Consider the following 72,089-nt stretch of genomic DNA (forward strand, 5'->3'; position numbering starts at 1 on the left):
AACCAGACCTGACCTTCCGGGGGGGCAAGATTGAAAAATTTCCCAATTCTTGAAGTCGCGAGTGGCTTGCCGCGAAGCGTTAAACGGGTGGGGTCCAGGGGCCCGCCTTAGGGGGTCAAGGGGGCGGAGCACCCTGAAGCTCCTGGTTTTTGGCATATTATTATTAGAAGCTAAAAAATCAGTGTTTCAGAGTACAAATTTCAAATTCCCTCTTTCTTTCACTTTTCTCTTCTCCTTCCCTTTTCTCTTCTCCCTTCCCCTTTTTCCCCTCTTTTTCTTTTCTTCTTTCCCTTTCTCTTCTTCCCTTTTTCCCCTTTTTTCTCTACTCCTTCCCTTTTTTTCCCCTTTTCTCTCCTTCCCCTTTTCCCCTTCCCAATTTTTTTGCTCTTCTTCCCAGTTTTTTGTGTCCGGGGGCAGCTTGCCCCCCAACCACCCCACTGGTTACGCCACTGCGCAGTTCATTGAACTCAGCGGGATTCTATTGCAAGTGCTTTTATATGATTACAAAACGGATCGTGGTTATTGCCTTGACAAATCTAATACATAATTCATACCAGGGATTAATAAATCCAGGGGTGCGGACATTTCATTGGTCGCAAACCACCGGGATTCGATACAAGTTTGCGTTGTAAATGAATGCGTGAATAAGAGTGTCATCCCCTTGGCGCGATATTTGATTTCTGAAAATACTCAAGTTGCCGTTCAAAATGCCTAAAAATCATCAAGATATAGCAATACTGTCTAAAGTGATGTAAAATTGTGGCAAATTTGTATGATTTATCGCACATAATTTCTGCGTAGCGTGGAGAATCATTTACATAGGATTTTGGAGAAAAAATGTGATACTTTTAGGGAAATATAGAATGGCGGAAGAAACAAATAAAACATTTTCCTGGAATGTGTAGACCATACTCTTTCTGTTCCTATTGATTTGGATACTGAAATAATTCTTAAAATGAAGCTGTTGGGTGATTTATGTTGGCGTTTCTAGAGTGTGTCATTATTGGCAAACATCTAGGGATATTGTTGAGAGGGCACTCGATTCACGAGATTTCTTTTGCAAGAACGCCAAAATAGCACGAATTTTGTTGGTTTGCGACTGAAGAGTGTCCGCACTATAGATTTGTGCCATGCAAATTAGCTAGTGTCAGTGGGTAAGAAAGTGGCATCTTTAGAATCGTTAAGACAAGCCACATAATCTTATGTAAAACTCTGCTGGGTGTTTCGATCATGTATTATGCGTGTTTGGTCAAGTGAGGGTAATTTGTAAAGCATCAACTTGTGAACAAGTCATAGAGGGTTTGATCATGCTGATGATGTTGCCATTTTGGAGTTCTTCTGAGTGTTTAAAGCCCAAAATGAATGAATAAAATCGTGTATGAGATATTTGCGGGGATATTTGGGTGCATTGGGCACTTATGGGTTGGGTATAATAGATTTCTATGTATACAATTAAGTCTGATATATTTTCGATGGAATATATATTTTCACTTGAAAAGTGAGTAGTTTTCCGAATTGCAATTTCTGAATATTATATAAAAGGTGAGAATAAGACTATAAATGTAAGAGTATGGGATAATTTTGATTGTTAATAAATGCGAAACGCCGGCGGTAGACATCAGCAATATCAGGGATTGCCGCGATTCTTGCAGTAGCTTTTATGAATAGAATACAATAGTGGATACAATAGCGGATACAATAGCGGAACAATAGAGCTCTCTTACGGGCAAATAAACCTCGTCGCGTTTTGCTAAATTTCACTTCTTCTTTTTCATGAACTAACCGTTATTTTTTAAAACTTGTGGCAAAACTTCGACCGAAGTTTTTAATTCACATTATACCAATTTTGCAACTACGTTTTCCTCACGAACATCATACCTACCATTAAACTACAACTATATCTTTTATTTTGTATTTCAAGTTGCACCGAATATATTTCCTTTCCTGGCATTTGATTGAAATATTGAATATCCGTCTTCCACCTTTCCCTAGTATAAATTGATCTGAAAATTATTAATCTAATTCATAAACATCACCACCTTTTAACTCTTTATTTCAAAAAGTAACAAAATGTAATCATTTAAAATTAGTTACAAATACAAATTCTCAAAATGCATTTCCTCCTGAATAATCAAATAGGCAAAGAAGGATTTACTCGTCGTCGTCGTCCTATGAGTCATGACTGACCCTTTTGATGATGTTATTCCCGCTATTTCGGTTTTGTGCAAGACGATAGGCTGCAGTAAGAGATAGTCCTGTACACTCTTTGATTCCATCTGTCCAACGTGTCTTCTGTCTATCTATTCTGTGATGTCCTTCAATATGACCATGAACAATGATCTTCTCCAAGCAATCTCCATTTCTTCTAGAAACATGGCGAAAATATTGAAGTTTGATCTAGAATTTACTACGAGCGACCAATTACAGCACCAATCTGGCCTTAGTCCAAGAAAACCACATGATATAAGGCTTTTTAACCATTGCTTAATTACATTGGTCAAATCACCAATAAATGTGGTTATAATTTATGGTGGCTTGTTGTATGTTTATTGCTGTGTAATGGCTAGTCTATAATGGATCTTGCCTGGGGGAGACGACTTTCAAGGGGAAACATTATTGACAAAATGGGCTAAAAAGGCCTAATAAGGTAATATATCACTATGGTCAGCATCCAACAGGGGGAGGGTAAAGCAGACGAGGGCAAGATATCCCATGAAGGAGAGCTGCCCCCTCGGCTACCGATACTGCACCCCCAATGCCCTCCCTATCCTCCTCGCTACCCCTTTTCCTACCAGACGCAACCTATGACATGTAAAAATATGTGCACATGCTATACTCTTTCAGAAGTATGCTACACTGCAGGCTCCAGTAAAAACAGACGGGACTTAATCCTCTGGCGTTGAAGTTTTTACAGAACGCCAATTCACAAATGATATTTTACGTCATGATCACACACAAAAGAGTATACCAAGCTTGACGTTTGGAACAGAAAATAATTTTATCCTAAAATCACTAATTTTCAACAACATGTGGCGTGTTTTTTTACCCAGAAAAAAATATATTTACAATAATTGGTCTTTTAACTGGATAATACATAACAGGTCATTTGGTATTCTATGAGGAAATGTGGAAACTATTGTTCTAAAATGTACGTATTTTTGTTCATAATTTACTGCTCACTATAGATTTTCGCGTTCACTACGACTTCTAGAGGCTTTATGCTTTAGAATCGCATTTCGCTAACTCTAAAATGTCAATTTTTAGGGAAAATGTTTGCTTTGCTATTTTTCTAATAAAAAATGTTATTGGCTGCCTGCATGACATTCATATATGTTACGTATATTAATGTCCTCTGCAACATCATTGGTATTAAAATGATCAAGTTCAAGATTGTCTTGAAAAAAAAACTATATTAAGTAGCCTACATTATGCGTCTCCTCAGGACAAGCTGACAATATCTCGCAGCAGTATAATTCTAATAACAGCAAAATAATGATATACTCCACTCCATTTGCCCCAATGTAAAATGTGACCATCCACCACGAAGTGGTAGTAAAGTCGGCTCTAGACCATTTTCTGTTTATTGCAGATTTTGTAACAATGTACTTTCAGCTTTAGAATGACACCTCAACCAGCTTCATTTGACATCTGGAAGTGAAGTTATGGTTCATCAAAGGTCAAATTTCTTATATATTTTACATAGAAATCCATATATTGTTTTTGATTGTATCTCAAAATGGTGAATGCCGACTTTACGACCAGTTTGTGGTGGATGGGCACAAATATGCTATAATGCTTCAAATGTTAAAATAACATTTTAACACAATTTGACGCATCACGTAACGTAGTTAAAAGTGTTATTGTGATGATGACATTAGTGATGGATATGGTGAATCAAAGTTGTGTAACTTATTTAATTGAGAGTACAATGAGAAGTTATTCAAAGCAGAGTGCGTGTTATTGCGTCAACAGTGAAATAGACACATGTAACCTCATATTCCAACAGGTGACGCAAGTTATAATGGTGACCGTCCAAATAATCTACAAGAAGATGCAATGGGTATTTGAGTGGGTTTTAATTAATTCGATATTTAGATATCAACTTAAAAAGTGTATTTGTGAAATAATATCCGTAACAACCATTACTAAATATTAAATATCCGTAACGACAATTATCAAATAACTATTAAAAGAAGCATGCCAAGCCTCGCTTAACTTTATGTTTGCGCAAAAACAACCACCGATAATCATTATGGAATGACATTTTATATAATTTGGAAAGATTGTTGTTTACAAAATCGACCAGCATTTCCGATAAACTGTTTTGTATAAAACGCAATCCTAGTGACCGATTAATTTGAAGACTAAACCAATCGTATTATTTACATTTTTTGAGACAACTTAAAGCTATCTTACGATATGAACGTCATAAAACGATATTATATATCCAATTACCCAGGAAAAGTTATATCTGTATACCAGTTAGATGCATACAGTTACTTTACAATATTCTAGTTGCATAAGACTAAATATTACGTTTCACACAACTATGAATATCTATTATACAACTATATGGATGTTAGTAATTCTAGAGATATGAATAAATAGCCATTATCAACTTAGAGAATGAAAGTACTATTTGATACACGAGTAAGTTTATTGTTATTAATTTCCTTGTGGGCGCTCACAGTTTTCAATTGGATGAGAATGCTTGCAAGAATGGTCCGAAAACCAGTACAATTCGCTGTGAGCTATCTGAAATCTCGAAAGTGCAATTTTTACATTCTGAGATTGAAACTATTTTTTGCTAACAAAAGTCGAAGTGAACAATTGCTATCAAGGGTAAAAGGTCAAACCGATAGCAACTACTTCAAACCCGACTTTAAACCTGTAGGCCTAAGCATGTATCACTACGTACACATACATGTACACCCCGGCCCCACCTCTAAACACCCATACCTTGCATCATTGCATGCTATCTGTGTTTTAAATGTACTCAAGAGAATCAGGACGGTTACTCAAATACAAGCACGTAATTAAGGCGTAAGAAATGGAATGTGTTTGCGGTAATGTAATTGAAATAAGTGATGGTAAAATGGCTGTATATATAATATATTTGCTGTCAGCAAAAATTCTTTGTTTTCAAAGATAGAGTGGATTACGCGGCGTTTAATATACATTCTAAAAATTAAGGAGTTAATTAAATTGTAACGTTAAAAAAATTAGCCATCTTCTTCTGAATTTTGTAACACGAACTATGAATGAGTAACTGTTGCAATCCTGCTTTAGCTCTCAATATTAAACTTCATATATAATATGATACCAATATAATGATATATGATACCAATATAATGATATATGGTACCAATGTCTATAATAGCTACCGGCCCCCTCTATCTTGTGATATTAAAATAAGAATATACCTATTTTCACCGCATTGTTTGTCTTATAACTATGAAAGGAAATATTTCTTGTAACCAAGATTGAAGTTCAATAAATTCAAAAAATTATTTTATAGACTTTACTGTAAAGACTTCGATGAGCTTTACAAACCCTTTACTCCGATGGTTGACAGGCTGCTTTACTTCATTGTAAAAGCGGTGGGCTAAAATGGACGGAAAAGGATGGATATACCATTAGCTTATTAAAGTTATTAAAGTGTAAATACTAGCATTATAGTATGCCGGATGAAAAACCTATAGTAAGACGAGGGATACGGGTAACAAAACAGATAAGACGTATTTGAATGCCACTTGTAAGTCAACTTCAAATATGTCTTCAGTGTCGTGTTAAAACATGAACTAGATGAACTTATATACCTCCCCCCCTTCTCCACCTTTCCTTTTCCAGCCCTTCCTCATGTCGTCGCCATGGAAACAAAGATAACACTGATTACTGGTACGAAAGGCAATCCAAGGCATAAAATACAATGACCGGCTTACGATAAAACAATTTCTACGAATTTCATTCTAGATCAACAGTTTTATTTTCATATCAATTCACTGTTGGTATAAAACAAAAGAAGCTATTACTTACTGAACTACTACTGATCCATTTTGTATAAACAAACACATTTTGTAGGCAGATTATTCTGTCAAATTTTCATCTCAAATTTACCATTTCAAATCAAACATATCAATTGCTCTGATATTGAGCACTGTTTATATTATTATTATAAAAGTGTTAATGATCATGATGATGGATAAGGACGGCGAAATATGAGATGTGTTCTCACAGATGTTATTCTTATAAGTTAACAATAATATCACTTTTAAAGGTCATTCTCTTTCGAAACTGAAACAACACCAATTCTAAGTATAACAGTTTTAAGAAAAAGTTCATTATTTTGACAGTATAAGGAAACATATGTTACGCTCTGAATAGTAAGTGGAGAGTGTATGCAGAAACAAGCGTTCAATGATTTTTGTTAATGGGAAGTTTTGCTTCAAAAGAGTGATTTTAAGGAAATCATAAACATTTCAAGCAATTTCCGCTCACTTGATCTCTATTTGTAGTGGGTCAAATCGGCTAAAGTTTGTTTAAAGACTACCTGACCTCCAAAAATTTAAAAACTATATTTTGAACGAACATCTAACAATGTACTATTCCATGTGGTTGTGGATTTGCGAGTACGCTATCCACATGCACTACGTAATGCATGCTTGGATATAACGAAGACAAGAATCTGTGGGTAAATGAGGATATCCTTAGTTTGACATATTTTTCTATTTGGATAAACCTAATATCAAACTTTAATTTTCCTCATTGCGATCATATGCTTATTTGAATGACAACTCGGTAAATACAACAGATCAACGCACGACCGATAGTATACAGGGCTAGTATATTTTTTGGAACAGCCATGTAGAAAAGTCAGGAAACATTCATGTAGCTTTGGTGTCAAAGTATTTTTTTTAATGTCCTCTTTTTTATAATAAGAATGCAGGCATTAAAAAAAAGACATTGATCACTGAAAATGCGCATATCATCGATTGTTGTTTTAGCTTCCCGGTACGGATAAAATTTACCATACATACACTAACCGTAGTTACTTAAGGGGTTGTTTGGAATGACAGGTGAGTCAGGGGTCAAAAACAAAATTTTTACCTTTTTGACCTCTCATTCAAATAAAATTCAGGTACCCGTAAGGTACCACGGAGCAATTCGCACGATAATACAATAAAACAGATGAAAGGTATAAATGGTTGTGGAATCGAATTGCAGACCTGTCCCTCTGTCACCTTAGAACTGCAATGGTAGGTAATAAACCAAGCGGAACGGTATAACAATGGAAATAACAGCATGTCTTGGTCTCAATTCAAGATGTGCAATTTGGACACACCTACTCGTTGGCTGATTTATACTTCAACAGTTCCTCAAAGCGATATCAGAAAAGCCACTATCTCATTGTTCATTGGCCCGCAGTATGCGCTCGCCCCTGGGCACTCAACTTTAGAATTGATGGGTATATATGTGCCTACAAGCGTCGCGAAGTAGGCGCATATCAGTACAAAACGTTGGGTTTTTTTTTATAAAAAAAAAAAAAAGGTCATTATGTACAAACAAAATGAAAAAGGGGTCATTGGGTATAATATTTTGAAAACTGAAGGTGCCTGGTCATCGGGTATAGTCGGCTTCAAAAGAGGGGCATATATTGACAGGCACATACCGTCACCTCTAAAGTTGATGCCCCCCTGGGTGCTCGCATTATATTTTGTTCATGGCTCGGCTTTTAAAACTCCCACACATCACAATAAGGCTATTTAAAAGTGTATAGAAAAGCTAATGATAGACCGGTCCCTGCGATTAGTCGCGGACCCGAGCGACAATATAGTAAACACATCGAGTTTATAACACAAGTGACAGTAGTCGTGAATTATGGAGGGTTTCATTGAACTTCTACCAGCAAAATATGGAATAATACTAACACAAGACACCAATCGAGATGATGATACCAGCCATAATGGAAGGCTTGTATTTGACCTTCTTATGAATCCAATTTCGTGGCGAGAAGTTAAAAAGGTAATGTATATTTCAAGAAATTTGGGTTCAAAAATTCCGTATCACCTCGTATCATCAATTCCGTAAATATGGCGTATAGAGGCACAACTTGACAATAAACTGAACTATTTAAACGTAAAGGACGCACTGGATACACATAAATTTGTGTTTCCTTGCTGGCGGAATAGTTGCAAAACTCTTTTTGTCAAAAAGTTGGACAATTTATGAATTATGATTGGCAAAATAGCGAAAGGAAATAGACTTTTCCAACCATGTAAAACTACACTGGGTTGTTGACATGGTCGACATACATTAAGGCATATGCATGTTCCTAAAGTAGGAGGTAAGTACTATAATTAATTGTTTAAAGTGCTCAACATACCAGCAAAAAGTCATAGGGTCATCAGAGTACAGGGACTTTGTGAAATACTGGGTACAAAAAAAAAAAGTGCGTGAGCCGATATGCAACATCAAATATAAAAGCCGATTTACATAATTTCCCATGACCTTACAGAAGTGATCGTGCTCAAATATAAAACTATAGAGTTTGGTCCTTGATATGCACCATCAATTGTGTACTTGTGATCAATATTGCTAGGCAAACAATCACAGCAAACATGCCAAAATCCTCCCATTTCTCCTCCATTTACACACATATAAACCCATATCGTATCTATGGAGTTAGTGCTAAAGAGACTATATCAGTTCGGGGTCATTGCGCATTTTTGAAAACTAGATCACAATATCTAGGACCCGTTTTTTCATTTTTTGAATTTTGACCAATTTCACCAAAAATATTTGAAATTTGTGCCAAAATCGGGCTTTTTTATGATTTTTTTGAAAAATCAGCATTTTTTGACCATTTTTGGCGCAAATTTCTCAAAGTTAGTCGAAATTTAAAAAAATGAAAAAACGGGTCCTAGATATTTTGATCTAGTTTTTAAAAATTAATAAAAAAAGAATTTTGGCCCAAGAATTTTTTTGTTATGGTGCACAAGAAAGAAGTGGGCCAAAAACCGTTATTTTTGGGATTTTGGGCCAAAAGTGCCATTTTGGCCCAAATTTGACCTCACAGATGAACTTATCAAGTCTTTGCCATTCTAAATATGTATACTTTTATATACTTTAGACCAACAATTTAGAAGTTATGAGGCCCGAAAGTTTCCATAATTCCAGGGTTCAGACCAACCTTAAAGCAAATCGTATCTATGGAGTTAGTGCTAAAGAGACTATATCAGTTCGGGGTCATTGCGCATCATAATTTATGTTCATGTTTGAAATTTGTGACGGGAAGTCGCATCCACTGGAAATCCATTCTAAAATACATATTATGCATTATCATGACATGGTTATATGGCCTATAGGCTATGCTTAATCATGATGGTCGGAAAAATAAGTTAATAATAGGGGCCTAATGCAAAATGATGCACCAATTGGCTTTTAGTTTGAGGATAATATTCCCCTCACAAGTCGGGTCCGTTGAAATCTGTTATGCCCAAAATAATACGAATAATAAGTGTAAACTTTTACACCAAATGACTTTATTGTGCCTTTCATAACTTTTTGAAAATAATTCTCCAACTTCTGAGGGAGCACATCCCCCTCAGGCACAAGGGCGTAAATCGGGTGGGGGACAGGGGGGACGTCCCCCTCACTCCCAAAGTGGGGGGACACAATATCAAATATCCCCCCACATTTTGGTCCCCATGCACCCCAAAGGGAAAGGAGAGAAGAGAAAGGGAGAAAAGGAGAAAAAGAGAAGAGAAAAGGGAGAAAAAGAGAAGAAAAAATGTTAAATTGCACGTAATTGAGTAGGCCCATCACTGCCCATACCCACAAATCTGCACAGCCGGGGTGGATCGTAAGTATAATATATTATAGGCCTGTGATTATTTTGTTTAAATTGTTAAATTGTTTGAAGGCGGGTCCTCGGCCCAAAAGCCTGTACTGCGGGCCCGTCGATATGCAGGGCCCGTCACATTTTATCACCAAAGTCAGTTTTAAGACGGACTCAATGCTGACTTCTACATCAATCCATGCATGCTTTAGTAAATCCGAATCTCAAATCTCAAGTAAAATTTTGCAAATTGAGTTCGGTCCCTTTTTTGTTTGTTTTTATAATAACAGTGTAAAAATTATGCACCAAATGACTTCAATTGGACCTTCATTTTTCCAACGTCTGACGGCGGAACATCCCCCCTCAGACACCCCCCTGCGTATACATAAACAGTTAAGTGGTCGCTTTCGCTTCTGTTTTAGTGAAGACTTGTCCACAAGTTAGGCCGTCATTTCACAGTTTTTCAGCTGTTTCAAGCTAAAATTTTACACAATAATAGTGCCAAAATGGTCCACCAAATTGCTTCAATTAGGTCTTCATTTTGCAAAAGTTTTTTTACTTCTCAGGGGGGCACATCCCCCCTCAGACACCCCTTACGTCGCGCAGGCGCGACGTGCAGCACTGTCGCGCCGAAGTATCAATGACTTATAATTTTCATTGTCTCCCCCCCACTTTCAAAAATGGATTTACGCCTGCTCAGGCACCCTTCTCCGTCAAAAAAGAAAATGCTAACTTGCATTTATCCATATAGGCCTAATTGAGCAGGTTCATACCCATGCAGAAGTCAGGTCCGCAGGAAATTTGTTAGGAATTATAGGCCTATCTTTCATAGATATAATGACTATAAGCCTATTATAGCACATCCCCCTCAAGCAAAACAGAAAAGCCTAAACTTAGGCTGAATTGGTGGAATTATTGAGCACGAGTGTTCATATAAGCCTAAAACTAAAATTCTCGGCTCAGTTGGAAATCTATTAAAAAAAAATATGCTCCGAAAATAACCAATAAACAGTTTTGATGTGTCCGGAGAAGTGAAAGTCTGCAAAATGTCGTCGAGGGAGCAAAGTTATTCTGCAGCATTTAAGCTCAATTATGAACAAGAGCAACATTTTTTTAGCATTCTCCGATTTCTCACGTTCACTAGAAAGAGTGTATCCCGAGCCCGCGATTTAATTCATAAATTGGATAGTAAAATTAGCAGGAGCTAGCAGGCACTTGGGCTAGCTACAACCCTGATCATGCTGATTACTCCCCATTCCAGAATAATACAGCACTATTTTTTTGGGATTAAAAGAATATGATCAAGTTCTGCAAAATAAAACATAGCTAAATCTTAATCCTTTAGTTAGTCCTAACTGGCAATAAAAGTAAAATTTTAATATTTGGCCAATTTCTTGAAAAAAGAGCCAAAAACATGCATTTTGTCATGTTTTCTGACAATCGAGTCACAAAAATCAAAGACTTGGAACAAGTCTAAGCATTCAAAATCTTGAGTAGATGCTGCAATTTTGCTCTAATTCCCACTTCTTTTGTGTTACTATAATTAAATAATTGGTTATAAAAGTGAAACGTGTCTTTTCCAAAAACTAGAATCCATAAACTGAAATTAGTCTTAGTACAAGTCTTTAGGCTTGATTGTCACAGCATACGAAAAGCACCATAAAAACACATGTTTTTGGCCCTTATTTCCAAAAATTGACCAAATATTAAAATGTTAATTTTATTGCCAGTTAGGACTAACTAAAGGATTAGGATTTAGCTATATTTCATTTGGCAAAACAGGATAATATTCTTCTAATCCCAAAAAATTAGTGCTGTATTATTCTGGAATGGGGAGTAGGCCTACTCGCAAAATTATTCCCGTTGCGCCAGTTCACGTTCACAATATCGTTTGCGGCTGGGTTTTGAGACTAGGGAGTATGTGATTTATGAGACGTCTTTGAATTATGATACTGTCAGGTGACTCGGCACTGAAGAGTCTTTGATATCAGAGACGTCTTTGAATTAGCAGTGCCCCCGAACTGATATGATAACCAGAACGCTCGATCATTCTTAACAGGGGAGAAATGAAATATCATCATTGTGCGTATCAAATTTTTCACAAAATCGGAGAAATAAATACTACCACCAGGTCTCAATTTTACGTTTCATATAAAGCGCCCCACACCTTTGCACTATTCACCATCGAAGTGGTTACGTAATTCCCTTGGTTACCGGATCACGCTATTTTGGTATGCCTTCGAGTGCCATATACTTTACGTGGTGATTGTTTCGATCGTGGTTCACTACTCAAGTGCGTGATCTCGTTGACATAGTAACATTACGTAACTTCGATACTGAATTTTGCGTGGGACCTGAGAGCACATCAGGAACACCAAATAGCATTCTGAATACGGAGGAATGACCTTCTCATATCAAATAATTTTGTGTTTTTGAAATTCGAGATATAAAAAACTTAAAAAACTTTACATTTAGAGTCTTCAAAGTAAACTTGTAAATCTAATACTTAAAGTGTATGTAGCTGGGATAAAAAGCCGACAATCATATGCAAATTTTGACCTTTCGTATTGAGGATATACATGAAGTTTCATAAAAGACCTCAAAATTTTAGATCTTTTGGAAAACTTCATGTATATCTGTAAAAATGTCAAATTTTAATAAGTTGCCAAAAAATTTGTATTATATATATCTCGAATTTCAAAATATCAAAATTATTTGACATCAGAAGTACATTCCTCGTATTCAGAATGCAATTTGGTGTGTCTGATTGTCTCGCAGGTCCTACAAAAATACTGTGTAAAGGTGGGTGACCGAGCCCTTAAAAGAAATTATTCCATACCATATTGAAATAATGATGCATCCTTAATGCTATGACATTAAGTTGTTTTAAAATCTTCTAATTTTTTTTCCCTTCAAATTTTTTACGATATGTTTGAAATCCAAACAACTGTATAATAATACAGCTGGTAATTTCGCTTGAAGTTATCGTGGAGTTGTCAATGTTCTTTCTTATGGAATCTGATGTGTAAGTAAAGATTTGGCAGAAAGCCCAGCTAATAATCGCATATTCAGTGGGCCTTTACGGTTTTTATTTTTGTTTCAGCGCAAGCATAACCGGTCTAGAGCTTCGTACGCTTGAGATAACGCTTAAGGGGATACTACACCCCTGGCCAATTCTGTGCTTATTTTTGCATTTTTCTCACATTGGTGACAAGTAAGATATGTATATTATAGGGGCAAGGACTGCAACTACTGCACTGAAAATTCAGCAACTCAAGGTAAGTAGTTATTGATTTATTGATCAAATATTGGTTTTCCTTCATTTTTGACTGTAACTCTACAACTGTTGTCTGTGTTGAAATAAAATGTCCAGTGCATTAGTTGTAGTCCTTGCCCCTATAATATACATATCTTACTTGTCACCAATGTGCTATAATTTTTGAGCAAAATGCAAAAATAGGCACAACATTGGGCAGGGGTGTAGTATCTTAACGATAGGTCTATTTTCAGGTTTTTTAATTGGTCAAAAGAAAGCTGAATCTAATAAAATATGTGGTTCTTTTTGAGTGACTTAAGGGATCCAAAATGAGCGTTTATTGCGTTTCGACAGTATTTTTTTGGGACATGAGAGCACCTCAGACCTATCGAATTGCATTCTGAATACGAAGCATGTCTTTCTGATATCAAATAATTTTCTTTCTTTTTTTAAATCACAATATAATACAAATTTTATGACAAATTATAAAAATTTGATATTTTTCAAATTTTTGATACTAGCGGGATACCCGCGCTTCGCGCGGGTCCCCGCTAGATGAGTAAATGGGAGCGATCACTAAAACAGGAGGAATTACTGAAAAGGTAGAATCATTGAAAGGTAAATTTTATTTTTCTAAACCTGTCCCTTCTTGCATTTCCATTTTCTTTTCAGTTTCTTCTGCACGGGCCTAGTTTGTTTCCATTAAAACAAAATGCTATTTAGCTTGTGATTTTCCGTTTCCATGTTATTTATCTATCTAGGCTAACCCCATTCCCATTATTTTCTAAATCTATCCTTTCTTATACGTTTCCCTTTATAGCTTCATTTACAATAGCTGCTTAGCTTGTGATTTCCCGTTTCCTTAAGTTGTTATTTATTTTTCTTATTTTTCCTGATTAGTTTGTAATTTTAACTTCTTTCTTCCCTTAATTTTCCTGATTAGTTTCTTTCTTTCCCTCTTTAGTTTGCTCCCGTTTCATTTAGTTACTGTAACCATAACCCGTATAATAGGCCTACCCGTACCTTTTTCGTCTTCTTCTTTTTTTAATTTTTTTTATTCATTTAGCTCCTTTCTTTCTCTTCAGTTTCTTTTGCATAGGTCTAGCTATTTTGTTCCCATGCTGCTTAGCTTGTGATTTCCGTTTCCATGTTATTCCCCGTTCCCATGCATTATTTTATAAATCTACCATTTCTTACATTTCTCCTTTTAGTTTTGGCTTTTTTCTACATTTTATTATTTATTTATTCTTTCATTTTTAGCTTCCTTCTTTCCTCTCGTATCCTCACGATTTTTTATCATCTTGGCGGGTAATCTCTTAACCGAATCCAGTACCATGCATATAATCCACAACCCGACCCGTCCATAGGCCTACCTTTTCAGTTTTGTCTTCCTTTCTTTTCTTTTCTATTTCTCGGGCACGGAAAGTTGGTCTGTGCATATTATGCACTCCGTACGTGCGCGTCACATTGCTGAGTACGCCGACGTACTAACGCCAACGCGCTGCTGCCAGTTAGTTACGGTACGCGCTACCACTGAGTTTTGACAACAAAAAATCCCGGGAAAAAACCCCGGTTTTAACCATATTTTCACTGATTTTGAGGCCAATTCTTGGTCTTGACCGTTTTCAACCAAATAAAGTGCAATGCGTTCCCCGTATATTCCTCAATCGCCCGTATGAATTTGGCTGTAAAACTAAACGACGATTCATAGGCCTAGAATAAATAATAAAATTCACGCGACGTAGCCTTAATCTCTTGGCTGCCAACATCGGTGCAGTGGCGGGAAATGGGGTGCGTAGCTCTGCGTAGGGCAAAAAGCTCGTAAGATCATTCTTAAAGTACGCGATGTTGTGCATCTAGATAGCCTGAATCATTTCTTGGCCACCTCGCAGTTGGCAGAAAACAGGGCAATGTTGCTCTGCGTATGGTTTTTAATGGAAATATTATTACGCGGTTCACACTGTCCTTATTACCCACAATGCCACTGCATGCGATTTTGCATAGCAACACGACAGTTTTTTTATGTTATTCTCTTAGTTACCATCAATTTTTGCAAAAACGAATGTCCGATGGAAAAATGGCAATATGTACCCGATCAATGTACCACTAAATCAAAGCCGAAAGTCTAGGCAATTCGGAGAACACTCGCGCACAAGATGGGCAACCTTCCTTTTATTTATATAGATATAACAGTCCTCGAAGTAAATTATATAAATCTAATGATATATTCTTAAAGTGTATGTAGCAGGGAGGAAAAGCCGACGGTCAATTGAAAATTTTGACCTTTCATATTGAAGATATGGATTTTTTCCCCAAAAAGACTAATTTTTTTTTGGTGTTTTGGGAAAAAAAATCCATATCTTTAATACGAAAGGTCAAAATTTTCAATTGATCGTCGGCTTTTCATCCCACCTACATACACTTTAAGTATAAATCATCAGATTTATAAAGTTTACTTCAAGTACTTTTAAATATCAAAAATATCAATTTTTAATGATTTGCCATAAAATGTGTATCAAATTGCGAATTTCAAAAATCAAAATTATTTGATATCAGAATGACATTCTTCGTATTCAGAATGCAATTCGATATGTCTGATGTGCTCTAATGTCCCAAAATAAATACTGTCCAAACGTTCATACCCCAGCCCTTAAATAAATACATACAAACATTGCACTTTCAACTCAACAGGTGTTGCAGCTCTTAATGTCAAAATATATACAAAAAATTAATTTCAGTACTTTAGGGGAGGGGCTTAACGCAGAAGCAGTATATAAGAATTACAGAGCTAGGAATGCAATCTTTGACAGATTTTGTCTGAGAGGTACCAATGCATTTTTATAATAATTTGCTCTAGATATGCCAAAGACAATGTCACCTTTAAGCGTATGCTTAAAATGTAAAGAGACAACTAAGTAATTTCAGGCATTTAAGTACCATGTTGGGGCAGAAAAAAAAATGGAAATGACATAAACGGATTTTGTCTGAAACGTACAAATGCATTTTTATAAGAATTCTTTAATTTGCTCTAGATCTGCCAGGAAGCTGTCCACGACGGTGTTATCTATAAGCGTACATGCTTAAAATTCAGAGAGACAAACAAGTTTTATAAGGCACTCAAGTACCATATTGGGGGTAGAAATTAGAATGAAGAGGAGACGACATAAAACAAAGTTGAGCATTCAAAAACATCTGTTAAAGTGTCTTCTATATGTATAGTGCAATCCAGTTCCTCACAATAATTTCTGCGTTGCAGACCATCACGATTTGACAAATAACAAAATTCAAATCAGTAATATAATACTTTGTAACCAGAGAAACGTCCTTTATTTTTTCGCCACAATTGCCGTTGGTGATGATCATGACTTTACGTATACGATCTGTCGAATATCATCTTCCAGTCTGTATAATGTGTTTTGTACGTTGCCCTTAACTATAAAGGATTAACGTGTTATAGCATCAAATTCTTACTTAAACGTAACAATACAACCTGTGTCAGATCTGACTTGAAGGCATTAAAATGAGTGGTCATATTGATAGATGTAATGCTGAGTACCTCAAAGGCAAACCTGTCTGATAAAAGAACCTGTTGTGTGCATCATGTGATTGAATGGATGAATACGCGGGGCTGTTTTTATATGCAATATAGCGTTGAAACTTTCATGGACAACTTTACTTTGAAAAGGCAAAAGTATTATTTCCCCACAAGTACTTTAGCATGTGAAGGTTTATCAAAAAAGAAGAACATTCTTGTCTGTTGACCAGACGCGATATGGTATATAATGTAATAACCCATTCGGTCGAGATTAATAAAAAGTTTCAGTTTCAGGGCAACCAACACAACCACGTACCCCTTACCTTCACAAATCCGTCTACACACTCCCCACATCCAAAAGACCCACTCGGACCCCACTCACCCGATATATCCACCTCACTTCCCACACCCTACATAATTTTATAACCTTTATTATGACCCATAATTTAAATGGATAACACAGCAAAATAGAAGTGCCGTTTATTTGAGAGTGCTTATTTTTTTGTGTGAATCATAGCTTTCGTGTTCTGTCAAAATAAAGACAGGGTGTGTTGCGTTTCAAATTAAATAACCGTGTATTTCTTTCAAAGTTTTTGTCTGGCCTTGCAAATGTTACGAAAGAGTTTAGCTGGGCTCATGACCGGCTGGCTAATTAAAAAAATAGGATATCACTTCCAAAAGCTCTCGGTAAAATCTCATTAGGACACTTCATCCTGTAAGTATGAACGGTTGTTTGATGGCATGTAAAACGTTATCTTTAAGAAAAGGTGAACACTGATGGCGCTGTTGATCTTAAGTCGTGTTTCACAATGGGTAAACACTGGTATATAAATAGCATTAAAACATCAGAAAAGAGTAACAAATAACATGAACATTTTCAAAAACTTTTAATCATGAAATGTAAGGAATAACTTATAATATTTAGCTAAATTAAATCTAAAAATATGTAAATAGCGCCCTCGATAAAAAAACCCAAAATCAATGGCTAAAAATATAGTAATATATTAATGCTGGTATGTCCAGGTCTAGAAATAAACATTATATAATTTTTTGTTAGAAAATTTAATAAATGATCACGTCAAACAACCGTGAATTAGTTTTTGTCTACTGTCTTGATTATTTCCATATAAATAATTGTACGAATTTGTATCTGTAATTTTATAGAGTTAAATCTTTACTTTCTTGAATAATTCTTTTAAAAGCCTCTAAATCTAACCAAAAATGTTGAATTTCTGGCAATTGCCAAAATGAGCATAAATCCTTTAGCGTCATCTATTTTAGGCTTCATTCAAAAGCTATACAATTATGCATAGAGTGTTTTTACACTAAACTGTACAAAATAAGAGGGTTCCCGTTAAAATCAACAATTTATTTTCTCAAAACCAGTCTTATCTTCATGTCCTCTTGACGTTTATTCATTTATATCCCTTTTTCGAAATTTGCTTCTTTGCACCAAAATTTGACCGTATTGACGGTTTATCGTCAGCTGCCTTAGCAAATAAATGACTAAGGCAATTATCGTAGTCATGGTAGTAGGCTGCCGATATCGAGTTATGTGTAATGCTACGTGTATTGGCTTGTTAATTTATACTGTTTATGGAACTCAAAGAGCAGAAGCGCCCTTATTTAAGACTACGGTGACCCCGGACTATGACCGCACAATCACAGCATGAAGGGTAACATTATTGTGCCTTTTCAGCCTCACACGTGCTAGATAGACCAATTGGTTAGCTTGTTAGACCAAATGTTTTGTAGACCAATTAGGTATAAGACCAAATGGCTATTAGGCCTAATGGTTATAGACCAGATGATTATTAGACCGAATGGGTATTAAACGAAATGGTACTGGATCAAATGGCAAATCCCTGCAAAACTAACTCCATTGCCACACAGTAAGATCTTACATTCTCAAGTTTAAGACAAAATCTTGATGCCATTGCATAGAAATCCTTTTTACGTTTTATGGGCAACTTACAAAACACATTATATATATGATCCTCACCAACGGCAATTATGGTGAAGAGAAGGTCCATTGGTAACCCTGTATTATATCAGTAATGTGAAAGGATTTCTGATTTTTCCTTTAGACTTATTCAACTCATGATTGTCTTTGATAGTTGATGTTCATGTTAATAGACTTTTGTTGTTATTTTAAATTAGTTACGGGAATGGTTAATTCTGACCTTATTGGTCCTTTTATCCATTGCCTCAATAATCGGCATTTGTATTATTATATTTGTGTGATTGTTTATTTGAGATATCTATTGATTATAAGTAAATATTCAAATCAGTTCAAAATTGCCCGTCTCGCTTTCGATACTGAGTACGGTCAAGTCCCTTTATCAACTTCTCTTCTTCCATATTAGGAGTCCGCGTCACTGCCGTCAACGATGGTTGTCTTTCATCCTTAATCCACTTCGATGTTTTTATTGGGGCATCCATCCGTATAAGTCCTGTTATGAGCCTGTTCATTTCGCATCAGATAAGGAAGATCTGTAATACACAATTTCACAATCAGAAATGTATTTATTTATCTACACTTGTTGTGATATGTTTACACAGTCGTTTAGTAGGATCGAGCACATAATTAGTTTTTACCTTCCACGTTCAACATATTGTGCTCAAGGGAATGGTTTAGAACTTTTCCTTTTTTGAGAAAATAGTTCTCATAATGAAAATAAATTTTGTCTAAACCAATCTTAAAAGTGAGCATCAAGTGAAGTGTATAAACACAACCTGTCACCTAACTAAACTGCCGTATATTGTCAGTATACATATGGCTCTAAACGGAATATATAGAGCCGTTTAGGATTACTATATTGACGCCCTCCCACTTACTAGTTACTCTTGCTTTTTTGCTCTGCGGGGCCATTATATATTGGAACTCCATCAGTTGCAAGTCCTCACTGTGGGAGTTTCTGGCCTTAGCTCTTATTGTTTTCAAGACAGGTAAAATACTATCATTTCTGAACTGCTAATTTATTTGGCGCGTGATCTGAGTTGGTCCTTTTCTGAGGGCTGTCTCTTACAGACACTCCCTTTGGAATAGAAATTACGATCCGCTCTCTAGTCATCCATAAGCATAACGATTTCGTAATACCATATTACGATTTGGTAATATACAAGCATCAGGTGGCTAATGATAATGATGATTAATTCCTGAAAAAAAACCCCATAACAGATGAAGATTAAAACGAATTGGATACGTTTATTTACGTTTGTTTAAAATACAAGTATATCAACTACAATATGATAATTACATGTTGTTGTTTTGTCTTGTTTTTGTTCCCGGCTAAGGTGAAAACTCAAATAAAACTGATCAATGTACATTTGCTATAAATGGTGATGAAATCCTTGATATTCAACAGCAGCGAAATGTTCCCTCTAGTTTATGGATGGAATAAGGGTCCTTGAAGATCATCAAAGGTTCAAAAGACCTGATGACTCCATCACTATTACATGTGTGCTTGTACAAAGACATTGATAATGAATAAAGAACAAAATCTGATAAAAGTGTTTTTAACATAAATTCATTAACATTGTCATTGGGTATTTCAGGGTTTCCCATATACCAGTTAAAAGAATCATATCCACACCTCATTACACTTAATAGATGCAAATCACATTATTGTGGATTTTGTTTTGTTTATAAATCACTAGTTTTTATCATTTAAAGCATAAGGCGACGAAAAAAGAAAACCCTGTTCTACGGGCCCGAACGACCCAGATTTTGAACAAATTGGGAAAAAATATTCCTCTACAATTTCAGGATTAAATTTCTTTTCTTTTTGTATATTCCCAAATTGCAAAATATTTACAGATTTTGGTGATTTTTGGGTCATTTCAAAAAAAAAAGCCCGACCGACCGACCCTACTTAGTAGTCCGTCCGCCCGTAGAACAGGGTTTCTTTTTTTCGTCGCCTAAACACGAAACCTTTTTTCCTACGAGTAATTTACATCTTAAAATAAAAAAATATTTTAACATAATGATAAAATAACATCATTTAAGACACGTTTTTCTTCATACAGAATAATATAATAATATATAATATATTATATTGTGTTAAGTCCACAAACACATGTTTCTGATTTACCTTGTGATATTGCAATGAGTTGTGATGCTATAGGTATTATAATTTCAGTTAAATGCACCATTACAAAGCAAACAGTGGATGTATGCACATTAACAATACTGTGTGAGGCTTTTGATTCCCAAATGAGAACAATAGTCTGCATATTGTTAACCAGCATTGTTGTGGTAAATAATGGCTTGTTGATGGATGAAGTAAATGGGAAACATGTGGTTGTGGACTTTACACGGTTTGGAAATAAGCTCTTCATTTCTTTGAGGATAAACTGTCTTTTCAATTAAAATGTCTTGAGTAAGCGTATATTTAACAGCTTATTGGTTTTTTACATCCGGTCGATCCGATTTTTTGATCAACAATTTTGCGAAAAAATAAAATTCAGTAATTCCTGTTGAGCTGTACCTTATTGGCTAAAAGATCAGTTTATTTTTTTCGAATCCAATTGGCAATTAAAAAGGATTCTGGCACAAGCGCAAGGGGCGAAAGGAGCAGAAGCAAAAAGTTCTTTTTTATAGCTCTGAAAGGCATTTTGACAATGTTCGTACTACTATTGAACAGCTATTTCTCGAGGGAGAACGGATAAATCTTCCTACATTAAATGACATTTCATCAGTCCTTCTAGAAATTCCAATAATCGTTCAAGGAGTCAATCCGAGTGAATGATCATGGTATCTGTACCCGAACACCACTTACGCGGGAAATTCAGTAACCTTTGTGCGCACAGAAACAAGTGGTGTCATTCCTATAGAGACTTTTGATGAAAATGTAGCGGACCGTCCAACTTTCCTTAATCTCTTTCCTTTTCTTGGTTTAATGGCGCACAAGCAGTTCCCGATGTGTTTTCTGTAGTTTGAGCTAACTATAACCAACAAAATAGGGTTAAGGCTTGAATTTGAGTATGCAAGCATATTAGCCGCGATACGAAAGAATGCCATAGGCATGGTCATGACCACACTGGGGCTTATTTGAAATAGTAAAGTGACGATGGTAGCTGGAAACCAACATACTGCAAACAGAACGATAATAGCAAGCACCATAACAGCAAGTCGCTTTCGCGAAGCAATCTGAGCTCTCTTGTCGTGAACTTCACCGGGCATAGCTTTTGTACTCCGAAATAGCTTACGAGACACCAAAGTGTAGAACACGCTTATTATCGTGAGTGGCAGGACATAGAGCAGAAGACAACGCATGGACTCATAGATTTTTGCATTAAGGGAATGCTGATCCAAAAACATGCAGCCGTAATATCCGCCACCCCAATCTACATGTTCTGACCACACAATAGTTGGCAATGAAAGAACAATACTCAAAATCCAGATGACAACAATAATGCTGTAGATAATCTTCGTACTGTTATATTGTGTATAATTCATCGGCGTAACTATAGCTTTGAATCGATCATAGCTCAATGCGGTGAGAGAAAAGACTGAAACACTCAGTGAGATGATAATAACGCCATTTGATAGTTTACAGACGAATTCTCCAAAAGGCCAATTTGCCATTAGCGTGTGGTATATTTTGAATGGAGCTGAAGTGAAGAGGAACATTAAATCCCCTATAGCTAGACATGCCACCAAGGCATTTGGAGTGTTGCGCATAGACGGATGCCAAAGTATCACAGACACCACTGCGGCATTCCCGATGATACCAACCAAAGACAATATAGCCATGATAATAGCCAGAGCATAGGTCCACGTCGGAGCTGATTCGTAAATCAATGCTCCAAATGTGTTGTTTAGCTCAGCATTTGAAACATTTATAACCGCAGTAGGAGAATCCTGCATCGATAAAAAATAGCAAAACAAAAGACGAGTGATTAAAACAAAAAACACGAGTGATTAAAAAGTGATACGAGCATCTAGTACTTATCTGATCTATCAACATTATACCAGGGGTGTGCAATGTACCGGGAAGCAGGAACACAAAACGTGTCGCACACAATCGTTGGGCGATCCTAATTGGGGACATGACATTTGTCGTCCACAAATTAAGTTCCAAATTCTCCTTACAACGTTAGTCCCTTTATATATAAATGACTTGCATTAAAGGGACGTATTATTAACTTAAAGACGCCTTAGAATATAATACAATGATGCAACAATCACATATTTCTGAAAAATATACATCAGAACGATTTACAGTGTCTAATACATGAAACAAAGTTAGCATCAAAGATACACTGATTACACACATTATAATACATATTGGATTGGACTCCGTGCCCCTATAATATACATAACTTTTGTTACCAGTGTGTAGTTATTTTTTGAGAAAAATGAAAAATTAGTCACAAAATTTATCAGTACAACCTTATGTCTCGTTTACATTTACTCCCACATTGAGGTGATACAATGATTTTTTGTAATCATTTCAGCATGTTCAAAGGATATTTATTGCAAATGGCATGGGTTTTTTACCGATCCTGTATTATTATCAAAACTTGTGAGTTTCTTCTGCTATTAATTTGTATGTCAAAGAATTACACGAATAAAGCAGGAATGTGGCATTGAAATGAGAAAATAACATTTGCAGATAGCATATCATTTGCATGAAAATATACACTTATAAAATCCCACGATATTTATTGCAAATTGGTTTCAAGTCTTATTTACATTATTTTCTGAGTACCTCAACTACAACAAGTCCTCCCACATTGAGATGATACAATAATTTGTTTTTGCATTCATTTCAGCAAATGCCATGGGTGTTTTTAAATTAAAATGTCCATCTTTGATTGGTATACATCATCAAGTTAGCAGTATGAAACTCAAAAGGGAAGATATCAAAACATAATTATTATCAGAGCATTGTGGCCTCTGTGGCATTGTCTTTTCAACATGTGTAGTAAATGACAAGCTTTTAAGCTTAAAAGAAGTGATTTTGGACTTTCTTAAAATATATTTAATTTGTGGCTGTTTTAATCTCGTCACTCTTATGTAAAATTCTCCAGGCTATGGTTCTTCTCTCGCACCGGACCTGTATGACTTATTTCAGTGATAACGACATTACGTGGTTGCAATTTCTAGATGAAATACACAATTGCAACGTGATATGGTTTCAAATTGTCAAAAACATCGTATAGAATAGCACCGGGAATGTCTCTAGTGTCGTGGTGACTTGTCATTATTTTCTGACATTTTGTCCACGTAACATACGTAGCCTATGTTTGGACCATTAATAGCAAGCTCTTCAATTTATATCATAAGTTCCAATGACGTACCTCTGAGAATTTTATGAAAAAATGATAAAAGTATTCTAAAGTGTTTTGTATGGTGAGATATAACGCATTGAACAATCGCTCTGGTGATTATGAAACATGAAAAGGTGACTGGGTCAGTTCTATACCTCAAACTACATTCAGAAGGGACTTTCCCTTGCGTGCTTGCGGCAATTCTCAATTTGGAAGTAACAAAATATATTTCGGATATATTGAATTTTTGATTCTTGTGTAATTTTTAGAACCTTTTGCAAATAATCAACATCTAATATATTTTGGATTTATATTTATCCATTGCACGCATGTTCTATTAATTATATGACGTTTTTACTTCAGCTGAATCAGTTACCTTTAACAGCCATTGATCTCGGAAAATGCGAGCAAAATAGACATAACTTCTTGACGATAGAAATTCAATAAGAAAATAAGTTATACAGATGGGCAATTTGTAATTCACATTTTTAATGCCTTACTTGTTACAATCTGATTGAATTTACTATTAATGTCTACTTTGAAATACAAAGTGAAAAACTTATATTTCTTCATATAAATTGTCATATCTTGTAAGTGGTATGGAATTAAGTGAGATATCAAAATGAAAAAAAAATACCATTTCAATTGATATGTGAGTAAAGCACTTTTGATTGTTTGTATGTTCAAATTAATCATTAGACGAATATCAGCCACCACCATGACCACATGGCTTCAAGTGCAAAGAAAAGTAGAACAAGCTGGCTAGATGTTTCCAAATGAGGACAAAAAATACAGTATTCAAGAAAGTAAATTCGGAATGCGTCTGCACTTATCAGTTGAGGCACAGAATCCTTTGGTACTATTATCTTTTGAGTGCGTGCTTATTATCAGGAAGAAATCTCATTATATATTCGATCTCAAGGGACAATATTTTGTAAAGTTAAGTTCCATAATATAAACGCATTAACTCATTCAGAAAACTTACACTCTGGTAATAAAGTTATCATGTGTATGTAAGATTTCTTATTCCTATTTTTATATGTGATGCGGTCAAGATAAATGAGTCTGATGTCGATCGAAATCAAAATTCAGTTTTCAATGTGATTACATGAGCCAATGGCAGAGCCTTATTTTGCTGAAAACTCCACCATAATTATTCAACTTACGGTATCAGAGACATGGACGTTTTAGTGTTGCTCAGAACAATACAATACGAAGGAATTTGAATACTATTAGTGGCAAAATCTCAAAATAAATACCGTATTCCCGATATCCGACTCATTTTTCTTGATCACATCATATTCGTTCAACACTAAAGCAAGGCAAAATAATCTCATCTCCACATATTCTCCAGATTATTATGATTAAACTCTAAATACGTTAACTTTGGCCAATATTGCAATAATCTTTATTAATTAAAAATATCACACACAATATGTCATCAATTTAAATGTCATGCGTGCGTATTATTATTATCAAGAAATGTCACAAATTCGATATTTCATGAAGTCAGGTTCCAAATTTCAAACCCATTAGTTCAATCACTGCCAGACAAGCTTATATTTGATGTTTCCTTTCATAACAAATATCACAATAACTTACACTATGGTACCAAAGCTATAAATTTGTTTGCAGGTTTGTAGAGCAGGAAACAATATTTCTTATTCCATTTAATTATGCCTTTCATCACACTTGAATTTATCATTATTGGCTTCAAGTCTCAAATACATACCTCTTTTAAGGAATATTAGTTGTCTTTCAGCCAATAATAACCATTAAGAAAAATCTTATGACAGAACTGATTTTTCTCTATAAAAATGTCATGTGACATGAATCAGTTATCAGCTACTTTCTTGTATTCATTTGTGTTTTTAGGACACCACAACTAAATATCTCAATATCTAAATATCATTTTTAAGCTTACAAATCTTACAGTAGGTTTAAAAATGCTACCATGGTGCCCCTTTAAAGGTCCGTAATCTGATCCACAGCCTCAGCCCCGATTTTTCTCATTATTGATGAGGTTTTGGCATATAAGAGATCATCTTTTTTCTTATTACAATCCTGAAATTTGACGCTCCTAATCGATGTATTTCCGAAAAACAGTGATTTGTGGTTACCAATTTTAGCGAAATTTCATACGCCCGGTAGGTAAGGAATGAAATCGAGATGATTCACTCCGAAATATATATCAAAGTATAGAGGACGCTCTAACGATAATAAAATCATAAAATGAAAGTAAAATATGAAATGTACACCTACATGGTATGCACAAAATTAAAAAGAAATACTTCAGAGGCGAATTAAATAAAAGACATGAGTTATCTTGTCTAAACTGATAATGAGCGTAGTGGACATGCACACGAACGGAAATACGGCACACCGTTTTATTTTGGAATGCCGGATCAGAATGCAGTTCAAGCGTATTAACGTATTTGCTTGCTAATTAATCACATTTACGCTGATATTGTTCTCGTTTTCTCACATATACAAGACAATCCATTTCCTAAACCAATAGGGTTACCTCCTATAAACTAAAACATCACTTATTCCATCAATTCGCAAATTTAAAGCAACATTAAATTCTCATACCTGATTGATAATGCATCACAATTTACTCTAGCAACAAAAGTATCAATAATTTGGTACCATCAAATTGATATCGAGAGGCGCTTGACACACAAACAGCATCAAAATAAAACACATAATTCGGGTTTTTTTTTGCTATTCCAGTTTATGAATTTGATGTACGAATTTTGGATTACGATCTTGCAAAAAGAAAGTAGTTACTTTAGTGGTGTGTTAAAATCCTATTCTTGTATCTTGTAATAGACTTTTGCACAAATTGACTGATGTTCTAACTTTCAATAGCTTTGAAGCCTCTTTAATATATATATCTCATCCTTATTGACGCTTTTATTGTATCCCATCCTTTTAAATTATATACACACAGAAAAAAAAAATGAAGGTACCCTTTATTATAACTTGTATATCCCTGTATATTCGAAACAAAGACAGATATATCATGATTAGAACCAGTAGTCGCATCTTTGAGCTGGGATGTAAGACCTTTATTCGTTGAAATTGATCTAGAAATAAAGAGACGTACGGTGATCCAAAATGTCAAGGAAGATGCAAATTCTAAAGTTGCAGATTGCTCCATTTGATGACCTATATGATTTGAACATAGAAAAAAAATGAAGGTACCCTTTACACACAGAAAAAAATGAAGGTACCCTTTATTATAACTTGTATATCCCTGTATATTCGAAACAAAGACAGATATATCATGATTAGAACCAGTAGTCGCATCTTTGAGCTGGGATGTAAGACCTTTATTCGTTGAAATTGATCTAGAAATAAAGAGACGTACGGTGATCCAAAATGTCAAGGAAGATGCAAATTCTAAAGTTGCAGATTGCTCCATTTGATGACCTATATGATTTGAACACAAAGCATTCTCGAACAAGAAAACTACTGTAGCGCCGTGCTTTCCATTGATTAGAATATTAAAGTGCAACTTTTGATTTCGTTTCTTCCTTGGGGTTTTAACGACCGTTTCTTTAATTTTCAGCCCATTTCAACAAATGAGGTCTTAAATCAGAGCTAATGGATACAGTGATTAAACGTTTTTAAATTTTGACATATTTATCTTTGTTTAGGATATACTGGGGTGAAAATTAATTTAAAACGCACAGTAAAGACAAAGTAGTGCTTGATTTAAAAATAAGAAACGCTCACGTTGTGCACAGCTACCATTATTTCAGTTCACGTCGGCTGCAGGTTTTCAATTCTTTATAAAATAAGAACCCCGACATCACACAATCTACTTTCAAGAATTATATACCACTCAACATTTCAAGGTTTATCTGCACGTCATGTGATGCTCATATTTAGTGTGCCGTAAGTAAAATGAATTTCTTCCGTCTGACCTACATTATGCTGTTAGTTTCACAATAATGAAGTAAGCTCCTTCTTTCACAATCTGTCACTATTCCCTGTTCAAATGCAAACATGTTAAAAAGGATTGTTTATACGCTCACTGTTGAGTTATTCATTGTCAAGAGACAGCGATATTTGTTTTCTTCATCATATTTCTATTATGTTGTCATTTCAGCAAAGACATCAGCGTAAATAGTACACAGTATAAAGAAATTGACACAACAGTCTCATTAGTTTCGTGTGAGCGCAAGAAAATGGATATGAAATACATTGTGCTATTCCAGTTAAAATCTATATTCCCCTATGGAAGATATGACTTCATTTAAAATGTACACTCCCTGTGTGGGTGATTAACGTCATGTCTTCCATAACTGGTGAGATCCCTTGTCTGGAGTATATCCCTGTATGGTGCAGAAAGTTGGACCCTAAAACAACGCGATATCAAGAAGATAGAGTCGTTTGAGCTGTGGGTATGGCGCAGAATGCTTCAGGTCAGTTGGAAAGATAGGAAAACCAATGCATGGATCCGTCAGAAAGTGGGCATCACAGAGAAACAAGGTCTGCTCATTCAGCTGAAGAAAAGTTGTTCAGATAACGATTGAAGGAGAAGTAGAAGGAAAAGCCAGGCCAGGTCGAAGGAAAACAGGATGGATTGATAACATCAGAATGTGGACTAATGGTGGAATGGCCGTGGAGAGAAAGCACGCAAGAGAATGCCGACGGTTCTATGAGGACTATGGCAACGCAGCAGCAGCAGCTTCCATAAGGGGTGTATGGATTTTAACCGGAATAGCCCATTGTAGATACGAAAGCTACATGTATTAATAATTACGCGTACGCATTTGTTACCCTATATATCACATCGTTATCTTGTCAAAGATAACGGCGAAATTTAATTCAGATTTTGAAAGAGCATTGGTGAAAATAATTTTAAAAATAAATTTTAACCAATCAAATCTTTAAGAATTAAGAGAGTAGAGACACAATTTTCGTCTCCAGAATATTATTTAAAAACTTCGCAAACTGTTCTCAAAATACCGATGTGGTTTTCATTTTAGTTTCATGTATGTTATTTTGAGGTATTTACAAAGCCTATGTGGTCTCAATAGCAATCAATAAAATATATTGGTTTTCTACCATGAAACACTTCAGTAGTCTGTTGTTGACGAGTTACGTTTTCATACCAAAATTACCAAAATGAAGCAAGATAAGAGTAATTATCAAACAAATTGAAAGCAAAAAGGTATCTGATAAGATTAAAAGGTGCAGAATTGTTAAATTTTGTTCTTTTTCTTTCAAAACACTGGTGTGTTGTTATTGTTAATATTGAACAAAACTGGACAAAACTGGACAACTGTATCAAATTGCGCGTAAACACACCATCCTCAGTTCTGTGTCAAAAATAGTTCTGAAGCTATAGGTGTATTTATGACGGCTGCGTTACATTTTTTGCAGTCTTTATACCGTAAAGGTTCACCTAATGGCGCTATGGGCTCCCTTGACACAAGCGGAATTTTAGGCACAACTTAAATTCGCACCACAAATAAGGGCATGAAACCTTAATTCTAGTTTGGATTTCAGATCAGGGAGCTCTTTATTTGCACGTGACATTTCCCGCAAGGAAAAGGAGCCCCAAGTGCACCATTAGGCGAATCTTTACTGTAGCTAGTTTCCTATCATCCTCCTATTATCTATCATGTTTACCAAACGTACAACGGAACTAAAATATCACGCAATGTTATTTTTAAATTACTGAAAGGTTGGATATGTCTTTTCAAATTTCGGCTGATGTCCTGTTATTACATCACATTATCTCCCTTGCAACGTAGCTATAAAGTCCATGGTAGACAATTAGAATATCTTATTTCAGAACTATACGGTCAAATACGTGTGACATTAAAGATTATGCATTTAATTCTATCAGTATACTCAGTCAGTTATCAGTTTTAACTTTTTGTAGTAATGGTATGTGTTTATATTTCAGAAGACCACAAAAGAAAACAAAATATGCAAATGAGCTACTTAATATGCGCAGTCGATGACGACCCCTGACGACCCGAGCTTGCTCCCAAAACAACCTACATATCAAGTTTCATGAAAACGGCAACTGTAGTAAAGAAAACGTTTTTTTTACTATATCTTTAACGTTTGTACGTACGTACTACAGATTTTATGAGTTGCTGATTGCAGCTAAAATAAGTTATGGAAGGTGCGAGTAAGAATCACCCTTTAAAGTTCAACGTATTGAAATACTTTGAACTTGAATGTATACGGTAGTGTCAATGTTAAGACATGCAAGTGAGAGGTATGATGGAGGTAACATTTAGAACCAAACGTGCACGATCCTCTTCTCGAAGCATTGTCGAAAATAGTAAACTCCTTACGTGAGGGGAAACATGACTGCAAAAAGTCAACATTGAGAAACATTGACTTTTATTTAGCTGAAACATAATCAGATGACTCATGGTTTATTGTTTCTGCTTTTAAAGCCAGTTATAACTGACACTGTTTATAAGATTTAATATAGCTAAATTACATGATTGTAGCACCATTCGTTAAGGGATCGGATAGCAACGTTTGCACAGTATTTTTGTGGGACATGAGTGCACATCAGACATTTTGATTTTTTAAAATCAAAACGCATTTTATGGCAATTTAAAAAAAATATTTTTAAATATTTTTTCATATTTAACAGTTAATATCAAAAATATCAATTTTTAATAATTTGCCACAAAATTTGTATCATATCGCAAATTGAAAAAAAAAAAAAAAAGATATCAGAAGGACATTCTTCGACGTATTCAGAATGCAATTCTATATGTCTGATGTGCTCTCAGGCCCCACAAAATACTGTGCAAAGGTGAGTGACCGACCCCTTAATCACTATCATATTGATTTATGTATTATATTTCAGCCATATTACTCTATTAGTGCCATAATTCCTTATAGGCTTCATACTGACACACAAGAATAAAAGAACATCAAACTGTCTACTTTTGATCACTGAGGAATTAAACATTCTTCCCAGCAAACACAAACATGTTTTTAAAACGTTTCACCATCATCATCAGTCGGCTGCGCAGCCGGATCTGGGCTGGTGACATAATGAGTATCCTAACAGATGGATGTACACAGTTTAAGGTATGTGGTTTATAACATTATAAAAAAACAGATTTGAAAAGACAAATTAACACCATTATTTATTTATTTATTTATTTATTTATTTATTTATTTATTTATTTATTTATTTATTTATTTATTTATTTATTTATTTATTTATTTATTTATTTATTTATTTATTTATTTATTTATTTATTTATTTATTTATTTATTTATTTATTCCCATTAAATCAAACCAAAAAACAAAAATACAAAAGGTGCCAAAGCAAACAACAAGGACAATGGCGGGTGGAACTAAATGAAATGGAGGATGAAACTTGGCTACACATTGTGGGGACAAACAGCAGATTTAAAAGCTGGTAGTGAGGTGCATTTGACGACATCTCGGGCAAGTAGTTCCACAACGGGTGGGAACATAATGGTAAAAAGACCTTTTACAGAGCATGAGCCTTCGGACGGGCGCTGGTTTTCACCACAAACCGTTATTTGTTTTCCATAGTTTACTCCTGAAGTAATGACTCCTGCAAGTAATAAGCAGCATGGAAACAATGGGTTTTGGACTAAATCTAATAACTAATTCCATTTTAAGTCGATGGTGACAAGTGACTAAGGTAGTCGAATTTGGATATCAAATTAAGTATTTGACCACTTGAATTTAAAAGTAGAAGCACTGAGCTATTGAATAATTTATATTATATTAATATCTGTGGTAAATCTGGCCTACTCAGTGAGAAAAAATGTTCATTCACAGAAATAACAAGGTTACGGAATGTATGATTTTAATCAATACCATTCTTTTTTTTCTTGCAAATATACATAATTTTTTTTTTTGACCAGGGTTTATGTACACGTCTCTCTGTGTCACTTCCTATCAATTAAATATTTCGCAGTATATTTTTGTTATCATGGTTATAGACACATTCAATAAAGCCAAATGGGTTTTCTCAATTGAGCGGGGGAAGGAAAGCGAGGGAGTGATACAGTGTCGAAAGAATAATTGCAAAGAACGGAAAGTACCGCATGTACTATGTTTCGTGTTTGTTTTTGTTTTTGGGTGTAGATGAACAGATAGATATCACGGGAATGGAAAAGTATAGTACATTATAAGGGAGTTAAATTTGTAGATAACATTACAATTTACGTCTGTCTTGAATCGAAAATCCCGCGTAAAAGCATCGCACAATTGCAGCCAATGCCCATGTTAAAGATACAAAGCCTCTTTGATAGATACGTAGTATTTAAGATTGAAAGTTTTTCTCTCAATCTTAACCCAAAAACAAGTTTTCAAAAGAAAAGAAAGACAATTCGCCTTTTGTTTACTCTGGAACAGGAAATATCTCTCTGCATTGATTTTCTCTGCGTTGAATAAAGAGGATTTATTGAAGGAAACAAGCACGTTATGTATTACCATAAGTCAGCATTTTTTTATAGCAGTGTAAGTCTACCACGTCAGTACGTATAGTTTGCTTATATTCTGCCGTAAAGGTAAGTTCAAACCAAGGCAAAGGACGCTTATATACTGCGCCAAAAAGTGTCCGAACACTTGAAACAAAAGCCATACCTTAGAGACAATAAATTTAAATTACAAATTACGGTGGTCGATAGATGGAAAAATTTGTTCTGCGTACTTTGATACCTTATTCGGCCCGATGTAATGTTATTCCACCAAGCTGTACTCATTTGAATAACAAATGGTCGAGTTTCAAAAGTGATAAATTTAGATATTTCCTCCTTTAAGGATTGTTACGGGTTCAATAAAGCCTAACGGATGAACTGTTATGTATTCCATAATATTTATGAGAAAAGTTACATAGTTTGTGATCAGACATTAGACATTACTTGTTCGGATATTTGTACATGGAATATTCTATTATAAATCATTTCATTTCATTTGAACAAAACCAAACATTTGAGGGTGTATTATCAGCCAGCAGAAGATCACACACATGACTAAAGAAGTGGGCCCTCGTCTCTGTTCATGACATTGGGTGCTCGTCTTCTGATCCAAATGGATTCTCGAATTCTTCTTGTAATTGCATCACACTCCTTACCAAGGATTTCAGCATTGTCTCAGTTGATGACATGGTTTTCTTGTACAGCATGGTCCGCAATGGCTGACTTAAAGTGCTCGCTCGCCGATTGCTTGCGGGTTTGCCGAGTGTAGTTTGTTTTGGTCTTCGTCACCCGAACCGTTTCTTTTTGGTGTTCACTAAAGTCTGGTTTCAAATTGGTGGCCCGTTTCACCAACATAGGAGTGTTTACAACGGATCAACTTTGTCTTTAGGGTGTACTAATATTTTCCCGAGGTTGGTGTTTGGTTTCATGGCTGTCGCTATTCCGTGTTTTTGGAAAATTCTGTTGGCTTTATCTGTGAATCACTCTACGTAAGGTCATAACAAGTCCCTTGGTCTGATTCTTACTGTCTTTCTTGATTTTAGGCTTGCTCTGTTTTTGTACCATTTTTTCTAACTTGTTTGAAAGTCCCAACTGGATAGCCACAATGGCCGAGCGCTTGCTTGATCTTTCCTGATTCCTATCCTCCTCCTCTTCTGTAAATATGCTGTTCATTATGTCAAGAAAAGTGCAAACGACACCCAGTTTATTCATACGTGAATTTTATGTTTCCTGTGGGGTCGCTTTGATTAAGATAGTTGGTGAGATTGTCCACCTGGTCTTCGTTAATAATGTCATCGACATATATTTTCCAAAGTCGGGGTCTGCAATCCAATGGGGCTGATGCTAGCGTCTGTTGCTCTAAAAATTCCAAATATAGATTGGCCACCACCGGGGAGACAGGACTACCCATGGCAACCCCGAATCGCTGTTTATATATCTTTCCACGGAACAAAAATATGTCGTGGTAAGCACAAATCTTAGTACCGTATTCGTCCGAGTATAGTGCCACGTTAGAGTATAGTCCCACTCCCCATTTTTCGAAAAATTCCAGAAATTATAAAATATATATATATATATATATATTTTTTTTTTTTTTAAGTTATTTATTTTTTTGGTTATGGAGTATCCTGGACCTCGACCTAAATGCTAAATGGTTGACCTAAAAAATGCATGTTTTGTGTTTTCAATAATTATGAAAATTTGTATTAAATGATCAATTTTCATATTAAAACCACAAACATCATGCAATTTTTTTAGGTCAATCATAAATGATCCTAGCATTTAGGTTTATGTCCAGGGACACTCCAAAACCGAAAAAATAACTAACTTAATTTTTTTTTTTGAAATTCGAGTTTAATCCCACCGCTTAATTTTGAAAAATTTTCACCTAAAAAACGGATGGGACTATACTCGGTGCGGTGAGGCCCCAATGATTTTCATGCCGCTTTTGTGAAATTATTCTAAGAGCTAATGACTTTTTACTCGTTAGTTAGGTGAAAGTAGTCATTTTCTTTTATATTTAGGAAAAAAATCGGTGAAATCGCATTTTTGTTGAATTTTAAACCGAAAATTATTTTTATTTTTATATTCTGTACTTTTTTTCTTTGATTTGACACAACTCAGGGGGTCATACTTTCTTGGCAGCTCAAGATATATGAACAGGACCCACATTTATGAATATTGACTCAGGTCAATTATATTCTTTACTTTTTTGCCTTTCATTTGACACTACTCACCTTCTTGGCATTTCGATTATGAAAAGGACCCAAAATAGGAATATTGACCCGGGTCTTATGAGGAGTGTGACCCCGGTGAGGAAATTATTTTTTTATAATATTCTTTACTTTGTTCTCTTTCATTTGACACCACTCGGGGGTACATACCTTCTTGGAATTTTGAGATATAAAAAGGACCCATGTGAATATTGATCCAGGGTTTATTATGAGTGCCACCCCCGTGTGGGAAAGTATTTTTACTATATTCTTTATTTTTCTCTCTTTCATTTGACACCACTCGCGGGTCATACCTTAGTGGCATTTTGACCAAATGGTTAGTCAGTCTGTAAGTAAGGAAGTATAAGGAAGTAAGTAAGATACACTCATAAAGGCTGATACAATGTCATGGTTCAGCAAAATGTCAATATAACTTTCGAGTCTGAATTACTAGCGTAGAATTTAGTTGTTTAATTGCCTCTCTGTCGTTGCACCATTTATTTAAATGTGTTGCTCTACAAAATAATTCTACATATTATACAAATCATGAAATGTCCAATATCTAATGCATTGAATAATAATGTGAACTTCATACAAGTGATTATTTGATTGTAGAATGTGGACAAGATTATTGTATCATCAATGACATCAAAAAGACATGTATTCAATCTGTTAACACGTATTAAACTCAAGTGGAAATTTAAATCCTGTATTATCTTTTTCCGATTGAATGACTACTGTTCAATTACTCTTGCAGTATCTTTATATATTTTTTGATCAAATTGAACAATATAGATTAAACATTCATACTCTGTTTTCAAGGTTTAATCATTTGAAAAATTTTTGAATCTCAAATTACAAATGTTGACGTTGGTAAATCAAGTGTGGTTTGCATAAGTGACATTAAATCCGAATGGAAGAAATGAATCGTTTGCATTTCGTTTACAATCAGTTCTATCTAACACTCCAGTTCCACTGCAAATCACAAGGTGTGAGAATAGATCTAATGCCTCGGTGAAAAAAGTGATGAGGAGACTCTGGAGAATCACCTTGATATTAGATATTGTTGCTCTTTTTTTAATTTTAGGAAATGTCCTTTTTAATCTCTGTTTGTAGTTTATAGCATAACATTACTCCATTGAGCCTATTCGTTGAATTCTCTGAACAAATTGGAGTACGATTTTTTTTAGTAACAAAAAGTGGCAAATCTGTATTTCCAAATCACAGCAAACATTAAGGAGCAGATAAGAATGAAACAAAGCCCTTCAACGCTAATTGCGTATGTAGGTAAAACTATTAAAGGGACAAATAGTAAAAGTGGCCTGCCGCGTCTACAAACCATCATTAAATCATTTGACTGCAGAGTACCTTGATTATGTAGATGTTTAAAAAAAAGAACTTTAAATAAATATCAATTATCAATTTGGGTAGCACAAAACATTAAATGCGATAATCCACATGCTTGAAGTCCTACCCTTATAATAATACTCACACATATTTATTATGTGTGAGTATTATTATAAGTGTAGGACTTCAAATATTTATTATGTTTTGTCTCCTCCATTTTTGAGCAATTTCAATAAAGAGGATTTATTGATGTAAAACAGTTGTCTGTAATTGGAGGAAGTAGGCAATAGTAAAAAGGTTTCCCACGATACCAGAAGGCATGGTCTACAATTATGGACAACATTTGTCGGAAAAATGCAGTGACCTGATTTTTTTTATGGCGCAGTCCTCCATGCGTAAGAAGTATTGGCAAATTAAAAACTCTCAACTTTACTGTGCTTATGGTTTGCCAACGACTGTACCATAGGCCTCATAAATCGCGTGATGTATATTTGGACATGTTGGATGTTCTAAGCACTCTACTCGCAATATCCATTTTGTATGTCTAAGAAGTAATAAATCAACCCAGAGATGAATCGATTTGTGCTTGGGGCGACCGACTATGAAATCGACTTTATGGGCTGAACGCAGGTTTCCGGCTATAAGCATATTGAAAAATCCCTAAATAAATCATGGGATTGATAGCTTGCTTTTGTGTCCTGTTGATTAGCCAGAGGAAACATACACTACCATTTGTTAGATATATTACACGGGACCAAAACAATAATAGTGTCTTTGTCAAGTTTGTCAAATCATTGCTTTCAAAAATGTAGTATACGTCGGGCATCTTCATAATTTGAGAATCCAGTCATAACAACCTATTCGAACAGCAAAATTAACGTGTATGTTATCCATGATAACAAGGGCTGGAACAAGAAAACAAACTGCGTCCTTCTTTTACTCTTGACCGCCACAATGACAGAAAAACTCTCCAATGCTAATAGAATTCTTTATTAATAAGGGCGTTACGCAATCCTATTACGAAACACTTGATATGATGAAACTGAATAAATTTCTTTTGCACAAAAGAAGGATTTTACTCACGATTGACATAATATAGTGGATAGACATCTTCAGAATAGTTAAGTCAAAAACATCAATTCCGTGACCATTCTCTGGCTAGTAAGGTTTGACGATTGATTCAACTTCTATGGACCATTTAGAAAAATGTAGCCCCCATGTCCCTCGCGAAAATCCCGGCATTTTTTGCTTGAAGCCCAAATCCAAAATGGCCGCCGTCGCCATTTTGAAAAATTAAGTTGTGAACCAGAACACCTATAATTATGTACAAAGACACTTTTTCGGGTAATTCGAGCACAAGGAATCTGATTCTGACATTATTTGAACATTACGAAGTCATTTAACCCAGAAATTCAAAATGGCCCCCGGCGCCATTTTGAAATTTTTGGTTTTGAACCAGAGCACCTAAAATAGTGTACAAAGGCAGTTTTTGGAAAAGTCGACCACAAGGATTTCAAATCTTACGTGACATAACGACCTCATTTTTATCCAGAAATCCCAGATGGCGACCGCGGGCGCCATCTTGAAAAAATACATTTTGAAGCAGAGTACCTAAAATCGTGTACAAAGACACTTTTTCGGGTAAGTCGACCCCAAGAATTCCGAATCTGACATTAATTTGACGTTATAACATAACTTTTGCCCAGAAATCCAAGATGGCCCCCATTTGGTACTGCGAAAACCTTAACTAGAATGATGATAGTTGATCCTCATTTCCAGTTTGGCGGCGGATCCCGACTGTAGATGGTGTATTTCCAGTCAGAAAGGGACCGTAAATGTGACTTTTAAAGATGTAGGCCCAATTTGCATAATTCCGGGTAGTTTCGGTTCCATCCGATTTGTGCCCCTCCGTGAAGTTTTTACTGATTGGCTGAACATCAACTTGGTAAAAAACTGAGGTATAATGGCTGTCAATCAAGCGCTGGAATTCAGCGCACGCGGTTGATGGACATCCATGCATGCAGTGACATCAATACACACATGCACGCAAGCACGCACTGTGATTTTTCTGACATGAAAGGCAATATCAGATATCAGTCGATTGGTGTCTAGATGGCTGCCGCCCATAATCTAGTCCTATCATTCTGTTGTTCACTTTGCCGAAATCAGACTCTTGTTAAATTGCGCACTCATGTGGTTCTAAGCCCATTGATAACATTTGAAAACATTTTTATATAAAATACATAAACCAATCAGCGATTATAATTTTGAGGCTGTCGCCAGACGGTTTGTTTAGTATGTTCAGTGAAGGAGCACAAACCGGCTGGGACCGAGACTAAATTCCTGGTAGACCCCTTCGTCCTTGTTCATGACCTTGGGTCCTGTCTTCCTGATCCAAATGGTTTCTTTACAAGGGATTTTTGCATTGTCCCATTTTGTTGAACAACGTGGTCTGCTATGACCGACTTTGACTGTTCACTTGATAACTGTTTGCTTCTTTCTGGTGTTCATTAAGAGGAGTCTCGAATTTGCGAAATAGGAATGGTTACAGTTGGTGCGTGGAATTCCGTAGGCGCAGTAGTGTTACGGGGGTAGATTTTGTCCTTTGGATCGATGTACAAGTATCTTACGAAGAGTGTTATTTGGTTTCGTTGTTGTAGCTATTCCGTGTCTGGAAGATCCTGTTGGCTTTCTGTGGAAATACAGCATCTAAGGTCGGGATTATCGACCATGATAGACATGAAACTCTGGTTTTGTGCAAATGAAATTTACTTTTTACCTACAAAACCTGAGGGATTTACTAATATGTGATGCGATCAAGCCAAATCAGTCGGAACTCGGAAATATTGATTTTGAGATATAGCCAAACAAAGAAAGGTTTTCCTTTTGTTTCCTCTTGTTTTGGAAACTCTTAAATTGCTCATATCTTTGGAACTGGTTGTTCAATTTCAATGGGGTTTTCTGCAAAATCCAGGTTTGTAAATGCTTTTTACTATCCTATAGGAAACTGAAAATTTATTATGGCCGAGTTCCGACTGATTTTGCTTGATCGCATCACATATGACGAAGCAAACATAATGAGCACTGCATTTACCAAGCGCTTGTTGAGGAAAACGCTAAGGATATGAAATAACATTTATATTTAGAAGATTAATTACAAAGTATATAATGCAGAGATCATCATCTAAACTCTCTACCTGGTTTAAGTACAAGATGATCTTATACTGTTTTTAAAATACAGATACACAACCTCATATTAACCACAGAAATTGTATGAGGCTGTAGTAATTATAAGCTGAGGCTGTAGTAATTATAAGTTCTTTTCAAAAGTAGGCCAAACTTTCCTGGTGCAAAAAATATTTTATTCTCTGTATAGTATATTTGTCAGTGTAATGTAGCTTGTGTGTCTAAGAATTTTAAAGGAGCGAAGACAATGGGGAAAATAACAACGTCATAATAACTCCCGCTAAATGTTTCATCGTGGCAATTTGATACACATTATTTGAGGGTAGAAATCTAAAGGGACGCGGCGTTTGCTTCTGCGCTGATAAAGAAATGCGTGTAGCAGATACATTGCATTACATTGTGTATAGTTATAATCTCTACGGGTTTCTAAAGTATAAGAAAGGTAAATAGAACGCAGGTGCCATTACTTCAAAACTAACCATTATAACTATTAATTATTTGAAAATTGAATATCTAATTTTCCTAGGTTTATTCTTCATACTAAAAATTGTGAGACTCTTGGAACCAAGTGTATGTATAGTAAAGGCATTTTAGAATGAACAGCCTCAGACAAATAACTTGAACGTGGCTTTATTATGTCTAAAATTGGCGCGGTATCTAAGCCTTCACAAACAGTAACGCAGCCGTTGTAAATACAAATATAGCTTCAAAACTATTGATCGTATTCACAATATTTTAACATAAGAGGAAGGATGGCTTATTTGATACCCCAATTTTCAAATGTCGCTCAATATTTTTGAATTTGTTTGAATCGCTGATCAATTGGATAACCCCCGCAGTTGTTTAAAAACAAAGAATGTGTTTTAAGGGTAGGCGAGGTATTTTTGGTCGACACAGCCAAAATATCGATTTTCATTAGCTTCAATACTATTGATCGTATTCACAATATTTTATCATAGGAGGACGGATGGCTTATTTGATTCCCCATTTTTCCAATGTCGTTTTTCAATATTTTTGTGAATTTGTTAAAATCGCTGATCAATTGGATAACACAGTCGGGCAAAGTTTAAAAACAAAGAACGTGTTTTAACACAATAGTGATCCTAATCTTTCCGAAGTTACATAGTTATGTGCTTGCTTGATGTATTGGCAATTCATATACATGAACCAAACAAGCAGTATCATTTCGAACACTGTACCGATTTTCCTCAAACTCTTCAGAGTGTTTGATACAGGTACAATTTGTTCCTCGGTTGCCATATATGCTCCCTCTTTCATGTTGCTCCATTCGCAATCGTTAATATAAATGGGGATAGATTCGTGTAAAACCCGGCCGTTGCTTGCGATTGTGAGTATACCATATGTTACGTGTAATATAAAAAATAACCTTCCCCTCCATGCTATAGTTCCAGTAACATAGATTTTGTGTTTGCGAAAGATAATTAGGGATACGGTAAGTAAAGTTTAATTTTGTCAGAGTAAATTGTGTCACTAGATGACAGGAGGAGTTTATTTGCCATTGTTTATATTTTCTGTTGCACAACAGACAGTAAACAGTTGAAGTTATATTAGTGTGCTTTGCATAGATTTGACTCACTAACCTTATTGTGTACCATATCAAACATAATATGTAGTATTTTCGCTAATTTGTAAGTTAAAAATAGTGTTACATAACGCATTGTCAGTATTGGATAACATATCCGTAAACGCCAAGATACATGGCTTCGTGGCTTTCCTTGTACATTTTGCTCACGGTACTTTGCATGAAGCTTTGGGAATTATTTTATTCTTTGATTTAACACAACAGCTGTTCTGTAGAGGTCTCAGTGTTTGAAATTATTTTGAAATGATAATTTCAATTTGGTTTTTCTTTTATATTTTGATGTTTATAATTATCCAGAAAATTGGAACGGGCATATATGAACAAAATCAGGCCTTTAAAGTATGGTACTACTGGCGTGATTTACCTGTGCAGGTGAAAGGACAATCATCGCACATTGACTGTCTGCTCATGTCACATTGAAAACAAGGCTACTTTTAAAGGTAAAGAGGTTATAACTTCAAAAGAAAGTGTCAGTATTAATCTGGTAAAAATAACACTGCGAATAATTACCGAAGGATTGCGAGACACAATGACATCGCGGGAATCCAATATCAATTCCTGCATTGGATAAACCTTCTATGACAACTCAATCTGCGCAATCGACGAGTACATCAAGAGCATTTGTGTCAAAAGTCCTGTGTATATGGAGCCAATAATTGATAGATGTTTCAAGTTGCATTTACTCTAAAGATTTTTAGTCTACATTACACAACAGAACACATGAAATTCCGGGAATTACATGAAACACGTGATTTTACTCCGAAAAAGGAAACAAGCTCGAAGAAAGGTCTCACATTTTACAAACCGCAAAGTGTTCATTTAATGCTTTGGGACACTTTACTCGCCCTTACCAATCACTTCGCAAGTACTGTCATTGAATTTGATACATGATTGCATTATAACATTAATTCCATTATGTAAAATCTAATGTAACTCGCTGAAAACCAGTTTATTTTTTACCAATGAACCTGATCCCACATTGCAGTAAAGAAATACAGAAACAGCTCATAGATCAGCGATAATTCGCTTTTCGTCCCTTTTTTGGAATACGAACTACAATTCTTGGGCTGAAAACGTGGGTTTCTTGTTACAAGCCTTGAGGGGTTGGTAACTTCTTTCTGTTCTTTTCTATTTCAAAATTAGTCGGAGGGAACATGAAACATCATAATCACAATTTGTTGTAAGACCAAAATAAATTAACATGGCACCAAATAACCTTAAAAAGTTTTTTCATTTTCTTTCTTTCTTTCTTTCTAATATTATGAGGACAATGAAAATGACTCCATTTTTGAGAAAATAAGTCGTTTAAAATTGATATTCCGCAAAAACCAACTGTAAGCGGTGAGTTCCTTCGAACGAGACAGATTTGACCTAGAAACTAGTGTGATGTCATGAAATGAAATGTGAAAGAATTGAGAGAATGGACTGTCAACACTCTCAATGCACAGAACGTATACTGTTTTTGTTATCAGAAAAACTCTGAATCAAGTATTACAAATTTAATGGTTTTTACACATATTGATAAAATCAGGCCGCTGCTTTATTATATATTAGTAAATTGTGATATTACAATTCATATGTATATCAACTTCATGAGAAATATTTGGACTAAAAATAAAAAATATTTTTAAATCAATGTTACCGTGCAAGCTTAGAATTTGAGCGTGATATCCATATTGTATTTATTATGCAAAAGAACAATTGCATTGGCCTTTTGTTGAAATTTCCCGATTTCTCGTGGTACAAGGTCGGGAATTATACGCATGACTAAATATCAAAAGAGCTCATATCGAGGGCTTATGTGTATGTAAACTGCTCGTGAACATTTACTCTTCATTTACTGTGACGTCATCAGTCTCCTGCATTGGAAATCAATTTCGCTTCGAACGGGGGAAGGAACGCACGAGGCAGCATTTTACCAACACAATTTCTCTTTTTTCAGGAGAAATACGAATGAAAAAATTGCAAGAGTGTCAACTTGTAATGTAATAATTATTCCCTTCGAATGGAGTTGAACTTGTTTTTGCAATAGATATTCCCTTTAAGTTTCACCTGCACTGCTTTTTGTACTATTTCCTTTAGACATCTAATGTACATGCATTTTGTATACGCGAATTTCTTGAAACCACTTGTAAGACATGCAGGGTTCACAAGACGGAAATCCCCTACGACATTTTGGTAAAATCCAAAAACTACTTGATCAATTATCTTGTTTTAAAGTTTGAAGCACAGACCGATTAGTTATTCATCAAGTTAGTGGGTTTGTTGCTACTTAAAAAAAACCGCTCACTTGATGCACAATCAGTCATTCTGTGTTCAAAACTTTTAAACTAGAAAACTGATAGAGAAGTTTATGATTATAAAAAAATGACTTGGGGGACTTACATCTTGTGAACTTTGTATATAAAACCAATACGTCTGAAATCACATCTCGTCTGAAATAATGATTTATTAATGGCAGACACGTCGGATTAGCAAGATATAGCCTGGGTACCTAGAAATACTAACCTGTTACTTTGAAGATCAACAATTCAATTTGAATACATCCACTGGGACCGAAGTGCCCCAGTTGTGAAGGATTCCCACAAGTCTCTACTATTCCCGAAAGTTTCGCATCGCTATTTTAGCTTTTGGCGACTGATTTCGCGTTCTGTGTACAGATTTCACACTCTCAAATGAAGGTTGTTAAGTGTATAGAATAGAGCAAACAGGGCTGTTAGGCACATTGTAAATTTAGACCAGCGGCTAGCCTACTTTTATCTCCGATAAATCTATTTTCTTCTGCAATTGTTTGATTCTTTCAGTACATCTAAAGAATTGTTAATACGTTTCAGAATTATTTAAAAGTTCTTTTTAACAAGGGAATACGTTGCCATTGCCCGTAGATAAAAGAGATAATGACTATCAATTTGTTCTCATTGGAAAATATCAAAGTCTGTATGGATTTTTATACATCGTTTTTCTTTTAATTTCCACATTTTGTACTCCATATTATAACTTTCAAGGTCGAGCAAATATAATATTTGCCCTGCAACTTTTCGCAAAATTAATTAAATCCAATTTTAATTGATTGTAAAAGCAATACAACTGAACTTTTAAGAGTATGATACAGCATTGTGTAAAATGATATTTAGTTATAAATAGTACTGCTTCTAATGTGTATTAAATGCCGATCAACATGATCAATGGAACAAGGGGTACAATCAATCATCAATTTCTCTACCATCTCGATTTGTTTTTGCACAAGTAAATTAGATAAACACATCTCAAAAAGTTATTACCTTCTTAAATGATAGTAAGAAATTATAGTGAAACCGTCACTAGATAAAAATTCTTAAATGAATTAACATTTTCCAAAACGGTTGATCGTATAACAAATTTGGGATATGCAGTCGAAGCAGAATTGATGTCTGCGATTACGACACCTGATTTGTTATTTTGCCTTAGAATCATGGATCCAATAGTGTCACTTTGATGTGGGTATTAATAAACTGACATTATGATCTCTAGAAGTTCCAACCAAATTAGGTCACCATAAACTTTCAATTGTAATATCATACAAGATGTGTGTGATTCAGGCTTTCATATTGGGATCAAATTATCATGTTCTTCCCGAATTAGATCGTATACGCCTTATCGCTAAATTGAAACCAACTGGTAAACGGATTGGAGTCAGATTTGCCCAGTTCTCATCATTTTCCCTTTCAGAACTTTCTTTAAAAGAACAGACCAGAACCTACACTTTTATATTCTATTTCAAAGCTCTATGGAAAGGGCATGCATCAATGTGACTACGTGGGAAAGACCAACGCTCTGCAGGGTCTATTGTTCTATTGTTTCCGATTAGAGCGCTGACATATTGGAAAATGTTGCCAATCAATATTCATGAGAGTGTACATTCAACGTCCAGTTTTCGAAATTGGGTGACTTGTGTTTGGCAGGTGTGAAATATATCTGACTGGGCGTTTTAATTACGTAACGAATAAAGGCATTGACATCATCGAATGGCTGCCCAGTGCTGTTATGTGTTTAGATATTATATAGGCCTAATAATTATTATTAAATGTATTCAGCATTCCTTTCTTTTCCCTTCCCTGTACTTATTCTTTCCTAGGCCTACACTTTATCACTCCCTCGCTCTCATTTCCCCTCTCACCGTCCCTCTCTCATTCCCATCATTTTCATTATATTTCTATTTATCTGTCTTTATTATATCTTTTCATTTCTTCCTTCCTCCAGCCCTCTCTCATTCTCCATATCCCCTCCTCCCCTCTTCCTCCTCCTCCCCTCCCAAGACTTCTCACAGGGGTGAATCTGCCCCTCCCCAACTCCCCTCCCTCTTTGGGAACGCCACTATACCAATCTCCTTAAAATAAAATTAAATGGAAATTTCTTTAAAACAACCTTTATAGGCCTACACGTATACTTACATGTATACGTATAGCGATTACCATTACAGTGTAATATAAAGTCTGCACAAAAAGTAACTCGGCTGTTATATATACGCCTATAGATTCAGAACTAATAATTGTTTTCACAATATTTCAACATTAAAAGAAGGATTATTTATTTACGCGCAATATTGTTCAATATTGACAATACAGCAGTGTTTTTAAAAGAAAAATACCCCAATTTAAAAGTTGCATTTTACAGCGATCAATGGTTAAAATGCCAGCAATAAATAGGTGGTATGCTTATGAAAAGCGTTTCCGCTTGGAATGTAGATAGTTATTGTTGCTATTACTGTTCGCGATTTTAATTTATGCATTCTTTAGCCGACAATTTTCAATGCATTTTACACACTCAAAATGTCGCTCGCGTAAATACTGATATTTTAAACAGTATCCGTTTTTTAAACGAAACTACTGTCCACATTAGTTCCCAAGACTTTGATGAAAACATAGATACCAAATCAGACTGCATGTGACGAACAGATTAACCTTTTAAACTAGAATTGAAAGAACCAGCGTATGCCCTATGAAAATGCTGTTTCGTAATAAATCGCGTTGTGATAAAAAGAGGGAATTTTGGACATCCTTTTGGCTGTTTTTTATACCAAGGAAATGCGTAACCTACCCCAAACTTCTCATGTAGCCTTGACTTAATGTCCGTGACTGTTTGATATTATTGAATTTAGACGATTTGAACTATTTACTTACATTTAACCCGATGTTTGGCCAGAGAATGTTGTATTATATTCCAAAGATGGCGACAGCTACAGACTCACTTTAAACCAGTAAAAGGGACACGTTTCTGCTCAGATGTTTCAGAGTTTGAGACCATATATTCACGGTTTTCCTATTACAATTCAAACCTATGACACATTTGGCTGGTTTGCGATATGCGATTTTTCATCCTGATGTGGTAGTGATGTCAGTACAGTGAGCATTTAATTGGGCACAGCCAAATAATTACTAGCGTTCGGTCAAAGCGCTGGTGTACACATGCACACGCTTAATACGCCACATAGATGCGCGAGCGAAACAGCTGCTTCAACGCGTTGACGTTGACTGCCACATCAGGGTGAAAAATGGTAGGCCTACATGTATGACTATAAAACCTCAAACACGCCCCTGATAAAGGTTGGCAAATGAAGGAGGCGGCAGTTTAGCGAATATGCGAGTGCAAGCGCCGCCCTAACCGTGGAAGGTTTCCGCATACCGAATATAGGTTTATATCGTGGCCTCTAGGCCTCATGGTTCATTTTTCGAAAAGAAAGCATAATCAATTGAGAAGGGAATGGATATTGCCATAATAATATCAAACTTAATACTTGTCGTCCATAACAAGAAGGAATGCATCACGATTGTATAATATCCAGCTTTGGTATTTCATTTGATTACACTAAACATATGAAGCTTTATCTTTACTAGATTTATGCACTGAACATTTGCAGACCAGGCCTTCTACATGTAGTGAGCACCACATTAGATTGTGTTTACAAAAAATATTTATAAAATAAATAAATAACATGAATCCATATAAGATTTATATAGTGCACCAGAGGATACACAGCGCTGTAATTTCGCTGCTACTAGTGAATTATCAGAATCAGATATCATCAACTATGCCGATTGTAGCCGATTAGATTGTAACATCCACTTATTATCTCAGCAGTTCCCCAAAGTCCATTGGATGAAGAAAGATGTGAGCGGTATGAATTAATAAGTGTCGCCTCCTAGAAATATCCTAGATCACCAGCTTGGATGATAAAATATTATCTAGAAACACGCATCTGTTTTTCAAGGTCTCCTTTCATCTATTGACCTTAAAGAAAGGATTAAAATTATTGAATAGAGTCCATGACCTGACGCAACGCATTATTAATGAGTAGCTATTAGGGACAGTCATGATGTTATGGTTGAGCGAGCAACGTATGACCACTACACAGGTCAATGGCCTGATTGCGATCTGGCGGGTTTTTAAAAGCACGGTCCCTGAACTACGGTGTACCATGAGGGACATGCAAACTTAAAATAATTTTTCACAAACTCAAATATTTTTTGCAAACTCTAATAATTTTTTACAATCTCAAATAACTTTCTACAAACTCAAATAATTTTTTACAAACTTGAAATATTTTTTGCAAACTTTCGACTTTCACGAGAGAGCACGACTCCCAGCGAGACTCAGGCTATCGAGATTGAGTCTATGCGCGATGCGATATGATTTTTTTTTTAAAGAAGGGTCTTAGACCGCTCGGCCACACGACTTGTTGGTATCCATCTTGAATTTTTTTACATATAATCGCAACCTCAAGATAGGCTTACCACGTGGCAAGCAAAGGCAGAAAACGTACCATATTTTGGAATTTTATTTGCTTAAAAACATTAATGTGTATTAATAGCGCCCAATTGTTGTTAAGGAGGCTGTGCACTCTCAGACATGCATGTAGTAAAAGTGCAATAACTTTGTAATTATTCGCACAAGACATATAAAAGTATACATTTTTATGAAGGCAAGACATCAATAAATCTTAATATAAATACAGATTTGGGGTAAAAACAACAATTCTGAAGAAAATCACAAAAAAGTGAGTTCTTGGCAATATTTGTTAGGTACATCATAACAAAAAAAACACTCTTTCCAAAATATTTTATTTTGTTTTTAGCTCAAACTTGAGGCTCCATTCCATTTTTATATTTATTTATATCAATTGGCCTTATATTTTGAGATATTGACCATATAAGACATCAAATTGAACTTTTTAAAATTCACAAACGCCTATTTGCACAAAATGATGCCTAAAATCGGAAATAGACCAAAATATAAAAAAAAATGAGAAAACCGTTTCTTGAGTCAATCGTGCTTTTTACGATGATCATATTTGCTTACCTATAGATGCTGTATTTATTGAGTTATCGTGTACCTAAATCGTCATTTTACCGAGAAAATGAACATTGAAATAATGGCCGTTGAAGTTTAAAGTGGTCACATTTTGCACTTTCATCGAATTTCACAGGGAATAGGGCAGTTTTCGTTTTTGTACCTTATATTACGTGAACATCGGGTAAATCCACAGCCCCTTGAGAAGTTTGAGCGAAATCCATTCATAACTTGATATTTAAATCGGGGAAAGAACTTGAAACAACCCACATTTTATCAGCTAAAACGGAGCCATTTGACCACTAGGTTTTTGTGAAATCAGTGCTTCCGTGGTGTTTCCATAAGATGCGCCGCGCATGCAGATAAGCGTCGCGTATGCGTAGCGTATTTGTGCGTTAACAAATTGCGAGATACGCAACGCGATGCGTTGTTGCGCGCGTGTACCCTGCTGGTTCAACAAAGATTTTCTTTCCTTTTCAATTTCAAACACGAGTGGAATAGTGAAATAAAATCCTTAAAATATTGCAGTTGGAGTTTACAAATCTGGATTTTCATTCCTTTTATTTATAAAAACATAACAAAGTGCAAACATAAAAACCCTCAATTTTGCGAAAGAAACAATGTCTAGAGTACACAGCCGCGTTAAGAGGCGCACCATTTGATTTCCAAGGGGCATGGGAGTTTTTTGAAAAAAAACTTCGCCCACTAGTGAGACGAAAAGACAACTTCGCCCACTAGTGAGATGGAAATTTTTTTTTGCCTCACTGGTGAGTAAAACAAATTTCTCCCACCCAACTTTGCATAAAGGTATACATTATAATTGAAAAATAAATAAATAAATAAAAAAAGGCAGTGAAAATAAATCCTCCCTTTGGAGGCGATAAAAAATTTAAAAAAAATCTGCCTGACCCAAACTCCCATGCACCCCTGAGAATCTAATGGTGCGTCCCTGCGTGATCTAAATACAGAAATCCGACAATAAATGGGCCTCTACATGCACAATACATTATATTAAAGTTTGCAACAACAAAAATTAAAGTTTGTAATAATTATTCGAGTTTGTAAAAAATCATTTGAGTTTGTAAAAAATTATCAAAGTTTGCAAAATTAAGTTAGCATGTTCCTCATGGTACACCGTACTGAACATAACATATCCGTGGGCATATGACTGAAATTGCCTAGCAATTGACGTCTCATGTCAACACAGTCTATAGTGTGATTAGAACATTATTGTCTGGTGATCATTATAGTATGATCAGTACGAAAAATCCAGATTTTCAAAAATTAAAAGAACCACTTTTTAGCGGGAATTTTCGTAAGTTACACAGCTGAAGTTATGAAAGGGTTGAAAGACTACAATATTATGGCATAAACAAGAATATGTTCGATTGGTCTTTATTCCTATAGGCTGTACCCTTAAAAGCTCTTTGGGAAAGATAACCTGCAATCCAGGAAAAAAATGTTGGCACACTTTGTCTGTCTTTTGGTATATCACTGCAGTATGGACTCATGTTAATCCTTGCTCTGTAAGCACTTGATAAGATTACATTTTTTTCAGTCATATCACACAATACGCATATCGAATTGCAGTTGTGTTGGTATAATAATTAGTCAATACTTTTACCTTTAAAGCTGCCTTCTCAACTACTCGAGCATCAGAAGGTTTACAAAAAATGGAATGTCTTTTTCTCTACCACTCTTTTAAGGTATGATATAAGGGACATTCGAGTAATATTCCATATCATACCTTGATATTTACTGTTATTGTAAATCCTCGTCAATACTTTCTATTACCAAGCCGTGTTAACAAAATTAGTTTTTAAGATTTGTTAATATTTTGACAAAAGCTTGAACCAGAGAAGATGTAATGGTTACATCTTCTCTGCTTGAACATAATTGCATCCCAGACTACTTATGCTTAGAAGTTAAAGAAACGTAATTCATCCATTTGTACTGTAATAATCTAAATTAAGGAGGTTATCGAAGCTTAAATACAGTCGGGAGTAGTTGAATATTTAACCTGATTATGACAAATTGTTACAAAAAATACATACAATACATACACATTTTCAGGCGCACGGCTAACTTCAAAGGCCACTTCCTGATCTAAAAATCTACCACTTTCTCTTCTGTCTGAGTGTTGTTGAAATGATGAGGATTTAATTATTAATTTACTTAGCATTTCTCAGTCAGATATTGCCTTTTGGCAACTTTACCGAGTATCCTGGTAGATGTAGCACGCATGAGTGAATACAGTTGTGACTTCGATCATTTCTTTGCTAATTTTGAGACTTCAAGAAAGATAGTAAAAGATAAAATGAATCAAAACGGCTATTGTTTACGTCTCTATAAATAAAATCTATTTGGGGAGAAAGTGAGATGTGGACACAATTTTGTCGAAGGACATTCAATCCTGTCAGAATTTTCAAAATGTCTGACCACGAGCTTAAATTAGTGTTCATACATACACGCTATGTAACGGCGCGCGTGATTGGTCGAGAGCCGGGCATAAACAGCGTTTATGCCCGGTGTCCCGGATGTGCGATCGCCGGTAGGAAAAATGAAGGGAAATCATGATATTTAATAATGATATTTGTAATTTTTTGTTATTATTTTAATGTTCTGGTATGTATGAACGGGGTTCATTTATATATTTTCATGACTAAACGGTTGTTTATGCCCTCGGGCCGCAAGCGGCCCCTCGGGCATAAACAAACGTATGAAAATATATGAATGAACCCCTAATTTATATCAACTTCACATCTTCTGTTTAAGGGCAAAATAAGGGGAGACACGTTCGTCCCCTCCCGAATTTGAGATTTCTTGATACTTATCAACACTAATATGTATTCTTTCACTTGAAATGGATAAAATAAAATTTTTTCATATTTCCTCTCATTTTTACTTGATTTAAACATCATTATTTCACTCTTGTCATGTGGCTCAAGACAGCTTAGTAAATTGGTGGGAAATAATGACTCAGGAATGTGCGAATACGCAATATTGTGATTACGCGTGCGATTTGCGTCGCGTGACGTGGCGCAAACCTGCGTGTAAGTCCAACGCAGTCAAGTTGCATTCGGTATGTCGTTAACGGCAGTAAACAAAACAAAGATTTGCAGTCAAAATGCCCTTTAGACCTTTTAATTTATTTTAAAAGCAGACATTATGAATTCATGGGTTCAAAAAGATGCACATTTACTTTTACAAGCATGAATATCTTACCGGTTTCAAATATAAGTACGTTTATTTTTTTATGGAACCGTTTACTAACTTGATAAATTCTTTTGTCTTTTAATAATGAATAGGTCCATCATTTGAGATGGCTTCCAGGCATCGTTCTTCTCTGATGTTGGTCATGCTGCAGGATTTGTTGCAAAGTCCTTGAAGGTGATGTTGTCCCTCACTTGCCCGCTTGTAACAAGTTAAGTCTTGATAAGGGCCAAACATGAAAATGCGTTTGAACCATTCAATGAATGACCAATGAAATAAAGGTATTTGGGCTCCAGTATAAGAGATTAAACCATAAACAATACATTTTGGTCCATTTGTTATATTAATTGAAGGCCCATTCAGTGATTTGCTCATCCGGACGATCGTAAATTATCAAAATTCAAGTTTTGGTACTTTTGTCATTGTCACTAGCGCTGGGATCACTGAATGGATCTTTAATGAACACAAGATTTATCATTGATGTTACTGTTGTTTCTTCCCAACAAATTAAATTAGATTGAAAAACGTCGAATTTACTCATGCTAATGCATACAAATAGCTAATTTAGAAAAGTGCAACTTTTGTTTATGGATGAAATTGCATAAATTTCTTATATAATTTCTCACTGAAAACAAAATAAATTATAGAGCCATTTCTTGTTGAATAATTTGCTTTACGCAAAGAGGTCTGAAACGAAAAAATGATGCATTAAAAGCCTATGTAGAAAAGTGCAACTTTTTGCTAAATATTGTGTTAAATATTATAGAATATTGATAATACCTAGTACATCTGAATTGACTTGAATAATAACAAGAAGGAAGAGTATTTTGTTTTTCATCAAAAAGCGCAATGTAAAACATTATCTAGCTGATACTGACAGAATTAAAAAATGATGAAGTTAGTAAACAAGACATTCTTAGGAAAGCAATTGTCAATCAATTGGACCAAGACATCGGTCAGATTTATTTCTTGCTGCAGGCGAGCGATTCATTTGACATTTGGAAATATATTATAAATATATTTTAAATATAAACAAAAATATACACCATTATGTGCAATTTTTGGCTGAATTGCTTTTTACCCATGTTTTTTCCAATATTTCAACAACAAAAATCGTGTCTCTACTTTATGAAACTAGAAAAATCCTGCTCAGAACTGATCACAAAAACTGAACATTTTATGGACTCGTTTCCTTTATTTAACAAAAAGGGTTTAAAATATTCTATATCAAAATGCTGTGAAAATGTTATTCTACAATTTTTTATTTCTTGCTGCAGGCGAGCGATTCTTTTGACATTTTGACATCGTTTTTAAATATATTTTTTAAACAAAAATATACACCATTATGTGCAATTTTTGGCTGAATTGCTTTTTACCAATGTTTTTTTTCTTTCAATATTTCAAAAAAAGAATAAAAAAATCGTGTCTCTACTTTATGAAACTTTTTTTCATAAGCAACTAGAAACTACATTATTACCCCTTATAAATATTCATACGACATGACCTATTTCACCGTGCATTGGCTTTCCCTATCTATGACAAGCCCATCTCAAAGTTCGGTGTAATAACATAACTACTACATGGTTTATAAATATCGGGGATATGCGGAAACTGTTCTTTTACTGTTCTTCCTATCCGGGCTCGAGGTGGTAGACCGGTAGCCAATATCCATCTAACCTTGTATTTGTATTCTATCATCAGCCAGATTTAAATAACTTATCAACCGACAGCTTTAACTCAAGCATTCAGAAATGTGGCGATATTTGATCAGGAACCGCGGAACCGCTCAAATAGTACCCGAAGTGTAAATACCCATCATCAATCTATGTAATTTCACCAATCATAGTTCGTTTTTGTTGTGTGAAACTTCGCTTTTCTTCATCATATTTAGAACTTTTAATAATCTTATAAGAATAATGGTGCTAACTATGAAATAGCTTCAATAACTTCATGATGATCGATAACATTGATAATCAAACATCATTAGTCATTACCAAAATGTGTCGGTATCACAATCGAATAGATTAAGAAAGAATGTCGACTTTAAAAACCTAGGATCGGGAAATCTACCTTAATTTGCACAATGTTTGACATAATACAAGTATTAGGAATGCGGACGAAAACGTGGATGAGTATAGGTGAATGAGGAATAAGACGAATAGAAATACAAGAAAAATAGATGATGAGGAAAGAAGACGAGCTTTTTTATTTTTAGTAGAAAAAAAAAGTAGTAGAAATACAGAATTATAACATAATTTTTTTTAGGTATTGAAACTGAAGCGTCATCTCCCGAAAATGTTTTCAACACACAATAATTTATGAAATGTAATAAAAATACGAAAGTATTGAAATGAAACTGTTACTTTAAAACACTGCCAAAGTCTACATCCGTCATCTATACAATCTATCTAACTGTCACTCCACAACACCAAAACACTTGTTACGTTGATGTTAGGTTATTAATGTCCCGTCTAAGGCCTCGTATCCATAGGCTGTTCCCTTGCGGCGTGTGCCCTTGTTCCTTGTTTACTTTTTCCCATGTGACCTGCCACACAGACAACGAACCGTAGCGGTCACTAAGCAAAGCAAAGGTTCGTTGTCTGTGTGGCAGGTCACATGGGAAAAAGTAAACACGGAACAAGGGCACACGCCACAAGGGAACAGCCTATGGATACGAGGCCTTAGAGTCACAACGAGTCACACCGATTGACCGGTAAAGCACAATCGCAACGAATCCCCGCCTCTTTCCTTATGGGGGTACTTTGCCTTGCCACTGATATGCAGAATATGGCGTAAAATAAGCCGAATTGATTTATTTCTTTTACAGTGGCCATCGCCACATGGTGTTGGTGAAAAAGTTAAATATATAGAAAGCAAATACAAGATGCTGTTCAACGTTTTATTAATTATTACACGATGGATAACGAGAAACAAACAAACACGAAAACTGGTGAACATATAAAGCAAGAGCAGAAAGGTCTTAGTTAATAAAAAGCACCTTTTAGGCTCACAGGTACGTGATGACCTTAAGACTATTTATATCAAAGGTTGTGGCGGAAAGAAGAAACATTTTACCTTAAACAATTGACGAATTTGTTGTCACTATGTTACATTAAAATAACACCACTGTGTTGTATTTTAAGTGCTGTTTTTCTCTGTTTACGTATGTGTATAGTGAATAGGGGTGGAGTGGTTCGAGTGTGAGATTCTGTGTAGGGAGGGGTGGGTTGGTACGGTGTACATGCGTATTGAGGATAATATCGACTGTACAGAGGCGAGGTTCACAATTTTTAGTGTGATCGTGCAGTTGTTATGTACTTGTCGGGATGCGTTTGTGTCTGTGCGGATTTTGATAGTTTGTTGCTTCTTTATTGCAATGTTGCTGTGTTTATATAGTTGTTGTTGTGTCCACGCGTTTTACTTTCTCTTGGCAAAAACTATATTGTATGATTTGGTTCATATTTATATTCAATTTTGTTTCTATCCTTTTCGTTTGTATATGCAAGGAATATTTTTAGTCTCTGGCAATTTATTCGAGCCTACAATCCAGAAAAAAATAGTTGGCAAACTTGCACTAAACAATGAAAATGCGTGCCCTATCAAAATTGGAGAGGCGAGTGAAACATGCATGCAATATAATGTGAAGTACAGACTCCCCCTATATCTCACCCTTCTCCACTCCCCATCTTTCAATGTTGGAGGGTCTCACGGACCTGTTGACAACATGGCTTGGCCCCGGGGCTTGGCCCAGCATTTAATTGGGTGGGGGGGGGCAGAAATGTACCAAAAGACAGGCAAAGTGTGCCAACCTTTTTTTTCCTGGATTGTAGTTTCATCAGGATTTAAGCGTATTACCGCACGGAAGAGCGGCCGTTTCAAAATAAAAACAAAAATACGACGTATACCCCTAAATTTCATTATTCTCAACAATAATGGCTGGTAAATGATATCTTTGATGTCGGGTTGAATGGATCTTTATAATCCAATAACATGAATTGAAACAACATGTGACAAGCTATTGAAATGCGTGTCATACTTATACTGCATTAGCATTTGTTCTGCATGAGATATCGTAAAAATTTCATGTCAGGCTAATTATATATTAAAATACATGGGTCTGACAATATATCGCAGTAAAATAACGATATGCTCCACTTCTTGCCCCAATTTCATCGCCCCCTCTGCAAAATATGTTTTAATATTTCAAATGTTAAAATAACATGTTCAACCAGCGTACAAGATTTGGCACATCAAGCAATGCGACTCTAACTAAAACCATTATTGCGATGATAACTAAATCTAATTTGTTTTTTGCTATTGTCTTTGGCACTAACGTGTTCAAATCAAAATGCATTCTCAAACATTGCTTTTGCTATTTTATAGTTAATCGTTAATTACTTCTTATATGAACAAGGTTTAAAAAGGATAGCCGTCAGAACGTGTTTGGCGTTAACCGGGAACATGATAAATTAATATGATAAAATGCAAAGTAAAAACAGACTAACGGCACTCAACTTATACAGATTTGGAGTCACCTCTCCGGAGTCGGCCCTCGTATCTAATCGGGTTGACTCTTTTACAAGTTTGGCCACCGGTCAGGTATTTACGTGCCAAATCGGGCAGGAGGAGGGGGGAGGTGTGGATTGGCTCGAGTCATCTTTTAAAACTATTAGCCCCGCCTTGCAGCTGTCAATCACTATGCAAAACCAAGAATCCAGTGTCGGAATTAAGGTGATAATCAGTGATAAAAATGTAAAACATAATTATCTAAAGTCATACCGGTATACTACAAAGAAATACTAAGTATGATTAAACAAGCGGTTCCAAAACTGTGGGTCTCGACCCTTTTGGGGTCACTGGCTGTTTGACTATACGTAGCTGATGGAATCGCAAAGTATTGCGACGGATTCTAACCAAAATACATACATATTTTCACAGCACGGCTAACTGCAAAACCCACTTCCTGATCTAAATATCTATCACTTTTCTTCTTTCTGCGTATTGTTGAAATGATGAGGATTTAATTATTGATTTGTTTTGTGCGCACTAGGTGAGTGAAGTTGTAACTTTGAAAATGTTTTGCGTACTTTTTTCATCTTAAATATGAAAATCTCTATGGAACTGTTGAGACTTCACGACAAGACTATAAAATATAAAATGAATCGAATCGACTTTTCGTTACCTCTCCTAAGATGACTTTGCGGTAGAATGGTGCAATACTCACGAAATACCCCTTTAACAAGTGTTTATATCAACTTCGCATCTTCTTTTTAGTGGAATATGTCATCTGAAGAATGTCAACTTTATCGTTTGTACGACGAAGAGTAGGCAATTCAATATACTCGAAGCTGTGTATTGCCACTCTGGGAAACACAAATAGTTACCAAACAAATATTTTCAAAAGAGGTACATAAAGGTTATTCGAAGACGTTTAAAGCTTGAGCTATACACGTGTGCTATAAAACGTTTTAATACTATTTTCAAAACATTTCAAAAGCTGCCACAAAACGCTGTAACTTTGTGAGACATTAGGAAACACATGTTTGAAAAAATGTTATGAAAGAAACTTTTGAAGCGATTTGTGTCAATATAATGTCAGGGTCACACTTACCTAATATATACTAAAACTAAAAATAACTGAAAGTTTACAAAATAAAAAGAAATTTGAAAAATCTTCAAAAAAGGAGGAGGGCACGGACGAGAAACATGTATTTTTTTTTACTCGGCCTTAGTTTATTTTCAACTTAATTTTCAAGGATTCCAATGGAACTAAGAATATGTTGTTTGCTAATTAGATATTTATAACTAAAATGTTCTCTGGCTATCCTTGATCTTATCATCATAATTTGATTGCTCAATATTTGATGAATCTTTATTTAATGAGAATTGGCTTAACTGTGCAATAGTGTTTGAAATATAGTGTGAAATTTTGACAATAAATAATGCAAAACATTTACAAACTGGTACCGCTCCAACTGAAAGAGTTAAAAAAGATAACATTACCAGGAATGCTATTAATGTTTGATCATTGAAAGCAGTTATCAATCAATTGGATCAAGGCATCGGTCAGATTTTGGCACATTCAATGTAGGATATACTGCCTATTTAAATTAATATACAATTGTGTAAGATCTATTCCTTTGCTCTGTTAAATGTCAGTGAAATACATCTTGTGAGATGAGGGTAGATTGAACTTTTATTTGCTATTTGCGAGGGACTAATTCGACCAATGAAATCGATATTTTTGTATAAAAGAAACTACATTGGGCAGATTTAAACATAGCTTATCAACCGAAGCTGAAGAACATTGCCAGCTTCAACTCAAGCTTAATGTGGTGATATTTGATCAGGAAAAGATCTATTTACCAGGGAACCGCTCGAATAATAACCGAACAGTTGACATGCCCAACATCAATCTATGTGATTTCAAAAAGTAAATATGCTTTAGGGACCAATTCATCATGTTTCTTTTTTGTCGAAACTTCTATTTCCTCCACCATATTTTATTTTTAATAATGTTACTGAGAATAACGGTGCTCACATGTTGGTATAAAACAAATTCAGCACAGATCTACAGTTTGTCAATGTTTTATTTGCATCACAAATTAATTTCATTATCGAAAAACGTCAGTGTATATAAATTTTCCAACAGTCAATTAAATTTTGAACAGAATGAAAATGTGTCAGTGAAAATGTAAAAATATGTCGTGCACTGAATTGAGTCAAGTTCTAGGAACCAATTCTGCAACGATAATTTGTGTGTCCATTGTGTAGATATGGTAGATGGATGTTGAGTCAAAATAGATTATTGCTAGCTTTGTACTTTAGGCAACACACGACCCTAACGAAAGACTTTAAAAGGAATAAACTGCAGAATATCATATTAATTATGTCTAAACTATGCAAGGCATTAACAGCTGCTATCGGTATGATAGCGCTGATGGGTTGGTGCAAAGATAGTTGTTAACCTCCCGTTTGAAGCTCAGCCGATTCTGGTTAGAGATAATTGGACCAGGTAGAGCATTCCAAAGGTGAGCTGAGGATGGCAGGAATGACCTCTGGTGGCAGACCAGGTTGGATCTTGAGATTTTGACAGCTTGGTCGTGGGATCTGACAGAACGCCACAGACGAGGATCAATAATCATACGATCTGGTAACAGATGTTGAAGGATTCCTATAAAATTGTTTAACATTTGTGTCGACTCATCAATGCAGTGGCGTAGCGTGGGTCATCATATTGGCGGAGGGGGGGGGGGGCACCGACCATGATGGGGGGCACCGGGTCTGATGGGGGCATAAGCCGTATTTTGGTAATTTTCCTATGTGATTCTCTAAATTTTGCAATCGATGGGAGGGGAGGCACATGCCCCCGTGCCCCCATGCCCCTATGACGCTATGCCACTGCATCAATGCCAAAAACCAATGACATTTATGTAATTCACACATATCATATTCACATTTCACACATTTTGCAACTACGTTTTCCTCAAAAACATCACAGCTACCTTTAAACTACAACTTTTGTTTCGAATTACACTACATTAAGTTCCTTTCCCTACAATTTGATTGAATTATTGCATATCTGTTTTCCACGTTGGGATTTGTGTGGTTTATAAATTTATGATTTTGAAAAACAACAGATGTAAAGTTATTATTCTAATTCATAACCATCACTTTATACTCCATATTTCAAAAATAACAAAAATGTGATACCGTAAAAACTCGATAGCTAGCATGTGTGCTTACTATCAAGCGCTTTTAAAGCATGCAAACATGAAGAGCCTCATCCACAAAAATGTAAAGGGTTTTGAGCAAATCATCTATACACATAGTTATATACGAACAAGTAAACCTGCTAATGTGGGTCTTAACCCCATTAGTTCAGCTGATAAAGCACCGAATTCGGCACAATTTCATGTTTTCAAAAGTGCTCGATAGTAAGCACATATGCGAACTATAGAATTTTTACGGTAATTTTAAAGCGGATCGATGAAAATGATGGCCAAACATCATATTTATAAATAAAACCAATACGGAATGTACAATAAGTAGATATCTGTTGACTTACAAGTGTGAAAATATTTGTAACAGAGATCCAGGATTGGGAAAATATAACGTGTTACCTTTTGACATAATACAAGTATTATGTATGCAGAAGAAAAAGAGGAGCATGAGTAAGAGCATAAGAGGAAGAAGGTGAAGAAGAAAAGGAGGTGACGAAGAGCAGAAGAGAAAGACGAAGAAAACAGACGTCGAAGAGAAGGAAAAGAGAATCAATGAAGAAGAACATGAAGAAAAGGAGAAGAAAAGCACATAATTATCACTTGTTGAAAATCACGTCTTCAGAACGTTGATCTTCTGAACGTGTTTTCAAACATAACAAGTATACTAAACAACATAGTGAAATCACACTTACCATTATGAATTCAATCAATAATTTCAACTGTTAATTTGAAACACTGCCAATGTCTACATCTGTCACCTATGCAATCTATGTAAAAGTCACTCCACGAGATTAAAGCACTTGTTACGTTGATATCAGTGTATTAAAGTCCCGTCTAAGACTGTAAAATGACTTTGTTGCACCGCGGTTTTTAAGTGTCACAACGAGTCTCACTGATTGACCGGTAAAGCGCAATCGCAACGAGTCTCCGCCTCTTTCCCACTGGGTACATGTGCTTAGCCACTACCATGCAGTATGTGACGTTAAATAACCCGATTTAATTATTTTGTACAGTGCTGATCGCCACCTGGTTTTAGTGAAAAAGTAAGATATATCGATTGCAAATGAAAGATACTGTTTCACATTTGATTAATTATTACATGGGAAACGAGTGAGTAGCTTTAGCGCGAAAGCTAGTGTATACATAATAAAGCAAGAGCCTAAATGCCTTAGCTTAACATGCTTCAAGAGCGCTTTTCGGGCTCGCAAAATATGCAAAATAATTGGTCAAAAAAATCAACACATACCAAAAATCATAATTATAATTCAGAAAGTTTAAGGGGTATTTAAGTTTCATTCGCTGTAATTTGACATTGTCATTTAGGTGCACCTTGTTTTGAAATAAGCATTTTCGGGTAAATTGGTTTCTGAAAATTGAAACCAAACCGATATTTAAGCTTCAATATACGAGGGCCGGTCAAAAAGTTCGTAGAACTCGGTATGCTACTTTGTCGCACGGTATTGAATATGGTCTCATTTGAAAACTTGTTCCTTCAAAACATTACTGCAAAGATATTATATTTTTGCATCACTGTATATGGGTAGGACACTCTTCAGAAGAAGCCTACCTCCATGAATTCACAGGTACCAACAGAAGTGAATACAGGGTCATCATGGAAATTTCTCCCAACGGTGGTGAAAACTCAAATACACTTTAACAATGTACAGTTGTTGTAATGGTAATGAAGTCCTTGGTATTCAACAGCAACGAAATGGTTCTTATAGTTCAAGAATGGAATGAGCGCCCTTGAAGATCATACAAGGTCCAAAAGACTTGCTGACGTCATCACTAATGATATACGCGCTGGTACAGTGGCATTGATAATGAATAAAGAGCCAAATAAGAAAGATGAGATAGCCACAAAATATGTCAACTCTGATGAATGTGTTTCAATATTAATCCATTAACATTTGGGTATTCCAGGGTGTCTTCTAGATGGGGTCCCGGAATCTTCATGGTCAAAATTGATACCAGTTGACATATTCAGGTCCACACCTTCTATACACTTAGATTGAGGACCAAGGCAAGTTTAATCTATATGTGGCTAAAGATGATAAGGCATACATTAATCACTGGAATTATGAGTGAATTAAGTGGAAGCACCTGGGTCTCACACCCCTAAGAAGATCATCACTCGGTCATCGTAGTGCAAGGTCTTCATCGCTGTTTCTGAGATTCAGGGATAGTCTTGATGACAGATCATTTGCCAAATGAAAGTACAATCATAGGCATATATCATAACATTTTGATAGCCTAGCAAAATTGAATCAAGCCATCATGTGAAGAAGGTTGATGGTAGGAATGTGGCTGTTCTCGGATTGTGTCATGTACGCTATTCTTAGTTTGTCAAGCTGCCATTCTCGACAGAGGGGTTGGTTAATTAAAGTAACCATATTGTGGTTCAGGCATGGCCTTCAGTTAGTGAAACCTATTTTAGAATTTTAAGTCCTACCTTCATAATATCAGGTTTGCTGGTGATCAATGCTGGTGAGCCTTCACTGAAGAGTTGCTCAAGGAGCTATCGGAAGACTTCCGTTTTGTTGACTTAGAAGGTTTCAAGAAAAATTGCGACGGGTACATTAAGGTATGTAGTGACCATGCTCAAGAGAGAGATAGAAAGAATTTGGCTACTCTTTCTACGAACTTATTGACCGCCCCTCGTATTTAAGGTACCTATCATTTGGCAGAAAATAAACAGAATCAAAGAAGTGCAACAACCTTGTTAAAAAAAAAACGTCGGTTTTCTCAGAACTATATACATGATTGTATACAAAGTAGATTTAAACCCTTTTTTGAAAGAAACTCTTCATATACAAATCCACCAAAAAACGTTGACAACGTAAAGAAAGCAGCAAGTTTAAAAGCCCCACCTCGGCTCACTTTTTGAAACTTGGTCCCATTTTGAATATCAACAGCAAATCGATGTTTTTAACGTTTAAACAATAGCATCATTGCCATTAACATGCCTACTTGTTATTCGTCTAATTCAATCATTGATCATGAACTTAATAATTAGTATAAAACAAAACATATATAGGATATTGGCCAAGAACAACACAATAACCTTTCTGATCGTTCCAGAATGCTAATAACGTAATATCACATCGGCACATTAAGGGCTGGGGTATGAACGTTTGGACAGTATTTATTTTGGGACATTAGAGCACATCAGACATATCGAATTGCATTCTGAATACGAAGAATGTCATTCTGATATCAAATAATTTTGATTTTTTGAAATTCGCAATTTAATACACATTTTATGGCAAATCATTAAAAATTGATATTTTGATATTTAACAGTACTTGAAGTAAACTTTGTAAAACTGATGATTTATACTTAAAGTGTATGTAGGTGGGATGAAAAGCCGACGATCAATTGAAACGTTTGACCTTTCGTATTGAAGATATGGATTTTTTTCCCCAAAACACCAAAAAAAATTTTGGTCTTTTTGGGAAAAAAATCCATATCTTCAATATGAAAGGTCAAAATTTTCAATTGACCGTCGGCTTTTCCTCCCTGCTACATACACTTTAAGAATATATCATTAGATTTATATAATTTACTTCGAGGACTGTTATATATCAAAAATTTGAAAAATATCAAATTTTTATAATTTGTCATAAAATTTGTATTATATTGTGATTTTCAAAAATGAAAATTATTTGATATCAGAAAGACATGTTTCGTATTCAGAATGCAATTCGATAGGTCTGAGGTGCTCTCATAACCAACAAAAAATACTGTCGAAACCCGATAAACGCTCATTTTAGATCCCTTAAAGATACATAACACTTATGGAAATGTTTTAAGTTGATAATTAACTTTGTCATAATTATCAACTTAAAAGTGTTTTAATGTTAGGTGTAAATATAGTCTCGCTGGAGCATCTGTTATTAGTCTTCTTTATCAGTCTTTTTTTTTAAAAACTTGCTGGTCACGGCTACCGCGTGACTCTAATTTATAATCAATATTGAGCTTCTGATGCCAAGCAACTTAGTACGATTGTCTAAAATGTACATTTTTACCATCTTTAAATAGTCATATTAATGGCTTTTTGTATTCTAACATATTTTGCCATTATTAGCCCCAAAAGGAACAAAATGAAGTGAAAATTTGCTTTAAAAAAATCGCACAACTTTACATAGTGTTGTGCACTAAATGTTGACGTCTTTGATATCCATTGGAATGAATCCCTATTTTTGAGAATTCATAACACAAAGCTCGAAGATCCAAAAATACTCAAATAAAATTCAACACTTTTTGTAAGTTCCTTACTGCAACAAAATATTTAAGGGTATGAACGTTTGGACAGTATTTATTGTGGGACATTAGAGCACATCAGACATATCGAATTGCATTCTGAATACGAAGAATGTCCTTCTGATATCAACTAATTTTGATTTTATGAAATTTGCAATGTAATACACATTTTATGGCAAATGATTACAAATTGATGTTTTTGATATTTGTGACCGTCCACGGCGAATAAGCCGTAAATTCCTCCCCGGTCAATTTTGTTTTATTTCGTGTTTAAAAAATAAACATCATAAACTTAAAAATGGTATATCATTTGACTTCAAACGATATCAAGAAGCGGGGTTATGGTTTGTTAAACTTTGCTCCTTCAACAAAATTATAGCTTTTTACGTTTTTACATGTGTCTCTTTTTCCACATTGTTGGCAATAAATATCAAACAGTCATAATTGGCCGTCATTTCAAATCATCCCCAAGTCAACGAGGTTTAAGAAAGTTCTCTCATTGTTAATTGTTGGTTATGCATACCTGTACAAAATACAATGCCTGGTAACCCACCACTTGAACAGGATTTAGCAATATAAGCAAACAAAGACCAGAGCTATTAAAAGTTCTATAGCCATCTAAGGTAGAAGCTTATTATCCACTTCAACAATAGGATTATTGATTAGTTTTGACTATCGAAATGAGACGGATGTCGGGCCAGCTTAAGTTACCGATGAATATGACCTTCGTACACATTTTACACCGTAACTCAGAATACAATTTAGGGAATTTACGGCTCATTTGTGCTGCCGGGTCACATTTAACAGTACTCGAAGTAAACTTTATAAATCTGATGATTTATACTTATAGTGTATGTAGGTGGGATGAAAAGCCGACGATCAATTGGATATTTTGACCTTTCGTATTGAAGATATGGATTGTTTTTCCCAAAACACCAAAAAAAAATTTGGTCTTTTGGGAAAAAATCCATATCTTCAATATGAAAGGTCAAAATTTCAATTGACCGTCGGCTTTTCCTCCTACTACATACACTTTAAGAATATATCATTAGATTTATATAATTTACTTCGAGGACTGTTATATATCAAAAATTTGAAAAATATCAAATTTTTATAATTTGTCATAAAATTTGTATTATATTGTGATTTTCAAAAAATGAAAATTATTTGATATCAGAAAGACATGTTTCGTATTCAGAATGCAATTCGATAGGTCTGAGGTGCTCTCATATCCCACAAAAAATACTGTCGAAACCCGATAAACGCTCATTTTAGATCCCTTAAAGATACATAACACTTATGGAAATGTTTTAAGTTGATAATTAACTTTGTCATAATTATCAACTTAAAAGTGTTTTAATGTTAGGTGTAAATATAGTCTCGCTGGAGCATCTGTTATTAGTCTTCTTTATCAGTCTTTTTTTTTAAAAACTTGCTGGTCACGGCTACCGCGTGACTCTAATTTATAATCAATATTGAGCTTCTGATGCCAAGCAACTTAGTACGATTGTCTAAAATGTACATTTTTACCATCTTTAAATAGTCATATTAATGGCTTTTTGTATTCTAACATATTTTGCCATTATTAGCCCCAAAAGGAACAAAATGAAGTGAAAATTTGCTTTAAAAAATCGCACAACTTTACATAGTGTTGTGCACTAAATGTTGACGTCTTTGATATCCATTGGAATGAATCCTATTTTGAGAATTCATAACACAAAGCTCGAAGATCCAAAAATACTCAAATAAAATTCAACACTTTTGTAAGTTCCTTACTGCAACAAAATATTTAAGGGTATGAACGTTTGGACAGTATTTATTGTGGGACATTAGAGCACATCAGACATATCGAATTGCATTCTGAATACGAAGAATGTCCTTCTGATATCAACTAATTTTGATTTTATGAAATTTGCAATGTAATACACATTTTATGGCAAATGATTACAAATTGATGTTTTTGATATTTGTGACCGTCCACGGCGAATAAGCCGTAAATTCCTCCCAGTCAATTTTGTTTTATTTCGTGTTGAGAGAATATAAGTAGAGTTTATAATGGTAGATCATTTGACTTCAAACGATATCCAGAAGCGGGGTTATGGTTTGTTAAACTTTGCTCCTTCAACAAAATTATAGCTTTTTAGCTTTTTACATGTGTCTCTTTTTCCACATTGTTGGCAATAAATATCAAACAGTCATAATTGGCCGTCATTTCAAATCATCCCCAAGTCAACGAGGTTTAAGAAAGTTCTCTCATTGTTAATTGTTGGTTATGCATACCTGTACAAAATACAATGCCTGGTAACCCACCACTTGAACAGGATTTAGCAATATAAGCAAACAAAGACCAGAGCTATTAAAAGTTCTATAGCCATCTAAGGTAGAAGCTTATTATCCACTTCAACAATAGGATTATTGATTAGTTTTTGACTATCGAAATGAGACGGATGTCGGGCCAGCTTAAGTTACCGATGAATATGACCTTCGTACACATTTTACACAGTAACTCAGAATACAATTTAGGGAATTTACGGCTCATTTGTGCTGCCGGTCACATTTAACAGTACTCGAAGTAAACTTTATAAATCTTATGATTTATACTTATAGTGTATGTAGGTGGGATGAAAAGCCGACGATCAATTGGATATTTTGACCTTTCGTATTGAAGATATGGATTGTTTTTCCCAAAACACCAAAAAAGAATTAGGTCTTTTGGGGAAAAAATCCATATCTTCAATATGAAAGGTCAAAATTTTCAATTGATCGTCGGCTTTTCCTCCCAGCTACATACACTTTAAGAATATATCATTAGATTTATAAAATTTACTTCGAGGACTGTTATATATCAAAAATGTGAAAAATATCAATTTTTAATAATTTGTCATAAAATTTGTATAATATCGTGAATTTCAAAAAATGAAAATTATTTGATATCAGAAAGACATTCTTCGTATTCAGAATGCAATTCGTTATGTCTGATGTGCTCTCATGTCCTACACAAAAAATACTGTCGAAACGCTCAAAACGCTCATTCCAGATCCCTTAATAACTTTAAAACATCTTTTAGAGCATGTAATTATTTACATGCACATGCTGCCAAAGCCATTTGTAGTCAGAAGAGTTACCCACCCCAGCGTGTGCATGCCTTGCCATGCTCTCACAGTGCCGGTTTCTAGAACCATATCTACTGGAAGGTCCTTCGCCAACACTGCAGTTCACGTTTGGAATAGCCTACCAGATGGAGTAATCGGAGATATATCTGACAATGGCGTACCATCCTTCAAGAGCAGCGTGCGTGAGTATCGTATTTGACGTGTCTGATGCTTTACTTGTACCCTTCACTTTGTTGTTCATAAGCTTCTTTGAACCACTGATTGGCCCATGTGGTTGTCTTCTATAGTGCCTAGGGGCCTATATAAGTTCTTACTCTATGTCACTCCTCAGGGGCTATTGTTCAGTCAAGCTTTAAAAAAAACCCCAAAACAAAACAAAACAAAAACAATATAGACGTAGATCCCGGGGGGTGGGGATACTTCCCCCATATTTTTTCAGGGAGGGATGCTCCATACAATAATCCCCTATGTATTAAAAGGCCTGTATGTGGGTTTCTAACCAAATTAACTTATTAATTTATTCCACTTTTGCACTATATTTAATCAATTTAGCTTTATAATGGCAAAATCTTTCGAGCGTTTCGCGCGCATTTGTACAGTAAACTTATTCTGTCGCCAATAAGTGCTGGATTTACTATACTTCAAGACATTTTTCCAACCCACAAAGAAATCTACGCTACTAAAAAACAAAAAACAAAAAACAAAAACCAAAAAAAAACCACCAACAACCTGAGAATAGATTTATAGTACGTTATATCCAATAACACGAATTCCAACAACATAAGCATGATTGCAATCTTGCTAAGTCACAAGCTAGTGCAATGTTGGTTATACTGGATGAGCATTTGCTCTACATGAGCTATCTTAATACTTTATATAATTATACGTACTAATTATATAAAAGTACATTATGGGCCTCTTCCGGGTGACAAACTGACAATATCTCGCAGCAGTTTAATTCTAATAATATTAAAACAATTCTATGCTCTAATTCATGTGCCCCAATTTTACCACAGTTCTGAAATATATGATTTAATGTTTCAAATGTTAAAATAACATTTTCAGCCCGCGTACACAATTTGACGCATCACGTAGTTGATGACATTAGTATAGAACATGGTAAATCGAAGTTATAAAAATGTGTAACTAATTTAATTGAGAGTACAATGTATTTTTCAAAGCAGTGTGCGTGTTTGGAGTCAACTGGGAAATAAACACGTGAAACCTAATATTCCAACAGGTTATTACTGGTGACCGTCCAAATAATCTAAAAGATGCAATGGGCTGCAAATATCCCAAAATGCATATAAAAACATGTTAAAAATACATCCCGTATCCGTGATAATGAATCAGGTTTCGGTTCACACATGTGCAGCTTACAAATAAGCTGCCTCGACTCCTGTCTAGACGGGCACGATCTCGACCTTTATCACGAGCTTATCACGAATGGGCACTTTATTCGAGGTAGATACTCCCTTACTCGAGTTAAACACCCCACGTTTGAACACTAAAGTAAACTTTATTGTTAATTTCTTTTTGGTTTTTAAATTTCAGAGATATGAATAGAGGTGTTATATATGACGAAGACAACTTTATTGACTTGTGGGCGTACATGTTGAGGTAGTTGCAAAATTGATCGTAAATTGTAAATGTGTGTTTTTAGTAAAGTAAGGGAGGGCCTATGATGGTCAAGCATGGCCAAAGCAAATGTGAATGAAAATTAAACACCTTTGACAATTGCAATGGATGTTTACAATTGTGTTATTTATGACAATAAATTGGTTAATAGAACATTGAAAAAATCAGGTGATGCCCGGTTTTGAACTGGAGCGAAAAAAAGAGATCAGAAATGGATCAGAAGCTGTAATCGCTGCGCCACGGTACATTGGGATAAATCAGCGTCTGGAAGTAGAGTATGTACTAATATAAATGATGATGATGATGATGCTGTGGTCCGAAAAGAATAAAAGAATTGCGAAAAACTTGATTTTTTTTTTTTTTGGCGAATGGGATTCAGAATTTGTATGTAGGGTATATCAGCAAATGCTTGGGTATATTTGAAAATGAATTTGATAAAGTAGTGCGAAAGTGTTTCGCAGCTGGGGCTATAGCATTGTTTAAAAAAATCTGGATATCAGTATTATTTTCCAATAATTTTGGCTATAATATACCGCGTAAAATGAAGCAAAAATATTTGTTTATAATCAAACAATGATTGACTGTAGGATTGGTGTCACTTGAGGGAGAGCGTGGTGCAATGGTTAGCGATTTGTTGGGATATTGACTTGGAAAAAAAGTCTGAAATTACTTGGCAACTTCTGTAGATTAAATTCAGACTTCCGCTCTCCCCATGGTTCATTTAGAATTGGGTACATGAATCATGAAAGTACTCCGTCCTTCAGAGGGGACGTTAAGCCGTCGGTCCCGTGTGCAGAGACCCATACCTGTACATGTATCTCGCAGACAGTTTCGAAAAGAGTAGGGTGTTAACCCCTAACTATTCCCAACCCGTGTTCAAATGGACCCCAATGGAAATAAGCTACAATGGAGGCTTTCATGGGTAAACCAGGGTTGTCAAAACCTGAACAAATCAAATCAAATCAAAACTTTTTTGAATGAATGAGTTATATAATATATATTGTACCCAGCGTGAAATATCACAGAACTCAAGTGGGTTTCATGTAAAGTCTTTATTTTTAAAACTTGCTGGTCACGGCTACCGCGCGACTCTAATTAATCTGATTAAATGAACAGTTTAAAGTGACAACATCAAAATTTTCATTTCAATATCAAGTGTGTATAAACCTTGCATTGTAACCATCCTCTGTCAAAAGTGAAAGTTATGTGTCGATTATGACATTTGAGTGGGTTTTAATTAATTCGGCATTAAGATATCAACTGAAAAAATTGGTTGAATGTATTTACGTCAACTATTTCTGTAATAGCAACCCTAAGAAACATGCCAAGCCCCATTTAACTTTATAATATTTGCGCAAATGCAACCGCCGATTATGAATGACATTTGATATAATTTGAAAAGATTCTTGTTTATAAAATCGATCAGCATTTATATTTTGTGTAAACACAATCCAATTCTAATGACCGAATAGTTTGAAAACTAAAACACCAATATTGTTTACATTTTTGAGACAAGTTAAAGCTATCTTAAGATATGAACGTCACAAACTTTTTCGACATTGTTAGTAAAAGATTAGAAACGATTGCCAGAAAACGTTTAAATATCGGGTTGTATAAAGGGTATATAAACGGTATAAACCGTTTTCATAGCTATGAAAACGGCTTCGTAATAGAGAACCTTTTTAATTTTCGGAATTGCGAACCTTCGGAATAGCGAACCTTCGGAATATCATATCATATCATATCATATCATTTTATTTGCCAGCAAAAAGACACATATACATATGAAGAGCTTTGTTGCAAAACCCCTTACATCCACTTTTGACTTTTTGAGAAAAACAGCTTTTTTTAATTGTGCAAGTATTACTTGTTCGATTTGATCCAATTTGGGTTTGGATAAAGTGTTGATAAATAGAAACTAAAAGAATAGGTTTGGTACAATTTTCAAGCCTTCCTATTTATTTTATTATTTATTTTATATTGCACCTTTTGTGGATGTAAGGGGTTTTGCAACAAAATAAAATTACCCCTCTTCTAGAAACCACCTTTGCAATCAAATTTGAGCCCATTTGTTTGCACTACTTTATGTAACTTGACTAATGCTTTCAAAATCAAAAAGAAAAATTGAAATATCTCATTTACTTTTTTAATTGTGAATTTTTAATTAAATTCGGGAAAATGGCATTTTTTGGGTATTTCCGAAGCTACACCTTTTGTTAATTAAAATGATTTTTTCAAACATAGTGACCCCAAAACAGTTCCTTTTGGTTTTAATAGGTAAAGAACATTCCAGGCTACTATTATACCTCAAAAAATTAAAACAAAACAATTCTATATTCATTTTAAGTTCAGATTTCCGGAAATTCCCTAAGATTTCCCAAACGGGAAATATACGATATTTCCGGAAGGGAAGGTGGTATGAAGGTCAAACAACCACCAAAATGTGTATTTTTACCCACACTATAATGTCATGTCAATAACTCATTTCGGCCAAAAGTGGATGTAAGGGGGTTTGAAACAAAGCTCTTCATATATAAAATATTGCACAATATCAAAATTACACATAAATATATAAATTACACATGCAAAGATATAAAAATGTAAGCCATGGAAGGTCATAAAGCAAGAAATTTAAATTGAATTGACCCATGTTGGAGAAAATAGAGAGATGGCATGCCTTAACCAGGAACAATTTAAACAAAGGACAAGAGAACCCCTGGCAGTGATAGCCAGATAGTGACAAAGTCACTTTCAAAGTGGCTAAACCTAATTGATTCCCACATTCAAGAATACAGACAATCAGCACAGGGGAACAGGGCAAAGGATGAATCTACCTACATTCTCCAACATAAGATGAGGCGTGATAATACAATGTAAGCACAATAAAAAATAAGCCTAAGCCCAACTAAAAACTATTTTGAATTCCAGCTAATTGTTTTGAAATGTTTTTTGAGATTGTCCAGGAAATTAAATATATTAAACAAGAATTGGTCTTTGAGAGATGGAGGAAGTTGATCAAAATAAACTGGAAAACGATTGAAGACAGTGTATTTAAAACTATCGGTTCTAGCATAAGAATGGGAGAACTTAAGAGAATTACTATGACGAGTATTGATGGAAATATACTCCAGAGGATCAATATCATGCTTGCAGTAAAAACACTTGGCAATAAAAGAAATAGCAAGATAATTGTATCTATTGCACACAGACATCAGACCTAGTTTTTCAAGGCGTACACCATACTCAAGCTCTCCCTGGGTGCTGGAATACAGACACGTGCCAGACGTCCCTGTATTTTTTTCCAAGGATTTTAAGTGTCCACTTTGATGTGGAAGCCAGGCTGGGATACCATATTCAAGAATTGGACGGCAGATGGAGGTATATAATTTGACCAAAATATCTGGATCATTGCAGCGGACCAGTCGCCTAATAAATCCCAAAAGACGCGGGGTTCTTGAAGTGACTGATTTAACATGATCCCCCCATTTCAGATTTGAAGAAATCATAATGCCGAGATATTTATAACTATGAACTACACCTAAGGGTTTGTTAAGTAAGGTGTACTGTGGAGTGGATCTATTAACACCAACTCTCCTGGACAATCTCATAACCTTGCACTTGTCTGGATTTAAAGACATTTTGTTAATATTGCACCAGTTAACTATACTGTCAAGATCATTTTGGACAGTGTTGATGTCATCTTCCGCCTGGATGGGTCTGTACAGGAGCGTGTCATCAGCATATTGGGGAGCGATGAGCTAACAAAATTTGCAAGTCCAAAACAAAGAGATTAAACAACAAAGGCCCCAGGACAGAACCCTGAGGGACCCCGGACTCAACAGAAACCCAATTTGATGATGCCCCTCGGAATTTAACACACTGTGAGCGACCTAAAAGAAATGAGGAAATCCAGTGCCAGAGAGGACCACAAATACCATAACGATGAAGCTGGGCTAAGAGCAAAGAGTGGCTGACTTTATCAAAAGCCTTGCTCCAGTCCAGGAAGATGACATCAACATCTGGTGCAGATCTTTGATCTAGAATTTGTAGCCAGTGGTGGCAAACCTTACTGAGGAGAGTGGTACAGGAACGCCCAGCA

At 35.3% G+C, this 72,089-nt stretch overlaps 1 protein-coding gene across 2 annotated transcripts; it reads right to left on the bottom strand.

Annotated features, from left to right (window-relative positions):
• Positions 1-17,836: 17,836 nt before the first annotated feature.
• On the bottom strand, positions 17,837-59,912 carry LOC140160997 (gastrin-releasing peptide receptor-like). Of its 2 annotated transcripts, none has more exons than XR_011860059.1 (2): positions 59,669-59,912; positions 17,837-19,122 (listed from the first exon to the last, which is right to left on the bottom strand). XR_011860059.1 is itself a non-coding variant. In XM_072184364.1 (2 exons), the coding sequence occupies exons 1-2, from the start codon at positions 59,669-59,671 to the stop codon at positions 21,407-21,409; spliced, it is 1,092 nt and encodes a 363-aa protein (XP_072040465.1). In that variant the 5' UTR covers positions 59,672-59,912; the 3' UTR covers positions 21,139-21,406. The 2 variants fall into 2 exon arrangements, 1 of the variants encoding a protein (XP_072040465.1); XM_072184364.1 differs by lacking the exon at positions 17,837-19,122 and adding an exon at positions 21,139-22,495.
• Positions 59,913-72,089: the final 12,177 nt, after the last annotated feature.

The sequence above is a fragment of the Amphiura filiformis genome, chromosome 9 (genome assembly GCF_039555335.1).
Source record: "Amphiura filiformis chromosome 9, Afil_fr2py, whole genome shotgun sequence".
Lineage (NCBI taxonomy): Eukaryota > Metazoa > Echinodermata > Ophiuroidea > Amphilepidida > Amphiuridae > Amphiura > Amphiura filiformis.